Source organism: Falco punctatus (genome assembly GCF_963210335.1).
Source record: "Falco punctatus genome assembly, chromosome: 6".
Taxonomy (NCBI): domain Eukaryota; kingdom Metazoa; phylum Chordata; class Aves; order Falconiformes; family Falconidae; genus Falco; species Falco punctatus.
In genome coordinates, this window is record NC_137585.1 from 83328446 (window position 1) to 83400534 (window position 72089).

A 72089-nucleotide genomic window follows, 5' to 3' on the forward strand; every position below is an offset into this window, starting at 1 on the left:
TGATCCAGACATACCCACAGAGCAGCCAGGTGTCACAGTGGGCAGTGGGAGTTTTCAGAGTGACTTGAACTGCTGTGGTACAACAGAGGGCTCTGGCGCACGAAGGAGATACTTCCACCTGGAAGGTTTATGCACACATAGCAAGGAGAATACTCTCTCGGGTTAAACAACAGTACGTGCCCAAGCACCCTGGTTCTGTTATATGTTTAATCTACATCCTGGGGCAAGACATGGGGGTGCACAGATTTCCATGTCTCTTCCCCAGTGCCCTGGTTTCTACAGTAGGGAAACCTGCTGACAAAGGCCAGAATAAGATCATGTGAATTCAGGTCAGGTCTGTGACACGGATGCTCAGAGAGTAAGATTTGAGGTTGTCCATAGCACATGCTTGTTGATCAGATCTCATGCAGACCTCAGTCCTAGGAAAAGTGAGGTTTACAGCTTCACTAGCACCTAAAGTGCCTCCTTCCAGCAAAAGCGAACACAGCTGATGGTTGTGTAGATGGCCCACCTCTCTGGGTAGCTGAACCTTGTACCAGTTGCGGGGTCTGGATGGAATTAAGCCATAGTTCTCCAAAGAGCAGTTTGAATTCTCTAGGCTGGAGCTGACAAAATACTGTGGAAAATATCTAGAAAATCTTGACTAAAGAGAAAGAAGTGGTAAATTGTGACAAATGCACATGAGAAAGTCATGTCTAAATGGGGAAAGCAAATCCCAGATGCTCACAGGGCATGCCAAACACACACGGTGCTAACCATAACTGCCCGTGCACCCTGAGCTCCTGTAGCTTATCTGCAAGGGATACAGCCCTGCTTGTGTCTGGCTGCAGGTGAGGGCAATGTACACAAACGTCAAGAATCCTGGGAGTGAGTTAGGGGAATCAGCACCATATTGTGAAGGGTTAAAGGAAAAGAGTGTCCTTGGGGATGTAAATTGGAGGACAGGCTCTGTCCCATGGAGGTGGTGGGCGAGCATACTATATAGAGTAGGTCCTTCTGCTTAGGGGACCTGGAGGTTAAGATGGGCACTTTGGAGATACAAAGGTTAGAGGTGGGGGTGTCCCGAGCTGTGCTGGAATAGAGAAAGGGATAAAGGGCTTAGGAGAACAGGCTATAGTGTGTGCAGGGTGGGATCTGACATGAGTGACGGGCTCAGAGGACAGCTGCTGAGGAACAGGTTACAGGTGCCTTAATGCCTTGCTCTGCTGAGATGAAGCGTCGGGGAAGCAGGATTCATCTCAGTGGAATCAGACTGGCAGGAAAGCAGGGGATGTGTGGAGAGAAGGGAAGAGGGATAACACATCCTCAGCTCAGCCCCCTGCATCCCTTCACTCCACTGCGTGCCCTTAGCCTTGCAACCCCTTCTGCCAAAATCAGTGTTGATTTCTGTCAGTGATTAACAATGGGATCAGCCTCTCCATGCTTCATTCTTGGGGCAGCAGAGTTCAGGTTTTGCCTACACTGCTTAGAAGCTTTAGGTCACCTCTGCCTTTGCACATTACACACCTTTGGGGTTTTTTTTTATTTTTAATTGGTAGCATTCAATGATATAAACTGGGTGGTATTAGCATATCTTTACCAGGTTCTCTTCCCATCTTGGAAGACCTCCTGTCTTGTTAGCTGCCAGCTGTGGCTTTTCTGTTTTTTCACCCTCTCCTGCTGCCCCACAGCCAGCAGAAACACCTTCCAATTTGTGTTATATCAAAGTGAAATCAGGAGCCACACAACAGCCATACTCTTATGATTTGGAGAAGCATAGAAACATTTAGCACCAGCTTATTGGGTTGAATCTAGCTCCTTCAGTAGCAACTGGGAATTGTGTCTGCTGATGGGCTGGCAGCTGTGGGCTGTGACACTGGTGGCTCTCCAGTTGCTAATGGACAGATGTCCACGTCATAAAAGCACAAAATTAATGCTTGTGCTGGCAGCCTCAGCAGGGGACACATTCAGTGGGCAGTGAAGCTGTTTTAATGCTGAGCAGTGCCCACAGAGAAGTCTGAGAGTACTGGAGTGAATAATTTGCAGACCACCCCCCTGTTGGGCTTGTTCTGGGTATGGGAACCTTCTGTACCATTGACTGCAAGTCTCGTTTTGAAAGAAGTAGTTCCATGATAGAAGGCAGAGGGGATACTGCTGGACATCTGAGACAAACTAGTAGGTTAATGAGGTGTGAAGAACAGTTTGGTCATAGTTCTCTGCACCTCTTCTTTTTTTCCTCTGTTTTCCCATACCTCTGCAGACCCAATTTACGTATCTCCTCAGGCTCCTTTAACTTCATTCTATCCCACACCATCACTTCCACCAAGCACAGTAATGCTTCTTTCAAACGCTGAGAATTACTTCACTTATTTAATACTGCAGCCAGCAAAAGCTGGCTTATTCTGGAAGGAAATTCCTGTTTGACTAGGGAAGTTAATGCTAGACTACAAAATGAGTGATGAAGACATCGTCGGATGGGATTCTGGCTGTAAGAGTCCTGTGGAGTAGAACCTGTACCATAAAGATGCAATGTAACAGGAGAGAAAGCCACTGCTACAGGTGAAGTAGAAAAGCCTTGTAACCTGTAGCTTGGGCTGAAACAGCAATGGCTTTTGCTGCCACAAGTCTCTCAACAGTAATTTGACCTGTATAGTCTAATTACTGTTTATCTTGTTTTCCTTGTTCTGACACATAAAGCTGGCTCCATATTTTCCATGAAGAAGGATAGTATTTTCTTTTACAAAAATAGCAGGTGGAAAAATTCAACCTAGATAAACCCAAATTTTTCCATTAACATTTAAAATTCCAAAGCTTTATTTTAGTTTTTTTTAAAAAGACTTTTGCCAATCAACATTGTTTTAAAATTCTTACATAAGAGTAACATACACTAGCATATTACTGAGGAATGATAGTGTGAGAATAAGTATTTTGAAAAATTCTATTCCATCTTCTCTCTTCGTCATAGCAATCTGCTTTATTTTTCCTCAGAATTTTAGAACAGTTTTATAAACTATTATTTTTAAAGATTTTTTCTGAATTCTTATTCAAAATAAGTATTTAAAATCATTGTTATACAGCTGACTTTAAAAGATAACTGAATATTTTTATTATCTTGTCATTTTCGTGATTTATCATTACACACATTTAAGAAAGATATGCTACAGAATACTAAAAACTCAGTAAAAATATTACACAAAGAAAACATGCATGACATTTAAAATGACAAAAATGTTTCAATATTGAAATGACAGTCTTGAGACTAAAATCAATTCCAAAGACAAAATTGTTTTTATGCTGAGGGAGAAAAGAAACAGTTTTTAAATTGCTGTATTGCAAGTATAACAGAGAGTCCACAGCTCAAAACGGCTCTAACCTGTGGCACCACCTGCCATCCCATAGCTGTGGGAAGCCCCCAACCCAGAGTGCTGTTGAGCATAATCAGAGCTAGGAGTTTAACGACAGCAGAGGGTTGTTTAATTATCTTTATGTGGGTGTTAACATACCCTACACCAGCATCTGCTAAGGATGCTCCAGTGGTCCTGCTCGAATGTCTGCCAGAGCAGTCAGAGGGCCAAACGTGGTGCTCAGTTCAGTGATCTCCAAGCGTAGCAACCTCGGTGTCTGCTCGCCAGTGGAGGATCTCCTCCTGTGACCTTTTTTCCTGCCCGGTGTGGGTGCACCGCCTGGGGGTACTCTACGCTCTCACAACACTGAATGCAGTTTTGCTCCCCTCTACACCATTTCTGCATAGCCATGAAAAAAACTTTCACCTTCATTGGTCAAACAACCGCTGCACTCAAAGCGGAGTTAAGTCCAACTATAAAACGCTTACTTTAGGAAAAAAGAACTCTTTCCAAGCATTTGTTCAGTAGACTATAAAACATGGTGTAACACCTCTGACAGGTAATGTGTTGTTATACTGCTTACTGCGATCAGCTGTGACAGGAGACACCTTTAATCAACTACCCCATAATTATGCTAAGGTTTTCACCAGATGACAAATCCCAATTGGCTGGGCCAGAGCCCTGCCTTTCCAGACAAGGCTAATTATTTTGTCCATTCACCTGTTCCTTCACTCTAGCAAGCCCTGACCTGTGGAATCATGTAGGTGAGTATTTACTGCTCATTTTTACGTTGCTTGAACTTTGGCTATTTTGAAATTTAAATCTCAAGGAGGGAAGGTAAATTTTGGTAGGACTTTCCTGACAGATACTCAGGAATCAGGAGGTGTAACAATCACTATCATGAGCTGTGTGATACTATCACCTGTTTCTCTCTCAGTGTGTTTTAACTTTTTTTTTTTTCTCAATGTGATTCATTGAACGATTACACACATAAAAGATTACTTATAAATGCCAAGTATATAGCTGCCATTGTATTGAGTAAAATCTATGTCTCTATACCAAAAAACCTGCTAAAACAAATCTTAGTTTAAATAACCTAAAAAGTTGGAAACAAGTGTTGTTTGTCTAGGCAATTTTTCTTGGGGGGTGGGAGTAGGTTTTGTTTACAAGTAAGAGTAGGCTAATACAGATATTATTTTTTTAGATTTAGGAGTCTACTGGAATGAATTCATGCTTGGAGAAGTTTAATAAGAAGTTATTTGTCCCTAGTGAATGCTTCTAGTCAGAGGTGAGGGGAAAGACACCTGAATGTTTTCAGCCTTTCAACTCGGGTAAATGACGTGTTGCAGTGTAATAGTTATTGTTTTATATGAAGCCACAGACTGGCAAGGCAATTCACAAAACATGCCGGGCAGGAGGTCCAAGTCAGAGGTGCCGAAGGACAGCCAAGCACGTGCTGGGCAGCGTGGGCACAGGTGCGGGCTGGCGTAGGCCTCCACCGAAGCCGCCAGGGAGGGTGCGTGGGCGGTGGGCGGTGGGCAGCGGGAGCCAGGCCCAAACGCCACTGCTGTCCCAGCCCCAGCTCTCGTGGCAAGCGGTCCCAACTCGCTCCCTCGACGCACCAGTGTTAAAGGTCTCTTCTCCTTAAAACCAGTAGACCTCGTTGTGTTTCTCAACTTCACTGTTCGGTCAAAGTTTGTGGGGGTTATTTCGGTTGGAAGAAGACAGCAAGTGAGGAGGTCGGGTACCGCACCAGCTTTGCCCCCCTTGCAGTGGCAGGTCCAAACGAACAGAAATTGCTCCTTGCTGGGAGCTTGCAAGCCTCTGCTTTCACCTCCCTCCCTGTAAATCCTTTTCCTTAGGCTTTCTCCAAGGGTTATGCTAATGTGCTTGCTCAGGCAGGTCCAACTGCGCTCCTTTTCTTCTTTTCAGTTGAAACTGTTAATTCTCTGCATAACCGTTTCCCCAAACGGTACTCGATAATGCAAATGCCTCCTTTATAAATCACCAGTGTTCTGCATAGCTTTGTACTCACCTTTGTTTGGAGACTTTGGCATCTGCTTACCCATCTCTCTCGCTTATCTCAAGGAATGGGTGGCAATTACGCTGGCTCCTCAGTATTAGTAGGTTTATCAGAATAACAAAAGACTACGAGGATTGTGAAGAAACAGCAGGTGAAAAGGGACACAGCAGGAAAGAGAAATTATTCTTGAGGGAAGGTTCATTTCTTTATTGCAGTTTCGTATTTTCCTCAGATTCTATTTATTTATATACAATCATGTGGGAGAAAGGAATACGGAATGAATCACAGTCCCATGAGAGGCAGTTTAAAATCAGAGAGCATTCAGGTATAGCACAGAGAACTTCAAACTGCATACTGTGAAGACGGATGTTAATATAGAAACTGGCAGTGAGGTTAATAATACATATTTATTTCCAAGGATAACTCCCTCTGGGGAATCCCCGCCACCACCACCACCTCTGAACTATGAAGTGTTCTACAGAAAACCCAAGAACAATTTCATCCACGCAGGCTGGGTTTACTCCAGGGGTGTATCTGCTCTCCTACTTTTAAAAGGGAACACCACTATTATCTTTCTTGAAAGATCCCATTTAAAAAAAAAAAAAGAGGACGTAATTTTGTGACTGAAACAGTTTCACATTTAGAACTGGCTGCTGTGTCAATTTTAATACTGCATTACTTCCAAGGATTAAGCAGAAGCCTGTTCTGTCTCTTCCACAGACATTGTCCGGAGCAGTCTCTCCTCTTCCAAAGGCACAGCTACTTTTGTACAGTGTAGATAATTTTTTCATATTGATCCCTAGAGTAATGATTTACTGGGGGGAAAAATACATTTTTAACACGGATGTGAAATGCCATCTGCTTTGTCCAAAAATGTATTGCAGTTATTTCTGTGCTGCATGAAGACTTAGGAGGAAAGAATATTGCATATTTTCACGTTCAGTTCAGACTTCTGGTTTTCAAAATAATATTCCTATGGCAGACTATAATTCAGCATGTTTATTACGAGTGTAGCATAATCCTCCATGTTATGGGCTCCCTTTGATACTGTCTATACACCTGTAGGTATAACCTGTCCTGTTTGGAAGAACTCACTGAGAAGATCTAGTAAACTGCTTAAGGAAGCCTGTTCTTGTACTGCAACACCAAGTGCACAGTGATCTGCACTACAGCTCTTCGTAAAAAATTCTGTCCAAAAAAGTTTTAAAAGATACTGTAATACAAGATACTGCTGCAAAACCCAGGACACTGGGTGTCTTACGTGCAATTTCAAAGCATTATCTTAATTAAACTATTCAAAGATTATTTAATTTACTCAGTTGATGTCCCCCGCAGGGGTTGAACTAGATGACCTTTAAAGGTCCCTCCCAACCCAAACCATTCTATTATTCTATGAAAATTTTACCTACAACTCTGTCAAGTAGTCAGAAGGAAGAACAGGTTGAATATACAAGGTTAGGTTATTTGGGTGGGTGGGTTTTTTTTGAAGGCTTCCAATTAGAATTATGCAAGACAGTTCAGTGTAATACAGTGAAAAATATTTGACTAAAAAACAAACCAAAGAAAACCACTAGTTGCTTTTAAAATGTGGGCTGTGATTTGCCCTATATTCTACATTATGTTAGTAGTAGTGTAGTATAGAGATGTGATCCAAATATCTCAGGTTGATCTGTGCTTTAATTAGCTGTATACTAATCGATAGTAGTGTTAGATATATGATTATATTTTTTTAATATTATATCGACTAGCAATGCATATTTCTTGCTATAGAGGATGTGTTTGGACTTGTTTTGCCATAAAACATTACAGATTCAGCAGACAGTGAACATTTTGCAGAGTAACCATAGTGAGATGGAATACTCTGCAAAGTGACACACGATGGACTTTTTATCTTGTCCCTGATTCCTCTGCAATGGGCTTGTTACAGAATCTGAGTTCTGCCAAGCCTAATTATATAGTAAAGGACATTTTCCAAATAATCTTGGAAATGTGTTGAGACAGTTTATTTGGCTAACCTGATACAAACAAGATAGAATATCAATAAACAGGCTGTCAGGATATTATTTTTTTAATAAAATTGCAAATTTGAACATGCAAAAGAAAGAAAAAAGAATGAAGAGGATAGTTGTTCCTAACAGTTGGAATTAGTCATGGAACACTGAAGTAATAATTGTAAGACTATAAAAAAATAATTGGGATGTATTAGTAAAAACATATAGCGGACTCACTTTTAAATAATTAAACAGTAGTTTGACTAAATCTTTTGTATGCATATTTTTAAGGGGGGCTGTCCACAACCTGGATTCTTAGCTGTTGACTTTTACATCACTGGTGTGTTCTCGTTTCTTCCACAGGCAACAGTCAGGAATGCCAGCACAGAAAGTTGTTTGGAGGTTTTCTCAGCTTCAGGTCCTCATGCACTCATTGCCCTGTACTCGGAAACAGAACTCAAGAATGGGAGTAAGCAATGATGAAAGAGATAGTTTGGCAGTTCTTGATGATAAGGACGTGCACAGCACTGGGGTGTAGTTTGACAGGCATTTCTTAAATCAGACGCGCTGGCTAAACTAGCCAGTTTTGCTGGTTCGTATACTTAGTCATAAAAAAGCCCTTCCTTTCTTTTCTTTTGGCTGAGGTATTTTTTAACCTGAACAATTAATTATGCGGCTTCATAAACAGTTGCCCTAGCCCAACTGAGAGATTATACTGAAGTGAGGGTGGAGTTTTAGAAACCACTGCCAAAATAAGTGCTTACCAAATTCTGACTTTACAGACAAGTGCAGCTTAATGCATTCATAACAACGAGACTACATCCTACTATGCAAAGGCTGTCCTTCACACTCTAATGTTTGATCAGGTTAAACTTGTCATCAGCTGTGCAGCATAGATGGCTCACACTTCCAGAGGTGGACCTTCTTTCTCAGGCGATTCCTATTCCTCACAAGCATTAATGTTATTGTCACAACACCCACGCGTTTGGGTTGAACATCATTGCCTCCTCTTTTAGAAATGCCAAAATGACCCAAGTGGGGAATTCATTATACCTACGAGTTTATTCTTCCTTTTCTTCTATGGCTGTTTCATGACTGACGCCTGTTCGTAATGAGCAAATAATGTCTAGCCCAGGACATGCACCTCTAAAAAGAACAAAAGAGTTTAAATCCTCTCTAAGTTCAAGTTCCAGCAGCAATACTGTTCCCTTCATCCAGAATAAGGACCCCTCCAGAACAGAACAGAACAGAATGGGGCCATCTCCTCACAACAGCACCACCCGGGGCACACAAGGACAGGGAAGGAGGGATGTCAGACATTAAATATTTTTCCGTTGATCCATGAAAAATACAGCTCTTTGCTAGCAGTGTAGGCTTTTTTGATCTTATTCAGAGAAACTAAGTCTATGGACTCCATCAATATCACTGGTACCTTTGTGTTGTTTTTTTTTAAAAAAAGCTTTGGATTCTGTGTCAGGTTCCAAGCTTAAGTATGTTAACACTTAATTAAATATGTCCTTAGTCTGTTCCTCTGTTCCTTAGGAGCCTATTCTATTTCTCCTGAGGACTTAATCAGGAGAAACCTCTTCAGAGATTTCAGAGATAATCTCTTCAGAGAAGCTGAAGTTGAGTCTTTAGACGTCTTTCACAACTTTGCTTTTTCTCTTCCTTTATCTAAGGGTTATGAAAATATAATTTATCCCAATAACTTATAAAGTTACACTGCCTAGTACCATATTTTCTCTGTAACGTTGGAGTTATTTTTATACTAAGACAGCTAGCTTTTATATGAAAATGAAAGAATAGGGACTCAATCCTCAATATTCCAGTTACATCTGCATATTTGACCCCATATCTTACAACACAGCATTACAGGGATTTAAAGACTTAAATGTAAATATTTAAAGAGCTGGATTCTTCTGCCCCATCAAAAAAAGCAGTTCCACATGCAAACTGCTGTATCCATGTTTTCCTCAGCAGAGGGAAAAGACCAACCAATTCTCACATTGGTATTTTCTGTTATTATTTTATGTCATTAATTAATAGGCAGTAACCCACGCACTGTTTGCAGTGCAAGAAACAATTAATAAACACTTGAAAGCTTTCATCTATAATAAAAAATGATAATTATATCAGTGATCTCAGGCTTAGAAGTATTCTTACATGCTGTGTTCAACCAGATAGCACAGCTCAGTAACACTCATCTTCTCCCTTAGAAGTCATGAAGAGCACTCCTGCTTTCTCAGTGTTCAAACTAAAACAGGGAAAGTGTGAGGATTTTATGGACTGCTGCTTGAAATTTGAGAAGTGTGGTTAGGACTATTAACAGAAGAATGTCAGATATTAATTGTGCTTATTGGCTTAAGTTTATTTTTAATGTTAGCAGACCTGACTTGACTAAGCAATGTCTAATTATTTCAAGGCTTAACGTGGACTCTCATGTATAATTTTCATTAAAACCCCAAAGCTGCATTCTTCTAATATTTAGTGGCATTTCTTGAATATAAGCCAAACAGCATAATCAGTTATTTTTTATGGGATACACCATCCAGTTGTGGTGCATAACATTTGTGTGAAGTCCAAGGGTATGTATAGTACTCCTCTCACTTTTATTTTCTGTCTTTGGCCAAGTGGGGCATTTTTTTTTTTTCAGGGTCACATGACGTGGCCCAGATCTATGACTGTAGCTACCAAAATACAGGAGCATGCTTGTGTTTTCAATTGCATGTTTCTCCAGTCCAGTTTATGCTGTGAAAAATGATGAAATAATTAAACCAAGAAAATTCATATGATTTCCTCTAATACTTGTGTCAAATTTGGGAAATGCAAATGCCGAATTTGGGAATATTTAAAGCAGAAGCTATTTCCCTAGACTAAGGGTGTTTAGATCCATCAGCATGTACTTCTAGTCAGGCAGCCCCAGAGCAATTAGTGTTAATATATTGTAAAGATATTGACTTTTTGACAAAGACAAGGGCAGCTTTATGACTCAGCTCACTTAGACCAATATTCAAGGAGACTGGAAAGAGTAACATTTATCACAGCTGTCATCGTTAGGCTGGGTCAAAGGCAATCCTTTTCACTGGAAACTATCACATAAAATAATCTATTAACCTATACTCGGCAGAGTACATTACAGCAAGATTTGGAGGAGAACTATTTCTCAACGAGTTAAATCAAACTTTGCAAGATTAGCCAATAGTAAATGAGTTCTAGCTAAACCAGTAAATACATTATTTGAAACAAAGCTTTCCTCTCTTCCTCTACATCAAATCAGCCTATTACTGAAATCCAATTATAAGAAAAGCTTTGAGGAACAAAGTATAAAATTTATGTCCTGTAGTTTTCTGACGTCAACGGGGGCAAGAAACCTTTCATAACCAGAACCAGAGGCATGGTAAAAGCTGAGCTACTCCTACCACTCCTTTCTCAGGTGCTATTACTTTGTTATGACAATCCAATCACATAAAGGATCACTGTCCTGGCAAATGCTGGTGTACCTCAGTTTTTTATGTGTGATAATTTTATTTAATTTTAACAAGCTGGCTGTGCATAAGCGGAAAATATGTCCCCCCAGCATCTCTGTATGGAATTCTTTTTCGTTTGTTCTGGAAGTCTCATTCTGTACTATCTCAGGAAATGTCACTTTCAATAACATAGGAGCCAGCAAGGGGTGGTGCTCTGTTTGACTTTGTAGTTACAAACAGTAGGTGAAGGCTGGGGGCAGTCTTGGCTGCAGTGACTATGAGGTGGTGGAGTTCAGAATCCTGAAAAGAGAGAACAAGGCAAATGGCAAGATCACAACCACTGACTTCAGGAGAGAACACTTTGATGTCTTCAGGCACCACCTTGGAAGAATCCCATGGGAGAGAGCCCTGGAGAGAAGAAGGGTCCAAGAGCCGGTTGATTTTCAAGAATCACCTTTTCCAAGCTTGAAAACAGTCCATCTCCACATGCAGGAAATCAAGCAAAGGCAAGAGGAGCTCCTGACAAAACTCAGACATGAAAAGGAAGCACATATGAGGTGGAAGCAGGGACAAGTGAACCATGAGGAATACAGAGACACTGTCTGAGGTGTAAGGATGGTGTTAAGAAACCCAAAGCCCACTCGGAGCTGAATCTGGCAAAAGATGTGAAAGGCAAGATGAAGGGCTTCTACGGGTCTGTCAGCAGCAGCAGATGAGGGAAAATGGGGGCCCAGTGCTGAATAAGACAGGCAGAAGATTCAGTGGTAAAGGACAAGGAAGAGGCAGAGGTACTCAATGGCTTTTCCACCTCTGTCTTTACTGGAAAGACTGGCCTTTTGTGATCCCAGGCCCCCGTGGGAAAGACTGGAGGAAGGCAGGCTTACCCTTCAGTGGAGGAGGGTGGCTTTTTCCTCCTGTCACCTCTGGGCATCTCAGTTGGGGGAAGTGTATGAAGCCCTGTTTTCCACAGGTATCATCAAACAGATGCCATGCAAATGAGGTATTGCTCTTGGAGCAATTTAAATGAACAGAGCCATACTGTCTTTCCTGGTGACTGGATCTATGATCTAAGTCTTCTTGGCAGTTTCTTTAGTTACCAGCAGCTGTGGAATGAGGAAATATCTGTATGGATGTTTAAACTTCAGTCCATCCGCTGCTTTTGTACCAAGAACTTATTTGCCTCCTGTGATTGATAAGGTTTTCGTAAGATAAAGTGAAACAGACAGTTGAAGACTAGGTGAAGCAATCCAAAACTGAATTGTGAGAACTCCTGCTTATTCATCATCCCATGAGACCAAAAGAGCTTGATCATGAAAGAGGATCGAACTTTTTTTTTTAATTAATATGAAAGCAGTAAGTAGTCATCGTACATACGTCTTGATTCTAGGGTCTTGCCTATCTGTGATTTTGCTTTTCCTTTACAGCTCTTAGGCTTTCTGACTAGTAGTTTAGTCTTCAAACCACTGGTTTCCATTTCTTCCAAAATGTTGATAAAACTTGTCTGCTGAAGAAAGAATGAAAAGCTTTCCTGTAAAGAAGAGAAAAACCCCCAAAACTAAAGTACACAAAGATTGTGCAGAGCTGCATTTGAGCAGAGCTCAGCTATTTGTGAAAAGACACAGAGAACCCTTTGCTGGTATGTGTATAGCACTGTGGACACTCAGTGTGGCACAAAAGCCATTTGTATTATGTTGGGGGAAAGAGGATGACAGGGCCAAAATCCTAGCTGAACGTTTGTGCTGGTCTGTGGAAGAGGTGTTGATGACATTGTAGTTCCTTTAAGTTCCTTGACATACACTCAGAAATTGGGTTCTACAGACTTGGGCTCAGCATGACTGATAAGACAGAGGTTCTGTCAAGGTTGGCAGGAGGAAGCTGTTGCAGTCCTAGCTCTGCTGTACATTGTACCTCACCACCTATGTTATGTTTTACTTCCTTACTTGCCTTTCATATACCTGCAGATGAGTTCTGAAGAGATGTCTGATACTGTACGGGTGTACTTTCTGTTCTTTCTACTTGCACTTCCTATGCCAGGACTATAGCTTCTGTTTTGAAAAAAAAAAATCCTTCTTTCTCTGCTGCCAAGCCCTCTTCCAACAACCCTTGCTATTGGTACTTGTTTGCCAGTCTTTCAGCTGTGCATGCCTGTGTCTTTGAATAGCTGGTTTCATTCACATGTGCAACAATTTGATGGATGGAGCTGTTTTGCCATTTTATTGAAACAAATTAAAAATATCATCCCTCTGGCTGCATGATTATAAAAAAAATGTAAATGGATGATAACTGCAACCTGTTGTCTGTATGCACTGTTGGGGGAAGACAGATCTATGATTCTGTGCCCATACAGCTTATAAATTTTACACTAAGTAGTCACAGAAAAGACAGACAGAGGGAGAGAGAGATAATTCAAGGTGTAAGGACCACAGATCTGCGGTTTCCATTCCTAGCTGAATCCAGCAAATGCAAACCAAAATCGTGTTTGCTTTTTTTTTAATCTGTCCGAAGAGACTTTACACTGCCAGCCACCCTGTGGCCCACTTCATGGTGACTCCTATATTTCCATGCACACTCTTATACTTCTTAGATATTCTACAGCCTTATCGTGAGGCCTCTGTGGAATGTGGCAGATCCAGGTTTGAACCATTTCAGTATCAGGAGGAAAGTGGATTCAGGTGAGTTACTGCACAGAGGAATGTTTTAGCTACTGGGCTACTATGTAAAAGTTGACCGCACCATGACTACCCCCACTACCGTTAGGTTCTTGAATAAAAATAGTGCGACTGCTCGCTGTGGGTATATGGATGACTTCAGCTTTCCTAATGAATTACACCCCTGGGCAGACTCGGACTTGGGGTCACTTAGTCTGTAGATGGACTCAAGCAACATGCAGATGGCCACATACCATGATGATACGCAGCTTCTGAGCCTGTTTAAAAGAGCTTTACAATATTTCAGATACCTCACTGAGTTAAATGAGTGCACGTGGATTGTTTTCTTGCATGTGCACAACAATTTAAGTTCCAGTTTTGTGTAATCTTTTATCTTCTTTTAAGTGCTCTGTCAAATTAATGAGTTAACACCTAGAACTTTATTTTGAGATAGGTGAGAAATATTACATATACATGACTGTTGACTAAGAGAAGACATTGTGGGACTGCTCACGTTTACAGATATCAGTCACTGGCACAATCAGGACTACTACTCATTCTGATCTATGACTCACTGGATACCATTCCACGGTCAGTTTTATATCTATTATATATATATATTTATACAATTTTATATATGTAGAGTTTATTTCCTCTGTGATTGCACATTGTACTTTTCCTTCAAAGGGGAATTTTTTCAAAGTTACAATATATTCAAAATCACAAATGATATTTGTTTCATGGTCAGAAATGAAATTAAATATTTATCATCTTTATCTACATTTGTCTCTTTTTCTGCATTAGGTCTCAGAAGCTGTTGAAAAGTTTCCTGCTGCCTGAACTGACAATAGAGCCTCATATAAAGGACACCCCTGTTTTACACCTACGGAATATTGCTTAATAGGTATTAATCTGAAGAAATATATTGTATTGTAAAGCTTTTGACAAACCACCAACCTTCTGAACACCCAGAGAGCATTTCATTTTTGCCTGATCAGAAGCACCTGATGTTACTGCATACACTGCAATGGAAACTCTAAGACAAATACAAAGTTTTGGTATCTGTGTTACTTGTACATATCCTATAGCATCCGGTATGGTGTTTGCCACTTTTCTAGTTTCTTGCTGCTCATCTCTGAACATAAGAGCTCGCCCACTTCTTTCTAATTCACCTTTCCTTTCTATCTGGAATGCTCCTACAGAACTTTGTACTGAAAAGACTGGAGTGCAGCTGGACATGAAATTTTTTTCTCTTATTGGAAGCACACTGAAGACATCCATTGGGCAAAACATCACTCTTTTCTATCCAGACAGGCTTGGCTACTATCCTTACAAAAATGAAGTCACAGGAGAGGCATTCAATGGAGGACTCCCTCAACTCTCACTGCTGGAGAATCATTTAAAAAAAGCCAAAGAGGACATCCAGTTCTATATTCCTTCAGATGAACAGTTTGGATTGGCTGTCATTGACTGGGAAAACTGGAGACCTGTATGGATAAGGAACTGGGGATCAAAGGACATTTATAGACAGGAATCCATTGAACTGGTTCAGCAGAGAGACCTCAGTCTATCAGAAGCTGAAGCCAGGACTATAGCTAAAATGGAATTTGAAGCTGCAGCAAAATCAATTATGTTGGAATCTTTAAAGCTGGGCATAGAAATGAAGCCAAATCGTCTATGGGGATATTACCTTTATCCAGACTGTTATAATTATGATTACAAACAAAATCCACATAATTATACAGGAACCTGTTTAGATATTGAAATAGAAAGAAACAATGAGCTTAATTGGTTATGGGAGAAAAGCACAGCACTTTATCCATCTGTCTATCTGGAGACAGCCTTAAGATCTTCCAGAAATGCCCAGCTCTTTGTTCGCAACAGAGTTCAAGAAGCCATTAGAATTTCGTATGTCTCTAATTCTACTCATCCCCTTCCAGTTTTTGTATATACACGTCCAGTATTCACGGATGTCTGTGAGGAATATCTCTCCCAGGTGAGTGGAGCTAAACCTTAAATATTTAAAACTTAAGTGGAAAGAAATTACCAGGCGACGCTTGTTTAGCAGATATGCTAACCTCTACTAAAAAAAAAAAAAAGTGTGTAGATTTTGTATAAAAAATTAAATTAATCCATCAAAGAAATGTGATCAAATGGAACACTAAGAAGTCTACTTTCAAACCTTCCTCATGATACTTAACAAATAATGTTTTTAGCAGTCCTCACATGTAGCAAATATTACAAAGCTAGGACACATTGACTACATTGTCAGAGGAAAGAAATATGAGTAACCTCTTCAAAAGAGAGTCAGTAAAACTGGGCTGGCCTAATGTTTGCTTTTTAGGTTATCAGAAACCTTTTTTTAGGTTGTAAGAAAAAAAACCCACAATAATAAGGGAGTCTTTCTTTTCCTTAAAAAAAGGGTTTAAAAGCTAGTGAGAATATTCTGTCCTTAGTTGTACTCAAGTAGCTTTCTAAATGGTATTTCAGCATCTCATGGGTTAGTCAAGGTTAGGATCTGATTAAGGTCTAATCATCATCTTGCAGTTCTGGCTGCACTATTCCCTTCACATTTTTATATACACCCATGCTATCAGAGATACCACCAATCTGGGGAATCTCTTCCTGATCACTCAGATCATGGGGAAGTTAGAGGTTGTGATCCTTGTGACTGCATTGCATCTGCTGTCCTCTCACAGTCTGGACAGAGCATCACCAAGCATTGCCCTCAGATCCATGGATACCTTCAGGGAGCAAGGGGTGCTGCCAGGGTCCCTGCTGGCTTCCTAGTTAATAATTTAAATCTTGTAATCCTTACGTTCTTCCTTTTCATGTGTTGTGCCCCACAGTAAGTTGTTTTTTCCTTGTTCTTCTACCCATAGTCCTCTCACATCCTAGATGGGCTTTAAGATTTTATTAGGGCTGGGCTAATAGCTGACGCTAAAAGGAGAATTGAACAGAAACAAATTTCCCAAACCAATCTCTGTAAAAGGCCAGAGCCATTCTCTGGAGAAAATAAGATTCCTGTTAGTTAAAGCTCTTTCTCTTGCTACTTTTCTGTTTTAGCACTTTCTGGTAACTGAAATGAAGTGTTTTTTTTTTTTTAAAAAAAAAGCTGGCTTCCCAGCCTCTGCTTCAGGCAGCATTACTGAAACCAGTTACTACCAACTCTGAGCAGCCAGAAGGCAATGCAGCAAAATATAACTTAAAATGGTTGGAGGAGTGTATGTCATATGCCTAATCACTGGCTCAGCTTTACAGCCTTGTTTTTCTAACCAGATGATATATATAAATTGGATATAGTTGGCAACATTTTCTGGCATAACCTGCGCAACCCAACCCCAGAATAAAATAGTGTAATTGAGAGCGCAGTTTGCATCATGTGTAATTGCTTGCTGCCTTCAAAGTAGTTACTTTGGATATGTAATGTACTATATGCATTATAATTTTTGCCCTTATGTTATAGCTTACTTACCTTAGTATGATTCTTTGCACATTTCCCCTCAGGATGACTTAGTAAATACCATCGGAGAATCTGCTGCACTGGGTGCTTCTGGAATTGTGATCTGGGGTGATATGAATTTAACACAGAATAAGGTATGCCAGATTAATTATTACACGATGTTTTTAAAGAGCAAGAAAATGTAAAGGATTTAAAGCATTATGATTACTTACATCAAATCTTCTAACTTAAAAATGATGATTCCATATTGCCAGCAGTCTTCTCTAGTCAAAAAACATGCACATTTGAGGCTTATGAAGACTTTAATTGATTACACAGAATTAGAGTTCAATCTTTCAAAGTATTGTTGTTGGCTCTGAGTAACTGGACAAGCTACCATGACTACTGCAGGCAAGTTAGCACTTGTTGAGTTAATTCAAGGAAAGAATTCCTGTATCTTCATTACATTCCAGTCATGAGGTACAGAAAAAAATTACTTGTGCTTGCCCAGAACAATTTTTAAAAGACCCTTCTGCTTTTTAAAGTGGTGCACTTAGCAGTAATATTTAAAGCACTAGGAGGAGTCAATCTGTGAAATTTCAGCTCCAGCCTGTTCTCTGTGTGGTACTTAGACGTTTCTTACAAAGAAATTAATCAGAGGATGAAAAAAAAATCCATTTTGTTTTAGGAAGCCCACATACATAGTTTGAGAAACACTGTTACAATGATGTTCAAATAAATCTTTCAAACTAGCTCATTCATACCCAGGCAAGCTAGATATAATAAACTACGATGGGAAGACTCTTCTGAAGTCTTCTAAGAGCAAAGAACTGAAAGTCCTCTGCACTTCTGGGCCTCCTGTCACAGAAAGCATAGCCAAATAAACCTCCACAGCTGTAAGGGTCAAATTTCCCAAAGGATCCTACTTCGGCTGTTTTGTATGTGCCTGCCTTTGAGAAAGGGTATCAGTTGCACCTGAAGCTTTTTTGCCCATTACGCCAAACACCAGAACATAGATGAGCAACAACTTTCATTGCTTGAATTTTGAGATTCATGAGAGCAAACGGAACTTTCCACAGCCCGATCAGACTATATATTTGTGTACTGCTTGCACCTTTTTTTTTTAATTTATTTTTTACATCTATCACAGTCAGTAGCTTTTCAGCAATGAAATATTACTGTGAGCCTCACTTCTGCAAGAGCTACACCAAGCAAAATTTCTAGGCAGGTTTTTAATATATACCTAAGAGAAAAACAGAAGAGATACATAGACCTCAGATTCACGGAAATTATCTCCATAGGTGTAAATATTTCTGTATGTGGTATTAGGCAAATGCCCTAAGGAGACACAGCACAAGAAACAAAGAAAGAGTTCCCAAAGCCTTTGGTTATTAAACTGTGCCAAGCTAACACAGAATATATGCCAACTTCATCATCAATTAGAACGATTAGTCCTCTTAGCACACTTTAAATTTGCCCATCATTCCCAAATGCTTTCCATTTTAAAATGCCATGAAAGCTCCCTGCTCTTGCAGCCTAGCTATTCAGATCAGGGGAAAACTGAAGAGTTACAGAGACGATTGGATAGAAAAATTATTTGTTCAGGCTGAAGAAGTGAGAGTTTTTTTCCAAGATCCCTTCAATCCGATCAAGACATAAAAAAGAACTTTGACCTTTCACGTAACTTCTTTAAATGCATCTGATTCAAAATGCTGCATGAAATATACAGATAAAATGAAAGCTTAAAGTTGTCTGCTTTGTGATATAAGTCCTTTCTGTAGCATCTCCAGCAACTACCCAATAAACATTTGCTTTGAACTATATAGCAACTTCTCAAATAAACTTGCTTCCAACAACCAGTTATAACTATTATAAAAACCTCAGGAGAAATATTACTGGATATCCACTACGGTACTGGTGTTAGAGTGACAGCATTTTAATGGTTTCAATGCTAAAGTGTGCAGATATGATGTTCTTTTCACAGAACACCTGTAGAACTCTGGATAACTACCTTAGGAGGACTTTGACCCCATACCTCATCAATGTCACGATGGCGGCCAGAATCTGTAGCCAAGTGTTATGCCAAGACTCTGGTGCTTGTGCACGGAAAAAATGGAATTCCAATGACTATCTTCACTTGAACCCTGACAATGTTGTCATTCAAATGATGAAGGATGGAAAATACACTCTACAAGGGCAACCGTCATTTCAGGATCTGCAAACATTCATTGAAAAATTTGATTGCCACTGTTACGCAGGGCACAGTTGTGAACCTAGAGCTGATATAAATGACATCCATTACCTCCATGCTTGCATTTCGGAAGATATTTGCATTCAGATATCCTTAAATTCATTTTCTAATATAGAAGTCTCTGAAGAAAAGATCCTGTCTAACAGAACTGCATTTTCATTTACCTCTCAGAGTAAGGTGACATTATCTACACATCCTGAAATAGAAGAATTCCGATCTACCTTTGGAAATAATATACTCAATATAACAGCTGCAGAATATGACACTGTCACAGCTGCCACTAGATATGATTTAGAAGGAAATGATACTCGTACTTTCAGTAGTTCTTCATCCTATAAGATAAGGATGTTTAGTCAGTTTTTTTTAATTCCAATTTTGATAACCTTAATATAAATTACCCACAACAGTGAGAATAATCTCTTTCCTGGCTGTATTTGAAATTCTAAAGGTTTTATTTACAAAGAAAAATCATTCCTCAAAGGCATATGGTCTTATCTGTATCAGGTAACCTTTTCTATTCCATAGGTGACACTTCAGCATGAATGTATCTCTTCAGTTTAGTTTTACAAACTACTATTTGTGTCAAAGATATACAAGTCTGTATATAGTGATTATACCATATGAAAGGATAATCCAGAATAAGGAACATTTTTTTTACGGTTTACATTTTTAAAAGTTATATTTGAAAAAAAATAAAATATTGATAATGCCATTTTGTATACTTCAAGTTAAGCCAGTTAAATACAACTCAACCTGGACTTCACTGAGTCTCAGCAGTCAACAGTTTTGGTGGTCTATGCAGGAATTAATTTAATTTCATATGAAAATTAGCTCTTAAAAATATTTGGCTTAACTTTAGATCTGTGGGACTTTGAAGCATAAAATTTATCTAAGCAATGTACTGTTTCTGCAGTATCTGCAGGGACACTGTGGGTTTTCTTTTCATTAAATATATTCACAACTCTGCAAAAGGTTCTAACTTTAATTTAAATCTTGACTTCAAATATTACAACTTCATTATTTATAACTTGAGCTGTAGTGGTTTATGCTTCTTTTTTTTTCTTCACTACTTCTCCCAAGCCTTCCCCCTTACTTCACACATCCCCTCCCTGGCTTTCACTTGTTTTGTCTGGCCAATACTCACAACTCATCTGATCTGCCTTTGCTCTACTGGCACTGGCCACCAGTTCTAGTGTCTGTCCAGTGAGCCATAGCAACTGGATAAAGCTGGCCATGCCATTTGAACAAAAGCCTGTGAATGTGGGACTTTCTCTATTCCTGACTATTTCCTGAGCAGTGTTTTTGGTGGACACCAGTTTGTTCCTTAGGAAAATCCATCAGTGTAGGCTGTAAGATGATTGGCACTGGGGACTTGGGACTCCCTTTCTTCACTTCCAGTGCCTATGATCCCCAGTCTCAGGACCACCTGTTTGATCCAGTCTGCTAACAGAACTATCTGCTTAATGTTATTCCATTGCCAAAAGCAGTGTGAAAGTAGCAGATACCTCAGAAGAAGACTACTCCCAGTATCGTATCGTGAGTCTAGTTACAATTTACGTATAGTCAGTTTAAGCATTTAGAAGCACTTAACTGCAGCAATAACCTTTTCAAATTATAGTATCAGATGCTTAATAGACAGCTGGACTTCTGATGGGTGAAGAGTGGCTACTGGCATGGATACATTAGAAAGTCTCCCTAGAGCTAGGCATGAGCTGCATAAATATATCACCACCTCCCACAGATACAACTTGCCTCACTAATAGAAATACCTGGGATTTCAATAGACTATCCCTTTATTTGTGAAAAGTTATACCTTAATCTAGCAGAAAACACATATCCATTGCCTTTGAGTTTTCAGGTTGTCAGTATAACAGACATGCAGAAAAATAGATGAAGCCTTTAGACTTGGAGAAATATTTTTTATTTGTTGGAGAAAAGTCTTATGGCTTTTGGACAGCAAGTTATGAAGAGGAAAGGACAATTTTCTCATTACAGTTATGGTGTTGAGTCCACAAGTCAAAGCTATTTCTGCCATTAATGTTCCAAGTAGAATCATGAATAAAAAAATATAGATGTAGCAGACTACCTGGCACAAAAGAAGCTAGTTGGTTTAGACCACCTCTGCAAACCCACATTTTTTTCACTGCAGCTTTGATATTGGTTATTTGATCTTGGGTAATCATAATTCCTGTACTTGCAGTCCCTCCCTTTCACACTCCAGTCATAATAACTACCAAACTGGAAATATCACTGCTAATGCCTTAGCATATGTTGTATGACTTATATGAAAATCTATTTTTTCCGCAGAATGCTTTAACGCGGCTAAAATTTTGCATTGACACACAGAGTTCTAGTTCAAAGGCTGCACTGCTTTGTTAAGTGGCGAAGTTTCCTGCGGTTAGGGTTTTTTGTATCTGATCTGTAGCACTTTGTGATAAAAGAGCCTGCAGGTTCACAAAATCTGCAAGTCTTGCTTCAAATATTTTTGATTGTCAGCCAAGTAATAGCAAGCAGACCACTTGTGATGGGGCAAGTGTCAAATCACCAGAAAAGGTGGAGTGAGAAGTTAAAATCACAGAAGAGTTAAGACAGAGCATCCAGGACCTCCCAGTGGATGCAGAGGAAGGGAACTGCAGAAGTGAGAGTGAAGCAGTGAGGAATGTGGTCAGACCAGTCTCTTCCCATTCAGTTTTTATCTACCCAGCATTTGACTGGAACAACCTTTCCCGGAGGTCCACTGTAAAGATAAAGGAACACTGTAACTGCTGTTAGATTAGCTCTATTCATCTGATCCCATCTCTTTTTTCTTGCGAGCAGCCAGAAAAGTAAAAGGAAGGTGAGAGCAAAGCAGAGTATTACAATAAACTGTCCACTGAAACGGGTCTTCCTAAGCTGCACGCACAAATATCTATCTTGTGCTCTTATGCACAATGCTTTACCAAGCACCTTTTGAATGTTCATTCGGGATATTTATGTTGCCTACATGTATCTGCAATTCATGCTTTAAATCCTACAAACTTCTTGCCATAGTGAGATTCAGGCCAGCTCCATGCTGTGTAAAATCACAGTATTTTCCAAATACATTGTTTTGCTCTGTATTACATATTTCTTGCCAATATTCTATGCTAAAGAGCCACCATGGAGTCAGCGAGTCTCCATGGAGTAAGGAAGGGGAAAAGAAGGAAAAGGGGTGCTATGCCTTGCATCGCTGCTTACTATTTTACATTCAAAGCCAAACTTGTATTCTCTTGAAACAGCCCCACCCTCAAAAAAATATTTCACCTTCCATTTGCTGTATTTACTGTAATCATTAGTTGTCTCTGTAGCCTTATAGTTTCAATTTCTAATGTTCTTTTATTTTCCAAAAGATTAAATACTAGAGGAACGTTCATTTCACTTTGATTGCCATTCATTATTTTGTATTTTTCCCTTCCAGACAGAATTCAGGCTGGCCATACTTAAGGGACTGGCAAATGCTAAAATGGGTTTGATAAAATGGTCTAAATGAAAGCTGTTTAACTACCTCGAGTGACAAAATTTTAGTTGAAATTCTGCTTCTCTACCTGAAGAATCTGGATCTGGTATATTGTGTTGATTATTCTGGGATACCCAACGATATTTGCACTTACAGAATCTGACCAGAAATTAAATCATAGTCTAGTCCCTGCCTTACAGTTTCCTGCTCCTCTGTATTAAAAATAACATGGGGATAGATTTTGAGAGACAAGCCAATAAGACCACTTTGTAGACAGCCTAGGATGTGACTAGCATCCCAAGGAGTCCAGCAAAATTTGCTTTAATCCCTGTATCACATTGGGACACCCTGCTGTATATATATCAGCAAGGAATTGTGGAAGATTTCAGACCTGTGCAATATGCACTAGACAACTCCCAGGCACAGATTAGATTTGTACATGTACCTATCCATCACTTTTCAATACAAACAAGATGATAGCAAAGACAGTGACATAATTTTAAAACATATTTTGTTATGGAGCATTGGTGACCTTTTTAAGAAGACAACTACATTCCATCCTCCAAGCATACACACTTAAAACTTACTTGAAAGGTTTTGCACAGTGTGCTTGTGCAAGCCTCTTTGCACTGGCAGATACCCATTCTGCCAAAGCAAAACAGCCTGCAAAATCAGAGTCAGAGATTTCAAGACAGAGCCATGAGTTTCATTCCAAAGAATAACATCAATACAAAATAATGTTTACTGCATGGCTTTGAAAAAAAATAATTACTGCCTTATTAAACAACTTCAACTGTCTAAAGATGCTTTTTGTTTTTCTTGGCAGTTTTTTTCCAATCTTACTGAAAATCATTACATAGGTGGCTGGAAACAGATTCAAAAAGCTTATCAGCCTTCCCGATGTGTGGATATCACAGACCTTTCTGTCTGTTTTTCTGGAAAGACTACTGAAATTTAATCCAGCGTCATGGTATTTTCTTTATGATAACAGTCCTGTAAACATGCAGTATTCAAGATCAGTCCTAAGTTTCTGTGTATACCAGTCAAGGATCAGGGTCTTTAGAGAACAGTTCTTCCATGTAGGTGTTCTGAACCTTTTGTAGCTACTTTTCACTGTCAGTAGTACTCCGAACTGCAAAATCTTCCCGCATTTGTTGTCCCCTTGTTGCATATAAGAAAGTAAAGGGCAAGGAGGTAAAGGGCACCTACCAATATTAGGATTCTTTGGATTTCATTATGTTCACTAATGTGTTACTATCATCATGGTATATTGGTTATAGTTCTCCTTGGCCAGTAGTAATTAGATGCTATTTTTCAGTGTATGCTTGTATAACCGTTAGTTTACAACTGATAAGGTATTTATTGATTAGTAATCAGATACAAGCAATATGAAAATTAATGTGAATCACTACTTTGTATATTCAGCCAATGTTTTGTCTCTGTGCACACAATTCCAGAGCGCTCTGTTCAGCAACATATATATGTGGACACCAGACAATACGCGGTCACCCTTCTCTGCCGGTTTTCATCTCAGAAAATGTATTTATTCAACAGAACTTCAAGATCCTGCAGAAGAAATATACCGTATGTTGGCAGTCTCCTTCTGCAGCACACTGCTCCCTCAGGTTACTAGCAGGCTGAGACAAGCCGATAGCTTGCCAGTGTCAAGTGTTAATTTCCCGAGGCAGGGACCTAACAACTATCCATTTAGAGGGAGGCTACGGACACCATGCAGTCCCATAACAATAATATTGTTAATGTTACAACAAAGCAAAAAGTACCTTACTGCTGGGACAGCTAGTAATCAGGAGCACTGGATTAACAGATTTAGGCTGTAAATCCTATGCATTGTTTCAGTATGTGCTGCATATACCAAATTTAAGTTTCTGAAACGCAGAGTTCTTGAGTTAAAAACCATAATATGCCCTGCTCTGTCAGTGTAAAAATCCTTACAGAAATCCTTTTTCACCTCTTCTTCCCCCACTGGAGCATGACAAAAAATTTAAGACCTCCTAGAGTCTCTGGCGCTCCAGCCAGCAGAGGGCACAGACGATGCACACAGACACTGGTGGGTACAATGCAATGCTGCCACTGAAAAGTTCAATACAGTTGTTCTATTCTCTTTAGCCAAGCTGCTGCTTGACTCTGACCTACAAACAGGAAAAAATAAGTCTCTCACTAATGCAGTGCCTCATTAGCAGAAAACATGTGCAGCTTATTCTACAGGGTTGGGGTTTTTTTCCCCAAACATCTGGTATGCAAGGACAAACCTGAAAATACTGGAGTGAGACATCACCCCTTCTTATGCTCTCCTCTCTGAATATTTCATTCAGCTGAAGGCTTCTTCTCATTAAGATCTTCAGCTGTCACTAAAATCCATGCTTAAACTACAGATATTGTGATCTGGTCTGTTTGGTAGTACTCCAAACTAGAGATGTGGGTCCCAAACATCTTGTTTCTCCCCAAATGTGGAAATACCCGGATATGCCATGTTGGTTCAGGTCAAGTGTTGCCGATCATGTGTTTATAGCATCAGCACCAGCATCATCAGAAACGTTAAGATCCATTTTTATAGCACAAATCAGTCTCTGCAATGGAGTAAGCTGCTTTACTATCACTTCAGTGACAGAGCACTAGAAAGACTCAATATGCTAGGTGCTGCATGGCCCCGTAACACTGCTAAACTGGTCCTGAAGTGTGTAAATCACAATAGACAAGACAGAAAAGTGAAATACCTTATCAGTGGTTAAATGGTTCCCAGAAAGATTAAGTGGCTTGTCTACAGTCATACGGGATAATGAATTGTGGCCTTCTGTGGCCAAGCTCAGGCTTTTAGCTACAGAAACAAATGTCCTCTGAGCTGCTAATTGTAATAAGGTAGGAATACTTTTACATGCAATGTTCTATTACCAAACTGTCTGCAAAATAAAGAATTGCCTTTCATAATCATATAGTTTAACAAAAGATATAACAGATCTTTGAACTTGGACAAATTCTCCAAGACTTTTTGATATATTACATCTTGACTCTCCAGACACTGTAAAAGACTTCAGTCAGTGTACAGCCAATTATTGTTTTAGAAATTACCTGCCCACCCTTTGTTGACCTTTTATGAGGATCTGACTGAAATTAATTTTTTCAGAATGTTACTGTATCTGCAAATATTGTTTCTATAAGCTTCCATCACTATGAGCCTTAAGCACTATTGCAGAATTTAAAAATTCTTGCAAAAATAGACTGCTGAATTTTATGTGAGTTTTCCCCCATGCAGTAATCAGAACCACTTAATTCCCAGAAACCACTCTCACAAATGGACTGTCTTTAATTCCACACATTGCCAGCTGTGTGATATGTGGAGATGGGAGAAATTCTTACATTTTTCAGTTTTAAGGCAGCCAGAAACATTTCACTTATTCACACAAAATTTGATAACTGCCTTCGCTGAAACAAATTTCTAAAAATAATGAGATACATAGCAGAAAAATAAAAGAATAGTGGTTTTGCATGTGAATTATTCCCTGGTCCTTTTACCCATCCAACCAGAATAAGCCATTTCCTCACCATCAGGTTTTCTACCCATGTCTCCAGTGACCCTCCCTGTTATGTGTAGTGTTAATGGTAACTGGCTGGTAAATTTGTGACAGCTGGCTGAGGTGAGGATGTGCATATGTATCGAATGGCCACCCAGCCGCTACCGAGAGGCAAGTAAAACAGCAAAGTTCTGCTACACTCCCTCAATGCAGGATACGTAATCAGGTTCCTCTTTTTCACCGTGTCACCAATTTGCAAGAAACTTCGAGAGCTGTCCCATGCCCTGAAACTGCTGAAGACACCATCACTCCTCATACATTTCGACTATAACCCAAAACACTTATGCTAGGGAATAGTGTCAGGACCAAGGGATTACCTGTATCAAAGGCAGCACCTTATGCTACTGGGGGTGGGGTGGGGGGAAAGGCCTCTGTTTGTTTGTTTGGGACTCACCACTTAAATCTGTCTGCTTTTCTCCAGATTTTACACTAAGAGAAGCAATGAAAAATAATTCCCCAACATTACCAGTGTAGCAGGGCCAGCTCTAGTGTCCAACTTCCTTCTGGAAATGTTCAATTAAATCTACAAGAGTAAATAAATATCTGTAATAAAATCTTAGAATTATACTATGAGTCATTTTGACCCTATCTACAACCAGGGCATGAAAAAGCATAAAATTTTTCACCTTTACACCTAGCCAAGAACCAAATGCTCTTGACAGCAATGTCACAAGAGCTTCCAGTTTTTGTGGTCTGATGTAACCAGTGAGGTTTGCCACAAATGGCAATCTCTAAAATGCTGAAATACTTCTCTTAAAGAGAACATGGAAAACAGAATTTCAAGATATTTTAATGATTTCCCTATATTTCAATAGTAGAAGTGTCCATACTAAATTTTGAAGTGCCTTGTTTATAATGGTATGGAAGTCCTTCACCAGCCAATACCACCAGCACTGTAACCTTCTAGAGCATCAGTGACAAACTTCAGAGACTGGCAGATGGATCCAGGTTAAGTGCTAGCTCTGTATTTATGGGGAAAACAAGCATTTTTCTAATGCTGTGTGGCAAGACTGTACACTAAATGTCACTTATCCAGTGTAGGCAGAAGATTCCTGGTGAAGTGGCAGGTCTTGTCACTGCCTAATATATAAAACCACCATCACAAGCATCTCTTCCGGAGACAAGGAAGCATGCTAAGGGACACTCTCCCAAAAACTGCCAGAGGACCCAAATAAAACCACGGTAAGCCCTGGATCCAAAAGCCTGCCCCTACACAATGAACAACTGAAGAGTTTCACAGGAAGAGCAGAGGTCCTGATATGAAAAATTCAGAGACAAAACTCTCTAATAGTTGGTTTAGAGCTTTAGAGAGCAGGCATTCTTTATTCTCAGCGCCAGATGCATGGGGATAAGCTCTGCCCAACATGCATACGGACTTTGTTCACGGTTTACCTTTTTACTTGGCCGATCCATACATATTAATGGCACTTTTGAGGAACTGTTAGCATATTCATTAGAGTTCCCATGAACTACTTATCGCACCTACATTCCTACTATGCATATGTGGCCCAGTGGGTCGGGGGGGTCCTCTGGTGGTCGTTTGGGACATCTTTAGCCTTCCTTTATCCTCTTCTTCATCATCTTCCTCTTTTACTTCTCATCTTTTTCACGACCTTTTCTTCTGGCCCTGGTCCAGCACTCTTGGCTCATGTCTTTTTTTTTGGACCGGTTTTGGACTGGTTCTTACCTAGTTAGTAGCTAAACTACACAATGCAGCTATCTACCAGTAGCTAAACTACAGAATACAGCTTTGTGCAGCTCGGCAATGCCATGGATACATACTTGCTGCATTTACAGCTAAGCACGCTGGTAAAATTCCTCCAGTATCAGTGCTGGGGCGTGCGAACCACCATCACTAGAGGTGAAGGACCCACAAAATCGCTCCTGCCAAGGAGACTGAAGTCCACCAAGTCTTCAAGCCAGGGCGGCAAAACGGGCCCTCCAGGCCCTACTGGGCGCTGGCAGCCGGCCCATGGCGGCAAGAACAAGGCTGGGCCGCCCCGTCCTGCCGCGCTCCCGGCGGGCACCAGCTCTTCACCACACGCTGCCCGGGGTGCCCCACCTGGCCGCCGCGGTGCCCGGACCCGCCGGGCCGCTCCTCCCGGCGCCCGCCTCTCCCCTCAGTGCTCGCGGGACGCCCCCCGGCCGCCGCCGCCGCCCCGGGCCCGGCCCCGCCCGCCATTTCGTGCGGGAGCCGCCCCGCCCGCCCCCCGCTGCGGACGCGGCTCCGTCACCTCACCCGACGGACGCCTCCCCGCCCGCCCCGGCCAGCGCCCGGCCCTCGCTCCCGCCCGCCCGGCCCCCCCACGGGGCGCCCCGCCGCTCCCCCGCCCGCGGCCGGGCCAAGCCGACCCAAACCCCTCCCCTGTCTGCAGCAAGTGGCCGCCGGAGAAGGGCGGTGGCGGTGGCGGCGGCGCCATCACGTGAGGGCCCTGCCTGGCGCTCGGCTCCCCTCGCCGCCGCCGACCCCCGGCCCCGTCCCGCGCCCCGCCGCCGCCTCGCCTCGCCCCGCGCTCCCATGCCCAGCAGCGTGGCGGTGCCGCTGGGGCTGGGCGCCTGCCGCAGGTCGGGGGCGCTGGCCGGGATGCTGGCGCTGGTGGCGCGGCTGCTGGACTGGCTGCGCTCGCTGTTCTGGAAGGAGGAGATGGAGCTCACCCTGGTGGGGCTGCAGTACTCGGGCAAGACCACGCTGCTCACCGTGCTGGCGGTACGCAGCCGCGGCCCGGCCGCCCGCCGGCCAGGCGCAGGGGCAGGGCGGTGGAGGGGCGGGGGGCGCTCGGGGCGGCGGCCCGCCGGAGGGGGCCGGCGGCGGGCGGTGAGGCGGGGGCGGCGGCCCGGCAGCCTGGCGTGGCGGGACGGGGCCGCGGCCCCCAGCCGGGCGCTGCGCCTCGCTTCCCCCGGCAACAGGTGCGGGCTCTGCGCCCGCGGCCCAGCCGCCGCCTGGCGTGGGGTCCCGGCGGGGCGCTGCGGAGGGAGGGAGGGAGGGAGGGAGGGGGCGGCGGGCGTGAGGCAGGGCTTGCACCTTTTGCAACCTCGAGAATTTCACAGCAGGGCCAGACGGGTGTGAGGTGGTTCTGAGAGGGAGGAAGGTGATGTCCTCAGGGTCCGACTGCGAAGCGTACCCACCTGAAAGCAGGTTCCCGGGCACGGACGCTGGCCCGTGGTTCAGAGTTGGCGTTTCACGGCCAGCGTATCCCAGGATAACTCAAAATATATTGTGCGTCCTGCAAAGCCCCAAGTCCCCTGCCACTGAATTCTCCCCTCCCATCAGTTGCATCAGTATTAATGGCCTCCCATGATGCCTTGATAGCTCTCAGCGTTCAAGTCTGACGTTGAGTTGATGTTCCCTTCGTGCTGTCGTGATGGCCTTGCAGCCTCATACCTCAGACACGGACACTGACACCTACCGTGACGTTTTCCATTTTGTCGCCATGCTGAAATACGTTCCTCATCGTTGCTGTAGTCTCTGGCCATATGCATTTGGGTCCGTCCTGAAGATTCACTTTCCATCGGAAGATGGAAACAAATACGTATCTTAAATATGGTTACTACTAATCGTGAAGCTTGGTGCGTACCCTTTTCTGCAAGGTGATCGCTGTTGTGAGATGTATTGCAGCCTCACCTGCCACACGATAAAGGTTTCCAGGTGGTCTTCGGTCCTTATCCTGAAAAGTTACTAGATCACGAATCATAACCAGACTGGGAGGTGTATGGCCTAAAGTCAAAGAGTTTGAGGCAATGATGGTGTGAGTATATGGTATTTCTTACTTGCTTTCATAATCAATTATGGATTAAGGGAGAAAAATAGGAGGTTGTGAATTAGTGAGTGAAGAAGTGGGGAGAGAGCAGGAGGAAAAGGATGGGGTAGGGGAAGTACACAGTGAAAGTATGTTTTGGGGGACATCAGCGATCAATAAACATATATAAAAATATCTGGAAGTGGTGTTTTACTTCATTAGGCACTTGGACAGTATTGGTAACAAAGGCCTCAGCACTCCTCATGCCCGTTGGAACTGTTAATTTCCCAAGGGCAGGCATTGCTGTGGAAGGGGGTAAAGGCATGATGAATTATATTGCTTCTTGCATTTATTTCATAAATGGAGCAAAGAACACCACAGCAATTCAGAGACCTCAGTAACAGTAGTGTGAGGTGTTAGATTTTGTACATGTAACTGTCCACTCACTAATACTATGCCACCAGTGGAATGGCATCATATGTACTTGTGTCTCTCATGCTAATATCTTGAATACCAGAGCACTGCTGTCTCCGCAGGTCTGATTTTGCCAGCGCATGTATTGCTTGAAAATATCCTACAAGGCATCCATGTTTTCTGACTTGTCACAAATAGCTGGTTTGATAGCTTTTGGATCTTGTAGCCTGGAGATGGTACACCATGGTAATCACCAAAGAGGAGTGGTTGGAGAATTTAGAAGTAAACAGTTTAGGAAAAGACAGTGGATAATAGCTTACTCTTGAATACAGGTGATAGGAGGATGCCAAATAGATTGGCAACTCTGTGTCCATTTGTATGTGTGTGGCTTGGGTGTGAAATAGTCTCTGCTTAAAATGCAAACTGCAATGGATCATAAAAACAAGCACTAGTAAATTACTGTTTTTTCTACTTTGCAGTAGTATTTAGAGATTCTGTCATGCTGACACTGAATAAACACACTTTGAGGCAGTGTCTTCCCTGAAGAGTTTGAGCCGTATTTAGTCCTCTGTTACCAGTGGAAATCTTGAATAGCTTCACTGCCTTTTACTATAGACGTGCACAGATGTAACGGAGTAGAATCTGGCCCATGGTTGTTAATACAGTAGGGGGTAATGACAGTATTTATTGTCAGTTCAATATTCAGCAACACTTAAAGAAGGCATTACCAACTTCCTAGCATCAGTTATTTTCATCTGTGTCAGGATGTAATCTTTTTTACCGACATATGACAATGCACTAGTTTGTGCGTCTTGAATATTCACAAAAGTAGGCAATTTGTCATGTAAAACTTCCTTAGCAAGCAAAATGGAACAGATTTTTTACTGTATGGTGCTTACAGCGCTTGAAACAAAACAGAGTAATCAGAGCACTTTTGGACTAATGTGAGCACAAGATTCAACATACTACTTTCTTTTCTTTATTGTGTGGGAAAGTGGGGAACTGTAAACATAATACTTCCTTTGTAGCTGGTTCCATTCAACCAGAATGGAAATTTTTAGAGGAAAAGTCTAAAGCCCAGTAAAGGGGGCACTAATTCTTTGCATTCTGTCCTTAATACAAGAGCAGTTATGATTTTTTTTATTTATTTTTGTTTTCCACTTTATCATGTTACATATGGTGTATAATTTGCTGACAAAAGTGGAATCCTGACTTTCTATGAGTTTGTTTCGTCTTTTGGGTCGGCTGGCTGGTTTTCCAGGCCTTTCTGTGCTTGAATAATGATGCTACATTCTCAGGGTTTATGTGTTCCTATGTGTTTATATGTCTGTCCTCCTCAAATAAATGCACTATATATATTAACAAATTAGACCAGTACCCACTACAGGCAATGGTTACTGATTGTCTTTGTCTTACTGCATCCAATTAACAACTTCTGTCACTGCAGGGTACATGTATCTGTATGAGATTGCAGGTACATTTGTCTTCACTGTTTCTTCCTGCTGCTGTTGACAAGTCACAGAAGCAAGGAAAAAGGGGGAAAAAAAAGAAAAAAAGAGACTTTCAGAAACCAAAGATGGGGAAAATGTATAGTAGAGAATTTAACAAGAAGGTTCCCATAGGTAAGTTTGAACAAGTAATTGATGGGAAGTTTTTTCTTGCCTGAAGGATCTAATTCCAAACTCCAAAATCTTGTGAGAGGATCAAGTAACTGTCAAAGGTTATACAAAGGCTTTTAAAGTCCCAAATTAAAAATAATTTATCTTAGTTTGTGAACACAAACTACAGGCACAGTGTATTCTCACTCTGCCATAAACAGCAAAGAAGAAAGCTGCAGAAAGCGTACAGAGACCAGCAATAGCACTGGAGATAGCTGGTGGCAGTGTGCGCACTGTGAAGGCTCCAGTGCACCCTGAAGCTCTCATCATCCACTTCTCAGGTGAGAGGGACCTATGGAAGCATGCCTCCTTCCCTCCTTGTGCACATGCCCATATTTTCTTCCAGCAAAACCCCATGGCATATGGGATGGTGAGGTGGATAAAGGGAATATAGTTAGATATATATGGAAGGTTAATGGCAAGTCCAGAGGTCCTGCTCTCCTTTCTGGATGACTGGAAAACTAGGACTACTGTGCATGTTGTAGTGAGTGCTTGGGCCTCCATGTAGACCTAACTGTTAAGTAACCATCTGCATATATTAATGCACCATGCCTAGGAGACACAATACCTTATTAATGATACATTTTGAAAAGAAAGAATGAATAAAGCGTTGTCTGCTTAGATCTGAGTTTCACCTTTCTCCTCAAAAGCTTTCTTCTGTAGTGGGTAGGTGTGTGTAAGGTTCCCATTGGCACGATAACAAGCATCTATCTTCTAAAAATATTTATCTGAACTGCGGGAGGAGGCAGCACTTTGGTTTTGTGTTTATGGAGCGCTGAGTTAGTACCTTGTATTTTTCTGCCTTAATGCCGTTCTTTTAGCTTTCACAGTAGGACTTCTCTGCTGTCACCTGCTTGCAAGGAAAGGGTCTGCACGTAGTACACTCTACATGTGTACTTCACTGTTTATTATGAGTTAAACCATCAGTAATGGTAGTGAGAAACTACAGCGGAAAATCCTGGTGCAGTCCGTTTCATCATATTTTATCATATGATATATCATATGATATGATTTATCATATGACCCTTAAAGGTCCCTTCCAACCCAAACCATTGTATGATCTGTATTTTGACTGTGCTGCTTTCTGGTTTACTGAAGGATCAATGAAGAATTATCTGAAGTCTCATGGTTTCTAGGGTGATCTTTGTCGCTGAGGAGAATAAAAGATCATTTAAAGGGTCTGAAATGAACAGCCTTCCTTGGTGTGACAATGCATTAATTGAAGTGTTGGCTAGTGCTCTTGCGGAACATTAATGTGATACTTTATAGTGTTGTAAAATAAAAATTTTAGTTTGCAAACTAGAAACTTACCTGCTGTGTATCAAGTATTTTATAATAAATATATTTTTTTCTTGTATTCTAGTCAGGGCAGTTCACTGAAGATATGATTCCTACAGTAGGCTTCAATATGAGAAAAATAACAAAAGGAAACGTTACCATAAAGGTAGGTGTGCATGTTTGTGTTAATACAGAGTGAATAATCAATAGATAAAGTGATTTCAGATTGGAATGTGAAAGCATAGGAAATCTCTTTCAAGATGATAGGATCATTTATCTGTTTTAAATAGCATATAGTCATATATTTCTCTTGTTACATTAATCTGTTTGATTTAATTATATCCATGCCAGGCAGAAGCTTTGTTGCACTCTTTTGGGTTAGAAAGGTCATAAAAATCTGAGATATTAAGGGAGCTGAGCTGACTCCTGGGGGTCTCTCCTCTCTCTCTCTCTCCTTCTCACAACTGTAAGTGAATCTGAAGCAACTTCACTCCTAACTTGGGTATCTCATTGGAGAGTGTGGTGAGTGCAGTTTAGCTCACATATTGTTAGCTATATGAAAATAGAACATCTAATATTGAAGTCAGTTGTCAGTAGAAAAACATAGATGATGCCAGTTTGGTTGTGATTTATGCCACAGGCATCAAAATAGAGATAAATCACTTCAGTAACATTAAGGTGCTCTTTGTTGTTTGTTTATGAAGGGACCCTGGTTGATTAGTCTAGATTGAATTCATAACTTCTATCTAAAATTGGGTAAAGGGAATACAGATTTTTACCTTTACCTTGACTTTTCCCTCTTTTGCTTCATTTTCTCTCCTTTCTCCTTCAGTTCTAAAGATACTCTTTTTCCTCTGGTTTGGTGTGACTCCTAAACCTAGGGAGGATTTTCTGAAATTACCTGTAATGTGAATATAAGCAGTTGTTAATTGTCTACCCATTCTCTCTAAACAGTGAGCAGGTAAAGGATGGTAAAAGGGATAATTGACTTCTGTTGGCTGGGAGATGCTACAGCTGAACTAAAACCCCCTAAACCTGAAATGACCATAGTGGTATAAATACTGCCTGTCTGTTCTGGTCTTGCTATACTTCTTTAAAATGTCAAGTGGCTGTAGAGCCTTTAGCTGTACATTTCACTTCTGTGTCTACTTCTGTGTTATAAGCCTGCAGAGTTATCAATAGATTCCTCTACAACTGCTTGTATGTTACAGTACCTAATAAGCCAGTCTTTTGAAATCTATTGAAATGGACAGTCTAATGTCACCCAACTATTTCCTTTCCTCACCCCAACCCTCCTTCCCACATACCTCTTTGAAATTCATGTTGGGTTTGGCTAAAATAAAAATTCTTAACATTACCCATGATTTGGTCTGATTTTAATTTCCCAGGAAACTTTGGCAGATTGCTAAAAATAAGTGATGGTGAATTACCTTAAAACTAGGTTCACAGTAAAAACTAAAAGGATTGACAAGAAAATGAAGTAAAATGTCAAATGGAGTAAAAGTGGAGGGGAATCATTACTGACTTGGTAACCTCAACTGTGACTTTGTGCATGATTGTTATGATAAGTACATGATTGGAGTCTACTTTGGGATAGAATTTGACCTCACTCATCACGGAGCAGGTGAGCAAGAAAAAAAAAGTAGCATCATATAAACATTTTTAATTCATGCCTTTCCTGAAAGGTAAATGATTGATAGAAGCCTAAACTTTTTTTTTTTTTCAGTGTAGATGGTGTGTGTGTTTGTGAGTTAAAAAACCCCAAACTGTCACACGATGAGTACTGCAATGCACTGCAATTTTGAAGTAAAAACTCGGGACTGGTATTACTTTACACAGCTCTCTGGAAATACAGAGGAATTTATATGGCAATATGAATAAGCCTGGGATTATCTGGGGAAAATGTAGGTGACAAGAATCAAAAATCTGTCAGCACTAATTCTTGCAGCCAACCCTGTATGCTCAGTTTATTTTGGAGATCCAGTAATCAAAAGGATTAAAAGGTAACTGACCTGGTCTTTCAGGAGACAGAGGTAGTGCACAAGGTGCACATCCTGCTGTGTAACAGTTCTACAGCTTCTTCTTGTAAATGGAGGCTGTTATTTCATGATGCTTTCTGTTAGTTCTTATGGATGCTATGTTTGAAACTGGTGAAAAACCCCAGAATTTCATCAATGTTGAGGTTTCACTTCTAGTCTCGGCCCTTGTTCACCTCTATTCTCAGTATATACGAGGTCATTCAAGCTCTTCCTTCTCTCTGCTGTTTCATCTCTGCGTGGCCAGCTTTGCTTGTGGTAGTACATGACTCCATGTCATGTAAGGCTGGTCAAGGGAAATTTCAATTTATGGGAACAACCACTTTAATTGCAGTAGGGCAGTATTCATGCTGCATAACAAGAAGGCATACTGATTCACAGAGAACTGCTTACTCTCTTCCCTTGCTGTGGAGTTTCCTGGGACTCTCCTCATGCCAGTTAGCCTCTCCTTATCAAACATGTTCCCCTCTTCTACTGCTTGGTTTCTTTGTGCCTTACCTGTTTGCATACACAAAGGCCAAACCCTGAATGCCTCATTCCTGAAAATAACTTCTTCTGTCCCTTAAAGAGGGAGCAATAAATGTCCTCTGTTAGTCCAGGAGTGAGTTTGTCAACAAGTGAGAAAAAAACCCAACCCTCTGTTGGATGTGCCTCAACAGCCATCTGTTTATTGCTGAGCAAAGACCTTAGGTCCATTATAGAAAGAACGTCAGCCTAAACAGGAACGTGCCGACTTACTGTTATCTTCTCCCCAAAGAGTCCCTTTTTAATCAGAATCAGAACTTCTGAACATTGTTTCATTGGGGTTGAAATTCTGCTTTCCAAACAGAATCTTTCTTGTAAAGGTAAAAAAACCCCTACCCCTCTTAAAAAAAAAAAAAAGTCATGAAATAACCTTTTAATACACCTACCTTTCTGCCCGTAGTAGCACTTATAAACCGCAGTATGATGTTCCTCTTGCTAGGGGCAAACTAGACTTAACTTCTGGAAAACCAAAGAGGGAATCAGGGCACCCTAGTGAGGGTGGCAGAGATTAAAGGTCAGCTTTTACAATTAGCTTAAGTAAGTGATGGTGTGATGTAGAAGAATGAAGCTGGGTTAATTATCATTGATAATATACAGCTGTGGGTTGGCTGATGTAGATAAGGTGCAGCTGTGGCTGGTTCCGTTAAGTGGTTGCGAGTCAATGAAGGGAGAGCAGCTGAGGAAGAAGCAGAGAGAAGAGTGAGTGTGCCCAGAATAAGGAGATACTAGGAGAAGGCAGCAGAGGGGCGGGTATGAATAATATGTTGATATGTGATGGTAAAAGACCTTGTTGTAGCTGGCTGGTTTATGGAGTGCTGTGACAGTGTGGGATTTTTACATTCTACTTTAAGCTTGGCTCTGCAACCTCACACCCATTTTCTGTCAGCACCAGTGCACGCCAGAGCACAATGCACACGGTAGTCAGATCAGGCCACTGATCTAGATGGAAGCAACCTCTAAAAAAAACCCAACAGCCAACCAAACCAAACCCCTGTACTTTTTCTCCCCAGTCAAATGACCTAAGAAGTGTTCTTCCCCAAACAGCTATGTGATTGCTGGTGCCCCCACAGTGTGGGAAAGTATGGTACTGACAGGGGTAAAATGCTGCGTTTTGGGGACAGCCCAGATAGATTGACTTAGCTGCAAACCACCATATTTGGGGTGCAGAATTTGGACAGGAAGAAAGCAGTGTCTCCATTTGGTGAGAAAAACAGAAGTTTTCCTTCATCCTTTCACCCTGGTAGGTGCAAGCTTTTAAGCACAACTAACACTGCCTGTTGCTAGAGGGCTGCCAGAGTATGTCCCAGTACGCACACATAGACTGCATGTGGATTCAGAGGGATCAGTGATGATATTTAAAAAAGATAATCAATGTTTAGTGCTATATTGTTAGGATTTATGAGCTTTGGATGGTGTTAAGTTTTACAGTCCTTATGATTAATTCATGATTCATATTAGTTATGAAGGAGAATTTATGGAGAAGTCAATGGGAATTGATATGAGAACAGTCTGATTGATGTGCTAATTGTATAGATTTTTCTCCCCCAAGATTCTGTTCATTATGCACAAATTAACATGTACACGAGCTATGACAGCAAATCAAACTAATGTGTTTACAACAAGAATATCAGATACTGCCCTACAAGTGCAAGTATATCCTAAGGCCATCTAATGCTTTCTTGACCTCTTATACATCAATGGCAGGTGTGTAGGAGAGCCGGACCAGTGACAGAATTGTGATCAGCATTGTGATAGGAAGCAGCAAATGCAGACTCGGAAGCAAAAGCTGTTTATTTCAGTTTAAGTAGTCAAACTGTCTTTTAAGTTTTATTCAAAGAAGTTTTTTTTCTTACTGTTCTTTCAGGCACGCAGACGTTCTTTGTTCTCCTGCCTGAGCCTTCCTTTCTCTTTCAGAAGAGTACATTTGTACTGAAGCAGTACCTTCCACTTGAGCTTTAGCAATGTTTCCTAATTCATCCAGGAGATGATTCTATTTTAAATATTCCTAAAATCAGTTTCATACACTTTTCATCACAACTGCCTTGGTTTACCACTGATCAAGGAAGTGCATAAATGCCACAGTCAATAAAAAAGTTACCGCATTCAACCATACTTCATAAATAATCCACAGGAATAGGAGTTTCTCTTAAGTTCCCTTGTTTTCATTCTTTTGCATAGAAACAATAAGACCATGATTTAGAGTTTATGTAGAGAAAACATAAGGATAGTTGGAGTGCTGTAGTGATGCTGCTACTGAATTGTCAGACTTTTTTTGTGGAAGAAAATGAGAAAGCTGCTGATGGCTCATTCAACTAGACAAATAAAGGTCATGTACTAAGTAGACAGTCTTCAAAATAAAGTATTTTTGAGCCAGGATAGTTCAAGTATGTGAAGGAAGTGACTAGTGAGTTTGTACTGGAGTTGTGCGCACAAATGATACTCCAAGCTCAAGTTCATGTAGGGAGGAGGTGCATGGGTTTCTGTAGAACTGTGACTTGTTTTACACTTCGATCTCAAAAGTCGTGTTAAATATAGTTGTTTATAATAGAGTTGTTAAGAATAAGGGTATCCTTTAACCATTAACAATACTAACATTATTATGTTTATTAGTTTCAAAAATGATACTTGGTTTGGAAGCCTGTCTGCACAGGAAAATAATTTAGCTTAACTAGTTCTTAGGGTCTTGCCGCTACAACAGCATACAGTGAAAGCAGGAGGTGTAGGGGAATGTGGCTCTTGTGCGTCAATGCTTATTTCCTTAAAAGCCTGTCAATACTTTTAGGTCTTGTAAACACAAAGTACTTGTATGCTGCTATTCCTATATCTAGGTAAGCTGTTAAAATCTTACAGCCTAATTGCTAGATAAAGTTTCCAAAATTATTTTGCCGTTAGAAGAATGACATAATTTGTTGATAAGTTGATGACTGAAGAAGGGGCAGGGGGATGCCTTTTGTTAGAATACTTTGAGTTATTTGCAGCCCAGTCAACTAGGATTCAGAGTGAAATTTTCTTTAACCTTCTTATCCCAACAAAGCAGGTTAGCTTTCTCATAGAAATATTATGATATCCAACTGTCAGTTATTATTAAAATTCCTGAATAAAGTGTTACTTTACAAAACCTCTGAAGTCCTTCAAACATAGCAGGAATGATCTTCATGGTAAGCAGATAGGTCTTGCGTCTGACCTTTTCCAAAGGTCTCGGGGGACGCTGCAAAACGGAATCAATTAAATTTACTGTGCGAGTGAGGTTGAGAAACCACCCGGATCAAAAAGTCATCAAGTGACAAAATGGCATTCCAGAAGTGTAAGACTGATCACCTTAGGCAAAGTAAGTTGCAACACCAATAAGTAGATGATACTAATCTTTATCTAGTTTTTGCCGTATTTTGGGGTGGGCCACTAAGAAGGAAGTACTATGCTAGTGCAGTATCACTGCTGGGTTTTTTGCTACCAGTTCTGGAAGGCAACAAGAACTAAGGAGCCCGCGGTCTGCTTTATTTTCCTCCAGCTTTGGCAGTCATTTCCAGAAGCCAGTAGAGTTATTCTCATGTTTAGTTTCTAATCCTAGTGTGTAAAATTATGGTCACTGGCATGCTTGTGTGTATGAGTATTTATCCAAACCGCACTGAAAGAAAAATACTGATTTATGCAAGCCAAAACATTTTGTAGGAAGATGCCATTTTCATGAGCTCTTTAATTGAAGTTGAGCATGATTTCGGCTTTAACTATGAATTGTCAAATTTTGGCTTCTCAGTCTATTTTTTTTTATTATTTTAATTTATTTATGTAAATTATATATTTTTATATAATGTAATTAATATATATTAAATAATAAATATTAATTTATTTCCCCCAAAAAAGAGGAGGCAAGAGAAGATTTTAACATACAGTATTTGAAATTTAAGCAGAAAGCTTCATGGATTTTGAGGTTGTGGTTGAGGTATTAAATTACAATATGATTTTCAGCATCAAAATGCCTAATGTACTAAGGGATCTGTTGAAACTATTTTGATGAAGTTCATAACAAAACTGATGGCTATCACTTTTTTCTGACAAAAAAAATCTATGGCTGAAGAATTAATTTGGGGTTTTACTTACAAGCAAGTTTTGTTGTTCGCTGAGTAATTTGATTTTGATGGGATTTTTCTATGTTTGGATCAGTGCAGCATTAGTAGCCTTTTGCTTTAGTGAGACTTACTGTTCAATAAGGTAGACCGTAGCTAAAAAAAATTTTTTGACAAACCAGATTTTGAAAGCCTCAGAAGACACGCGTTGTGAACTGTTATCTTAAGTGATTGAAGTTAAGAAACTCCAACTACTCAACCTTTGATTCTTGCAGTGATGGTCTTAGAATAGTCTCAGGTATGAAAAAAAATAGAGCAACACAGGACCTGCATATGCAGAGGCAATGCAGCAGGTTCGTTTTCTTTGCCCTTGCAATTTGTTTCCTTAAAGTAGGACCGGCAGCCAGTGTGTGCCCGCCCTGGGTTTTGCAGCCGGGAGGGAGCGGTGAGCTGCTAGCTGCTCGGGGACTGGAGCTGCGGGGGTCGCGCTGCGGCCACCCCAGCTGTCACCGCTAGATGCCAGCGTCCTTCCACGGAAGCTGCAGCACGGGCCAGCACGGGCCAGTATGCTGGAGGGGGAAGCCAAGCTTCTTTGCTGTTTGTTCTGATGTGGCAGAGAGGGAGGAGGAGGATCCCAGCTCTGTGCGTTCTTTTTCCAGCTTGCTTGGTTGCAGCGCTCCTCCCTTCTCCGGATAGTAGAGTTTCCAAGTCTCCAAACATTCTTGTAGAAACAATCCTCCTGCTTTGTGATGCTTCATCCTCCTGTTCACCTGCAGGAAAAAAACACCGTATCTATCACACCATCATGTCACATGTCGTGCAGTAATACAAGCCTTCCTGTGTACTGCCTGTATAGCTCCAGCAGTGTTTCAGCAAAAAATTCAGAAAAAAAAATAAATACTGGCTATTCCATATGGCTTGGGTCACTCTGAAAAGACTGTGCTGTATCTGGGCTGATTTCAAGTCAAGTGTTTATTCCTATAAAGAGTTTTTGTAGGATACCCTAGTTATTTATGATAGTTGTGTGTAAGGAAAAGCTGTACTGCTGGATTCAAAAGGGCTGTGGCCCACAGCAGGAAGTCCAGTTACTAGTGATACACCCCAGGGATTGTTTAGTGTCCTCATTAGTGACCTGGATGATGGGACAGGATACACCCTTAGTAAGTTCGCTGACAATACAAAACTTGGAGGAGTGGCGGATAGAGAAGAGGGTTGTGCTGCCATCCTCAAGTGGTCTCAAGTTACACCAGGGGAGGTTTAGATTGGATATTAGAAAAATTTCTTCACCAAGGGGGTGGTCAAGCATTGAAAGAGGCTGCCCAGGGAGGTGGTGGAATCACCATCCCTGGAGGTGTCTAAAAGACACGTAGATGTGGTGTTCAGGTTTAGTAATGGACCTGGCAGCTCTGTGTTAATGGTTAGACTTGATGATCTCAAAGGTCTTTTCCAACCTAAAGGATTTTATTACTCTATGATCCAGAGGGACCTCAACAAGCTGGAGAAATGGGCTGACAGGACCCTTATGAAGTTAAGGAAAGGAAGATAGAAAGTCTTGCACCTGGGAGGGATCAACCCCAGGTACCACTGCAGGCTGACTGGCTGGAAAGCAGCTTTGCAGAAAGGGACCTGGGGGTCCTGGTGGACACCAAGTTCACCGTTGGTGAGCGGTGTACCTTTGCAGACGAGACCAACAGCATCCTGGACTGCATTTGGAAGAGCTTTGACAGTAGGTCAAGTGAAGTGACCCCTCCCTTTTACTCGGCACTGGTAGGGCCATACATGGAGTACTGTGTCCAGTTCTGGGCTCCCCAGTACAAGAGGGGTGTGGAGCTACTGGGGAGTCCAGTGAAGGGCCATGAAGATGATTAAGGGACTGGAGCATCTCTCATATGAGGAGATGCTGAGATACTTGAGATACTGTTTAGCCTAGAGAAGAGAAAACTCTGGGAGATGTCATCAATACAGCCTGAAGATGTAACCAGATTTTTCTTAGTGGTGCCCAGTGACAGGACAAGGGGCAAGGCACTTAGTGTGATCGAACATTTGAACAGGTTGACCAGGCAGGTTCTGGAGTCTTTATCCTTGGAGCAGTCTGCTCTATGTGACTCTGCTTTGACCAGGGTGAGCTGGACTACAATCTCCAAAGGCCCCTAGTAGCTTCAGTGGTTCTGTGATTCTGTGAAAAGGGCTTAAATGAGGGTAGAGAATGTCTCAGAGAAGTATGGAGCATACTCAGAACTACTCAATGATCAAGTAAGAAGGGAAAGTATGAAAGCACTCTCCTGTCTGATAGTTTGGGGAGAGAAGCACATGCACATGCATCTGTGCTGGGAGCTGCATGCTGCAGTGTGAGACAGGATCATACATTAGGTAGGAACGTCTACAGTGGTTGGGACAAACACATGGGGCCAGAAGCCAGTGTCCTGAGTCAGAACAGGCAGTGTCGAATGTCTCACCAGGGATTCAGAGTAACTGTTAGGACTCCTAAAAGTGAGGGCCAAGAGCTGATCTCAAGGAAATCATCTAAACCAAACTTTTGCTTTGAGGTGAATCACATATTTACCCACATATCTTAGGTAATGTTTTCTTAAAATTTGTTCTTCAGTGAAGAAGGTTCTACGATATCCCTTGTTTGGTACAATATTCTTTCACTTCAAGTGTTAGAAAGCTTTTTCCTAATACCTGACATGAGTTGCTGTTTTCACTAATTGAGCTTCTTTTTTCTTTTCTGTATCTGGCAGCCATTTCCTGGGAAATGTTACGGTTTTCTCACCCCTCCCCTCTTGATAGATCATATTTTCAAAATTGCTTCTCACCCTTTCTTTTCTCATCTGGATTTTTTCCAATTTGTCTGTGTCTGTTCTATAGACCGATACTCAAAACCAATATAGGAGCCTCTCTGACACTGAGAACAGGGCACTACATACTTCCAAAATTGTACGTAAGATGCTTCTGCTAGCATATGCTGATTTAAGATGTGCAACACTGTTGAAACATACTTACTTTGTGAACTGCTCAAACTTTTGTCTTGCATCTCTGCCTGATTATTATCCATTTTGTGCTAGTGCATTTGGTTCCTTCTGTCCCGATGTAGCATTCTGAACATTTCAGCTGCCTTATTTCAGACCATCCATCTAGGTGGTCTGGATACTTCAGGATTCTGCTCTTTTTATCCACTCCAAGCTTGAAGTGCAGCTTATCTGCAGCTTATATAAATGTATGTTCTCTTCCAACATCTTGTTGGGACACCTGGGGATCATAAATGCTGCCCCTGTTTAGCTCTGTCCTCAGCAGCTTTGCCTCACTGATAAATGCTGGGAGTCTGTCAGGATTGCTCAGACTTGAGAGGTAGAGGGCAAGGAGGACACACAAGCCAGGGAGCAGCTCTATGGGGTTAAATCTGTCATGGGAGAATGTCCTTCTCTTCGTCTAATCTACCAATATTAGATTACCTTTTTCCAGCATACACACTTGTACATCCTCCTAGCTTTTCTCTGCTATTGAGCAAATACTTATTTTTGCTTTCGTGGTTATATGCTCTTCAAGGACAAGCAGAATTAATAATCACTACAGTAGTTACTGATCAGCTGTTTTGAGCTGTCAGTGTCCTTGCCTCTGGTCTCCTTGTCCTCAGTCTTCCAAATGCAAGTTCTACCTACAGCTATATGCCAACTTTCACCATAATTTCTTGGATTTTGATGTCTAGAGACTGAAGAGAGAGTACAAAGTATTGCACGTGGTCACGCAGAATCAGGGCTTTCTACTTCGGGGAGGACACCGTATTGAGGCTAGGATGGATTGACTCCTATTCAGAGGTGTGTTACATCTTGATTGAGAAGATTACAGTCTTTATCTCTAAAGGTGGGTACCCTGGTACTCTGCTGCCTTAGAACACAATGTGGATGTAAGCAGCGAGAGCTTCAGAAAAAGGTTTCTGAAACTTTGGTTTTGTGTCCTATTTAAAATCCACCTGTTGATCACTTCAGCATTGTACCTTGTGTCTCTGATAAAATGGCAAATATATCCTGATCACTGAGAAATACCCCAGCCATTAAAATGCCTCAGTACTTGTTTTCAGGAGTTGAAAATACTCGGACATTTTGTGTTGCAAGCCTGAGTCCATTTCCAGTTCTTCAGTGAAAGTGCTGTGGTGAAATTATAAACTGAAGCATGCATATAGCATTTTTTCTGTCTGACGTGACTAAAATAAAATACATTGTTGCAAAAAATGTTTAAAAGTTGGACTTCATCACCAGTGAGGTGTGACAACAGGGTTCTTTAAAGACCAAGATTGGTTTCAAAGAACATAGTGTTCTGAGAAGTATTGCCTGCAGAAAATGTAGCCATGTGGCATATTTTTTTTTCAGCTTTAAAAGCAACTGTAAAGGCATTTCCTAAGTATACTATAATAGATAGGTAGTAGGTACTCTAAGGTAGTAAGGTATTTCTAACTTCCGTAATAGGTTACATGGCTGGTACTACAAGTAAGGCTCTATAGTTTTGTATCCACAGGGCAATTTATTAAAAATTTTAATGTTACTTGATTTAACTCTTTTTATTCTTCCCATTTATTAGCTGAACATTACTGGTTGAAGATTCCAGTCTAGAATAGGGACTATTTAGGATTTGTCTCCCCTGAGCTTCGCCAGGTGAAAAGGAGGAAGCCAGCTTGAGCCAGTTGTCTGAACTTAGTGGAGAGCATTGGCTTTGGAAGAATGGTTCACCTGGCAGGCAAGGTGGGTTAGGCAGATGCAATCATTTCCTGCTGTCGGTGCCCTCTGAGCTGTTCAGTAGCCGCAGAGAAATTTTGATCACTTGGATTAGATGCCTGGGTTTTGGGTGGCTGAAGTTGAGGGAAATTAATCCCCTGCTTTCCAGTCGCTCACTGTCATTACGTGTTGGGTTGGCTGTATGACAGCTTGCTGTGTATGGATGAGCTCATTGGTCACAGTATATGTGGACTTGTCTGTGTACAACATGGTGTTGGGCGTTGCTGGTGCTACCTTACTCTGCCCAAATGCTCTTCCGTGTTTAGAATTTCCTCACCTGTTTGTTCAGGTTAGATTTATGGCTCATACTTTCTGAATACTTCCAAGCAGAAAGATACATTTCTGTGTTCAAGTATTTATAGTGTTGGATTTATCTTGCAAATTAAGATGTCTGAACGTAAACAGCTATATGTCTGCTCCTTTAATAAGTCAGAGGAGCTCTAGTCAGTACTGTCAAGGCTGAAGCATAATTCTGTCATCCTAAAGAAGACTTTACATCTAGTCCGCAGAATGGCTCTCTAGGCTTCACTGACTGCTGTGAGATCGTAGGTACTGAATCCATGCATTGACATTGAGATTCAGATGTGTCCTTGTATGCATCTCTGTCCACAACAAATATTCTACCCAGCATGTCTGGAAAAAAGCAATGTAAACTGACATCTAGAAAACACATTTCCTGCAACTGGCTCATTAACCACCAAGCCTTCCCACAATATAAGCTAATTAAAAGAAACACAACTGGAGTATTAACGAGCATTCCTGTAACTGACAGCTTTAGAAAACCTTTGAACCTGTTCCCCAGCTGCATTTTTGCTCAACTGTTATGATACACCTCTGTGCAAAAAAAAAGGATTTGCTCCTTAAACATAGCTGGTAGCTGCAGTCTTGAGGAGTCGTCTTAGATCCGCATGAAGAAATTGAACAAGACCTATCTAGAGAGATTCCTGTTTTGGAAGAATTTGGTCTAACAGGTAAGTATAAGCACTATGATAGATGATGATTCCAAAGTATGGTGATTAATCTAGTTTACAAATTAAAACATTGCATTATTTTATGAGAGTGTAGACCTGCAAGCACAGTAAGAATTACTTCTTTATAGGAGCAGATAGGAACAAATAAAATGGTGATTTATAAAATGCAGTAGAAATAAGATGTATGCATTTGAGATTGAGACTAAACAACAGCTCCTTGAGATTCTAGTCTTCTGTGAGGCTGGTGTATCAGTGGTGCTGGGTATCAAAGAAACTTTTTCTCTGTTTGTTTGGGTCATTCTGTAGGCATTTTCTGATTCTTAAAATCAGCTGGTCTTCTAGGGATAAAATACTTCTTAAATGTTATGAAAAATTCACTCCTGAGGGACCAATGAAAGCCATGGGAGCACTCTGAAGTTGAGTCTCTTTTTAAAAACACCAAGACAAAATAAACTTCTTTTTATAGCTAGCTATATATTCTGCTGTCAAGGTGTAGTCTTCTGCCTCTCCTAATTCACACCCAGAGTATACTTTTTACCTGTGTATTAAATAATGGGATACAGAAATAGGTGATGTACAAAACTTGCAAAGCTCATGCAAGACAACTTCTTTAACACTAAGACCTGTCCCCTTTCCTCCCTGGGTGCCTCTTGTATTCTTACAGATCTGTCTGTTCAGTCATGTACAGTGGAAATGGTTTGGGGCAGAGATTTACGTTCAGAATAAAGTAGTTAACTCTGTCATTGACTGTCAAATATGATAAAGAATAGTAGAAAATTTCATAGGCAAAGAGGTGAGGAATTATAAAAATTTATTTCATGCATTTATTTTCTTTCTTTATTTCAGATGATTATAGCAATATATTGACATCAAAAGGGTTCCCAAGCTCTATTAAAAACACCTAGTCTATCTTGTGTCATCTGTGTTCTACTTTAATGAATACCCGTAAGTCTTATTAGGGAAACTGACTGGAAATGACTTATCTTTCTATTATTTCAAGGTGACTCTTTCTCCTAATGAGAGTAATACTTGTTCTGCAGTGCAATTTCATATAGTATAGATCTAGTATATCATCAAACAAGGACAAAACCAGTATTTCTTTATTTTGTATTACTTATTTTGTGATTAGTCCAGGCTACATCATGTAGATTTTTGTGGCTTCCAGGAATAATCTCTGTCAGTCTCCAAAAATCTAATCTTAGTACTGGCCTTCCCTGTCCTCTTTCCCCTTCTTTCTCTGATCTACCAAGAAAATAATTTAGTTTCTTTTTCCAGACACACAGATGTGCACCAGATGGTTACTGATAGTTTCAAGGTCCTGATGGGTTACTGGAATAATTAGTGTTGGTGTGAGATTTGTCATCTAACTATAATACTGAGCTGTGTACTCAAGCTTTTAAAGTAAAAGGTTTATTTTATTAAGAATTTGGAAATAGTGCTTCAGATGTCAGTGCAGATAATAATTGATCTCCAGTTCATGGTCAGAAGTTCACTCAACTCTCTTTCATATGTAAAATTCTTGATCTTATAAAAGGGATCAAAGGCAATCTACGTTTAGGCGTGGACTAATTTTATGCCAGAAGAAACAATAAGATATCAATCGGGGAATGATTTTAATGGTGAATTGGGAAATACTTCTTTATAAAATATGAACATAAGGTGTTGAAAATGGTAGCTAAATTGATACATAAATATGATTTATGCATTGTGGAATTAAGAATATAATCCTTGAAAAACGGCTTATCCCAAGCATCTGTTAAGTCTCACTCTTTTGTGCAAGTCTTTGTTGCCACCACAGGTTTGATGTGTTTGGATTTATAAAGTATAAAAATGAAAACAACCCTTAAGAAAATTTTTGTTCTGTATATGTTACTTCCAAATTTAATTTGTGCTGTAATGGATATGCCTTCTAGATCTAGTATATGGTACATATTGTTTTGATAGCTAAATCTGATTAAAATAAACTATTAGTTCTGTTTGTCCTTGACATAGGAACAAACCCATTCCTTTTATTTTTCAGTGTTCATCACTGTCTTAATAGGAGTGTCACTTGTAATGCAACTGTCTTTGGATGTAGCTGCAACGACTACATCATCAACAGCTCTTGCTTACATTATTTAGATACTTTCTCTAGTATTTTCATCTTGGAACCAGTTTTGAAACAAGTTGGTTGTCATCCACCAAAAATACTGAATTTTTGCAAGCAAAGCAGAATAAATAATTCCTGTACAGGGAATAATGTGTAAGTCTTTTAACAATACAGAACTGAGTGGGATTGCTGGCTACTAATAGCATGCATAAGTATGTGCAGGATTGGAGCTTTATAAAATCCCGAGCAGAATTTGAGCTTCCTTTCCTTAAGATCTACTGATTAATCACTTCAGGCCTACCCTACACTACTCTTTCCTTTCTGGTTCTGATCAGTTAATCCATGTGTCTTTTAAAGCACATTTGATGAACAAATGGGAGAGCTGTGGAGGTATTGGAGCTCCCTTGAGTATATCATCCTTTACACGGACTCAATCTGCTCTCTGACCAGTTCTTTATTTACTTAATATCTGTCTTTATCCTGCTGAAGGCCTGATGCATTCTTAACTCAGGACTCCCTAACCTCATAAAAAATGCAAAGTCATAACTGTTTTCATACAGTGATGCTATTCTTTCTGGGTTTTGGGCCGTGTATTTGCAAGAATGCACTTTGGTATCTGAGTAAGACTTTCGCAGTGAGTGGGAAAGGGTAGTGTTCTCCAAATGGACATTTGGAGCTGTTAATGTCACAGGACTGACATGCCCTGTGAATGTGCCTGTTCTCCTTCAGTGACTGGAAGGGGCTAAGACCAGTCTCTTGAGGAAGGTCATCTAAGAAACTGCCTACGTTTAGGCATTGTCAATACAGCATGCATGCTGCATGTGAGAGGAGTTCTGTTCTGTTCCATTCTGTTAGTACTGTGTAGTTCAAAAATGTTTTGGGTTTGAGGTGTTCTTACCTTTTCCAGGTATGGGACATTGGAGGTCAGCCAAGGTTTCGAAGCATGTGGGAGCGTTACTGCAGAGGAGTCAATGCAGTTGTGTAAGTTTTCTTGTATATGCCCATACAAAATGTATTTTGAAATATATACTGTCAGTATAGATATGCTTTTCTTCCTGTCCACCTCCGTCACATAAGAAGACCCAACACAATAAAAATAGTGTGTTCTACACATTTAGCAACCCAGATATCTAAGTAATTGCATGTTCCGGGTCATTTTTCCCACACAGGCCATATTTAATTCTCTGTCTTCCTGTATTAATAAATGCAAGGCTTACACAACTCAGGACTGTTCTAATGCTGTTGTCAATGCAAAAATATTTATCACATTTCAGATGTTTTAATGCAACTTTCTGCAAGCAATGGACAATACCATAAATAACTTTATTCCCATTGCAGTTACATGGTGGATGCGGCAGACTTAGAGAAAGTAGAAGCTTCAAAGAATGAGCTACACAGTTTGATAGATAAGCCACAATTGCATGGAATTCCAGTAAGTATTTTGATTATTATTCTTATCTGAATGTAGACAGTGTAGCCACAATCCTCATGAATTGGTTCCTCCAGACTCTTGAAAATAGTGGCTTAAATATGATGCAGCCTTGATACGTAGAGTACTCTTACAAAAATTATTGTGAAATTATTTCAGGGGACTCAGCATCTTATCAGTACTGCACCGTATGTTTTCTTGTCTAAAGGTCAGCATAGATTTTGAAAAAAATCATTTTCACATGTGTTATTACCAGACAGTAATTACTTCCAGTCTGTCCCCTTGTTGACTGGGTTTGAACCAATGACACAGATAATGTTTCTGGCAGTATCTTAACGCACATGAGCTTTGTCTTTCTGAATGTTGGCAGACATTAACATCAAAGAGTGTCCTCTGCTTCCAGAGATTGTGGAGGAGCTTGACTTCTTAGTTTTTCAAACTAAACTGTGTGGAAAAGATGCAAACATGCGTCCATTCTCCAATGGGATGTGTCAAAGAATAGTATATTTTGCTGAAATTCTAGTGAGGAATTATGGAGGTGGAGACTAATGTTATGTAATTAATGTAATCTGCCAATTTAGACCTAGTAGGGATTAGCATTGATCTTTGATGCTGACATCACCAGCTGAGAGTTCATAGCTGTGATCATAATAAAGAAAACAAAGGTACATACAAATCAGGAAGAGGTTACCCGCAACTTGGTATGCTCTTCTTGGCCCCTTTTTTGTAAGCAAATATTTGGACACTTGACCAGTGCAAGGAATCAAAGTGATCTGAGGATGAGTAGACAGCCAACATGAAATCATTGTGAGAGTAAAGCTCTCACACATCCATTCTTGAAGGAGAATTTTTCAAGGGACTTTCAATCTTTTTTTATAGTTTGCAATTATTGTGGTGGTTTTATATGTTAAGGACATATTGAACAAATCCTACAGAAATCTATATAGCCATGCTGTTCATGGCGTGTGGCATTGTCTGTCCTTTGTACTGTCTTCACATCCTGTTTTACTTTGCACTTCCTTCCTGAAATGATAGCTCTCATATCTTCAGAAGTATTTAATTAAGTTCCTTTCCTTTTATATGTTCTAATATCACATTCCAATTGTCCAGTTGATCAGCATGGTAGTTTCCAAGGTACAGTAATGTATTTTTTACTTACTTCGATTTCATAGGTAGTAACTAGTATTGAACTTCCTTCAATGTATTGTACTCAGGCTTTGGCATTATAGATTTTAAGGTAGCTTCATTAATCTGAGACTGCAAGTAATGAGTTTTAATGTGTTCCGGATTCGTGGGAAATAATGGGACAGTCTTGAATCAGAATTGTAATACATTTGGTAAACAATAATGTAGTCATAATTAGAAAAACCTTCCATTGCTTGCTTTATCTTAGAATGTGCTCAACGCATTTATCTGGCCTTAATTTATACTGGAAACCTTAAGTATCGCATAGGAACTCTTTTAAGTTCCAGCATGTATTATTATTCAGTAAATTTTCTGCGTTTCTCAGATTTAATTCCTAATAGCTGCCTTTCTGATTTCTACTGTGGATGCTCAAAGTGGAGCAGGAAGAATCAGTCATTTGGCTGGTGCTTGGGTGATACATGGATTGGATGCGTGGTTATTCAGTATGTCAATGTTAAGAAAAGCAGGGGAGCAAAACTGTAAAGAGTATCCTGTCTGTGTCTTGAGGACCCAGCTGCTACTGCTAGGGCCCTGCTTTTCATTAACATTACTCTGGTCCTGTGACTTGAATGTCCATTGATGGCTTGAGTGCGCCTGGTGTGTGCTCTCCTCCAGGTTTAGGTTCATGCAGTCTGACACCATCCTATAATGCTATCTGGAATGGAGAGATTCACTGCCAGAGGAGACTTCTGATACTGAATCACCCAGAAATACTTGGATCCAGTTTTCAGAGGGTGTGCATCCAGCATCCGACCCTGACTAGGAGCAGGATTTCCATGATGCTCCCACAGTGATTGGTCATTTTGAGTGTGTCCACTATTGTGTTGTAAATATTTATCTGCAAGATCCAAAATAATGCCCACAAATGGTTAAAGAAAAAAATAAAATTTTATTGCTCCTAGATATAACTTGAATATGAATGATTTGTTTCAGGTTTTAGTCCTTGGAAACAAAAGAGACCTCCCAGGTGCACTGGATGAAAAGCAGTTAATTGAGAAATTGTAAGTAGCTGTCCTATGCAAAAAAGCTGAGGCAGTGTGTAAGAGGAAATTGTTGGTAGTCTCTGGCAATAACCAGCTATAACAGATTCCATTTTACGTTCTCAGACACTCCACTTAGAGCTCTGCTACCAGTTGGAATACTAATCTAGGCTGATAACACTGCAGTAGATTTGAACCTCTCTTGATTATTATTTTGGTTGTATAAAGTTGTTTCAGATAATCCTGTTTTCCCATCACTGAAGATACAACTGCTATAAATAGTAACAAGCTCACTTTCACTTTTCAGAGTACATTGTAGTGGCAGTTAAATGCTTAAATGGTATTAGAACAGAACCATTTCAAACTACTGTCTCTAAGTAATTCAGATATTTTTGGCATGTATCCAAAGCATATACTTAGGAATTACTGAAACTAACTTAAATTTGTGCATCGTAAGGGTAATTGTAAAGGAAGTGCATAATTTTGTAAAAATGGCTAGTGTATTTTGCAGAGTAGGATTCTATGTCTCAAGTTGCATAATTTTAATCAATAGGAAGTGAAGTTTCAGTATACAAGGATGGTCCAAAGGCTGAGCAACTAAACTGGTACTTGGGAAACACAGAATGGCTGGGGTTGGAAGGGACAGCTGGAGGTCATCTTGTCCACCCACGTTGTCAAGCAGAGCTGCCTAGAGCTGATTGGCCTGGTCTGTGTCCAGATAGCTTTTGAATATCTCCAAGGATGGAGACTTTGCAACCTCTCTGGGCAATCTGTGCTAGTTCTTGGTCACCCTCAGAGGTAAAATTTTTTCTTTATGTTCAGAGGGGGCCTCCTGTTTTTCAGTTTATGCTTATTGCCTCTTGTCCTGTCACTGAGCTCCATCTTCTTTACAGCCTCCCTTCAGATACCTGTAGATGTTAATAAGATCCTCCCTGAACCTTTTCTTCTCTAGGCTAAACAGTCCCAAGCTCTCTCAGTCTTTCCTAACATGTGAGATGCTCCAGTCCCTCAGTGATTTTAGTGGCCTTTCACTAGGCTCTGTCCAGCAGCTTCACATCCTTCTTGTACTGGGAAGCCCAGAACTGAACATAGCACTCCAGGTATGGCCTTAGCAGTGCTGAGCAGAGAGGAAGGATCACCTCCCTCAGCTGCCTGGCAACACTCCTCCTAAATCAGCCTGGGACACCATTAACCTTTTTTGCCACGTTGCTAGATGTTCCACTTGGTGTCCACCAGGACCCCCAGGTCCTTTTCTGCAAAGCTGCTTTCCCAGACAGTCAGCCCCTGGCACGTGCTGGTGCCTGGGGTTGTCCCTCCTCCAGGGCAGGACTTGCACTCCCCTCTGTTGAACTGCTTAAGGTTCCTGTCAGCCCATTTCTACAACCTGTGGAGGTCCCTCTGGATGGCAGCATAACTCTGGATTAGCAGCCACTCCTCCCAGTTTTGTGTCATCTGCACGTGTGCTGAGAGTACGCTGCCCTCTCGTTCAGATCCTTGATGAAGATGCTCATCAGGGTTGGACCCAGTATTGATCCCTGGGGTACACTGCTAGTTACTGGTCTCCAAATAGCCCTTGTGCCACTGATTGCTACGTTCTGGGCCCACACATTCAATCAATTTTCAGTTCACCTCACTGTCTACTCATCCAGTCCACCATACTTTCTCAGCTTGTCTATGAGGATATGGGAGACAGTGTCAGAAGCCTCACTGAAGTCAAGGTACACAATATTCGCTGCTGTCTTCTCACCTACCAAACTGTAGATTTCATTGTAGAAGGTTATCAAGTTGGTCAAGTGTGATTTTCCCTCTGTGAATCCATGTTGAGTACTCTTAAATCACCTTCTTGTCCGTCATGTGCCTGGAAATGGTTTCCAAGATTAGTTGCTCCATCACCTTCCCAGGGATCAAGGTGAGGCTGACTGTCATGTAGTTTCCTGGGTCTTCTTTCCTGCTCTTTCTGAAGAGTGACATTTTCTTTCCTACACTCCTCAGGCACCTCTCCCAGTCACCAAGATCATTCAAGGTTATCGAGAGTGGCCTCACAATGACATCAGCCAGCTCCCTCATCACTCGTAGGTGCATCCCATCAGGGCCTGTGGACTTCTCTATGTCCAGGTTGCTTATGTATTGTCTGATCTCTTCCATCAAGGGTACAGTTTTCTTGCTCTGGACTTTCCCCCGGGTCTCTGGCGCCTGGGATTTCTGAAGGCTAATCTTGCTGGCAAAGGCAGCGTGCAGTACTTCTGCCTTTTCCATGTCCTGTGTAACCAGGTCCGCTGTCTCATTGAGCAATGGGCCCACTTTTTCTCTTGTCTTCCATTTGTCACTTACGTACTTGTGGAAGCCCTTGTTGCCTTTGTCATCCCTCGTGAGATCCAGTTTCGGTTGGGCTCTGCATGCTTGGGGGCAGTGTTTCTGTATTCCTCCCAAGGTTCCTGTCCCTGCTTCCATCTTCTGTATGCTTCGGTTTTGTAATAGGGTTTTGCCAGGAGCTCACTGTTCATCCAGTTATGCCTCTTGGCTTTTTTTCTAGTCTTGTTAGTATAGGCTGCCTTTGAGCTTGGAGATGATCCTTGAATATTAATCAGCTTTCTTGGGCCCTTCTTCACTACAGGGACTTATCCCATGGGACTCCCAATCAGATTCCTGAAAAGGCCAAGTCTACTCTCCTGAAGTCCAGGGAGGTGACTATTTAGTTCTCTTCTTTATTAGAGACTCTTTCCTTCTTGGTGCCTCCGCTCCCCATCTGCTTCAGGAACATAATCTGTTTCCTGCATGTCTGTGTCACTTGTGTGAAAATAAATAAATGAAAAAATAACAAAGCGCTCAGAAACTCTGAGGGGGATAGGGAAATTCCCAGAAAGAAACAGAAGTTAATTAAGAATCAGTTTCTTTCCTAAATGCAGAGTCATGGTTTCAGTAGGAATCAGATCTGATTAATCTAAGTATGATATAAACATCCTGAAGATAAATGGTGCGATCATTTGAGTACTGTTATTTGATTATAAGAGTTATTGGAGATAAAACCTCTGAATTCTAAGTGAAAAGATTAAAAGGTGAATGCTAAGACGTGGTAGTGTTACTTGGTTGCCTCTACAAAATGTTTCTTTCAGTTCATGGATTTATGTGTTTTTATTATTCACCATTACACTGACTTAATGAGAAATTTGATTTTTTGTGAAATGACTTACAGTTTAAGAAATCTGGGCTTTTTTGTCAGCAGTAGCATATTTTTAAAAATGTAATAGCTGAGGGTAGAATTGAACCCACTGAGTAAAAAGCAGAAAACATGTAATTTAATGAAAATTTCTGTTGTCAGCTTTTGTGGAGTTGTAACACTACTTATTTTATTGTTTCTGTTTCTGTAGAAACCTTTCAGCTATTCAAGACAGAGAAATCTGTTGCTATTCTATTTCCTGTAAAGAGAAGGATAACATTGGTAAGCTGCTTCTTCTTACAGCATCATCAGTGTATACTTTGTACTTTGGATCAGATCTTACAAAAACGTTAATGAGTTCCTAACATCTAATTCCAATATGTAACTGGAAATCTCAATTTACTTTAAAAGATTTTGTTGCAAATATTGCATGCAATTATGTTTGTTTTAGAATAGAATTATATATATTTTAAAAGTCACTTGTAGAATTGCTTTGTTTCATGAGAAGTTAAGAAGTTAATTTCACAGGGGCCTTGGAAAAGCATATTTAAAACCCAAAGTAATTGAATTCTTCACAAAAACTGTGTTACATTTTTGAAAATAGTAACTGGGTATGAAGGCTTTCCAATTACTAGGTGATACTTAAAAAAATTTTGGTAAGTGTTTTGTTCTGTACATGCTTTTACTTTGTGATCAGGCCTTACATGCATGTGGCTGTATGGCTGTGTTCCTCAAATTGAGGGACTAGTGCTTTTGTCCTACTGGAGATGGAGAGAGTGTATCCTGAAGTCAGTGAGGACCTGTAAAAGCCCCATAAGGTGTCTTCCATCTGCCTTTGCTTTTTGCCCTTTCCTTTCTCTCCTTTCTTCTCCCTTTCTTCTGCTTTCCTGTCTCTGTCATGTTCTTCCCTTTCCTTCCCTGCGCAGGGTGGGAGAAAGGGGTTGAAGCACAGGCTGAGCCAGCAGCAGCAGCAGCCTGGGGGCATGCTGCCTCTGTGCCATGCTTCTTCCCTGCACACTGCTAAGCAGTGCTGGACAGGAGGGATACAGCCTGGGTTAAAGCTGCTTTTGAGGAAGCCAGAGTGGTTAGAAAAGCTGGGCAGCTCTGTAGGGCTCAGCTGAAGGAGAGATGGTAGGGGTGGGAATGGGAGGAGAGCCACTTTCTCTCAGCAGCAGGGGAAATTTCCATCCTAGGCAGAGAGGACCAGGTAGGGAGCTGGTGAGGAGACTGCGCTGTCTTTGGACGGGCTTTGGAGAGCTGGGGGAGATTTCGGCTGTGTGCAGGGACGCATTAGGCAATGAGGACTTCTCTTGGAAATGGTGTACGTGATTTGGGTGCGCTGGTGTGAAGGAGACCAGACCCAGGTTTGCTGCAGCTTGGGGTGCAGCAATTATCTCTGAGGGAGGGAGACAGAATGTGTTGTTAGACTGGGGAAGATTGACTTTGGGATATAAGAACTGAGGAAGACAACACGGTCAGGATTATCTGTATAGGTGAAGGGCAGTGAAGGTATTTGAGGTCTTAGAAATTTAGCGCTTGACCCTCATCAAATTGCAAGGCTGCAGTGGAGGGTCTCAGAAGTGTTAGTTGTGACTAGAAACTGGTAAAATCAGCCTAATTTCTGAAAGGATCCTGGAGACAATAGGCTTTGGTCCTGGTTCATTTATGTAGATGGCCTAGAGGAGAAAAGCATGCACAAAAAGCATTCTGAAATTTGCAAATGAAAAACAGTAAGAATGATCACTAATGCTGACCCGTGTAGATCACTTCCTTGTAGAAGTCCTGGGAGAAGTGATGAAAAAAAGACTCAAATCCTAACTAAGAATCATTCACATGTCTTCCAGTGTAACATTGTGCCTAGAAGGCTAACCTGGTTCCTGAATATTTGCACAAAGGTGTAACAAATGGGAGCAGACTGCATATATCACATGTGTTTGGAACTGTATGGGCATTACTGGAGGACTGTGTGCCATATTTTGAGGAAGACCTTGAGAAACTCAAAAGAGGTTGGACAAGAACCCAGAGAGATCAAAGGACTGGAAAATATAATTTATAATGAAAAGCTATAATGAAAATATATTTAGTTTATTAAAGTGATGAAACTACTAGGCTGTTAAGGAGAAAACTGGGAGCTGTCTTCTTCCTCTGCATTTTTGATTGATGTCAGTGCAGTTGAATGAGATTATAGTCGTTTTTCAGCGCAAACTGCAGCCTAGCTAACTGGTCTCATCAGGAGGTGTAGGTCTAAGGCTGCCAGTTTCTCTGTCCTGAGAGCCTGTGGAAGATCAGTATATAGATACTAGCTTCGTTTTAGATGCCGTGGGATGCTTTTGTCTTGCGGTCTCAGTGCCTAAGCTGGTCTGCCAGGATATTCATGCAGTGCTATCTTGAACTTAGGACAGATACTGCAACAAATTTGAATTTGAGGACTAGAGCTCGTGCTGCCCCCTGACATCCTTGCTACCTCCGTGACAGATGTTACTGCCTTGAGGCAAAAACATCTAATCCACTCATGAATCAGTTTGTGAACTGCTGCAGTTTTCAACACAATGCATTAGATTGTATCAGGAGGGATAGCAATTTCAGCTATCAAATTTTAGTGCAGTCTTGCATGTCTTTCAGAGACCTTGGGCTCCTGCAACCTACCTAAATGGCTTCTTAATGCTTTGTCAGATGTTTGTCCTTCTCTTTCCTTCTGGTTCTGTATTTCTGCCTTTGTTCTCACACCACATTTCATTCTAGTCTGGATTTTACAGTTGATTTTATGGTCATTTTAAATCTTTGTTTTTCCAACAGTTTTTCATCAGTGGCTTAGAGAACTTGATGTCAGTCATCATATATCAAGAATAGAAAATGCACATAATTTAAAAACAAACAAAACCCAACCAAACAAAAAAACCTTATCTGGAATTTTAAGTACTGAATTTTTAATTCGGTGTAAATGAGAGCCTGTGGGTTCTGTTTGTTTTTTTTTAGTTTGTATTAACCTGCTCTAGTTCTGTTGCCCTTTTACACTCTGCTGACAGGCTGTTGAGTTTTTCATTTTGTTTTATCTATCTTGGCAGACATAACATTACAATGGCTTATTCAGCACTCCAAATCAAGACACTGTTGAAGAAAACTTTTGCTGAAGATAACTCTTTCCCAATCACTTTGATTCCTATCAGCTACACACAATTGAAAAGATAAAGAATGCAACTGTGTACTACCAGGACTCACTTTGGTCATATTTGTTAACAGAAGTAAAACTGAGTTATGGCTTGTCTCTCTATTTTGGTTCTTTTTTAAAAAAACTCCAGGTATTTGTCGGCCTAGGTGAAATTCCTGAACGCCTTAATACAAGACTGAAAGAAGTGAATATATTTCTGGGCTGAAATGTTTGAGTTCATGCATGTGAATTGTCAAATACTTAGTAATTTTTTTCTAATTTGAAACATAATAAACTGCACAATGGAAACAGATATGACTGGTTTTTTTTTAATGTATCATATAATTATTCATACAGAATGTTTTCGCTGCAAATGCCTGTAGTTAAATAACGATCGTCAATTAAAGCCATAATCAAAAGCATATGGATATAATGCAGTTAATCAGAACACTTTCAGATAGTTCGATAGGCGAGAAGTTATTTCCAGAGTCGTGTATTTGTAGTTATCTAGTTTTTCTGGTCACTAATATGAATGATTCATATGAATATTCTTTGGGAACTGAAACATAAAACAAACTCTAGACAATCCTGCCCTTCTTTGTTGGGAGAATTAAGCCTGGAATCGCAGTGGACTTTTTTCTGTCTTAAACAGAGAACGAAATACAGAGAGAGAGCAGATGAGATCATGTGCATCTTTCCCAACATTATTATCCCCCAAAAAGAATGGATTTCCTAAGCAATTTTATTGTAAATGAGATCATTTTCACAGTGCTTCTGGACTACTGTTTCCATTCCTGAACCCTGTAGAATTTTCAAGTATACAGCCTAATAGAGCTATAGGATTAGTTCTTTTGAAACAGGAACAATTCACTTTAAATTTTGATGCTTTGCTAATGTCTTACAGATTCCGAGTGATTCATTTAGAAACACTCTGATGGGAATTCTTCTGTGAGTTTGGAAGTTCTATTCAATGTGGAAAGTTCATGTCAAGAAATAGTAGATAGACTCAAAAGTTATACAAGATAGGTGCTTAGTGGCCAAATGTTTCAAGGACACTTGCAGAAGGAAGAGGGAGAAGTTCTGGGATGCTGGTCTAAAGATGAGGTAAATCAACTCAATTGCTATAGTATTGTAAAAGGTTATAAGTCGTTTATGTAGTTCTTGCACTTAATAAGTACATGTCTATAAAAACAGTGGCATGCTTTGTCATTGGATGGCTAAGGTGATGGAATTTTGAACGCTGTTGGTGCTGACGGACTTTTGCAGTAGTAGAGCTGTCGCAGAATGCACGGGAATTGCAGTCATTACGCATACCGTACAGAAGAAGAGCCACTTCTGTACCAGTGGACTCAATATACTTTCTGTAGTTGTGCTTTTTGACTGTAGTGCCTCATCCTTCCAACTTACTAGTATGACGTGCAAGATCACGCTTCTGTCGTAGGAGCTCCATATCAGATCTTACTGCATCACTCTTTAGTCTGGACCTCTCTTGCCCCTTAGCTGCAGGTGGTTTGTGGGAGTGGAGGCAACCTCTTTGCAGGTTGATTGAAACCAGCCAGTTTTCCAAGAATGCACTGGTGAGAAAAACTGTCCTTCCCTTGCTGTGCTTAGTGGGAGGTGGCCAAAGAAGATAACTTCCTATATGTGGTATACACGTCACCAAGTACCGGTGCAAGCTAAAGGCAACCTGTGGAGGGAGGAGGTTACGTTCCAGGTTGTCTGAATGCATCTCTGTGAATAAGAGATGAGAATGAGCAATTTTGTTATTAAAATTATCCTATTATACAGCATAGGCTGATTTTTTTCCCTCATTTTTCCTACAGTGTGACCTTGTATCTGAACCTAAGGCAAATCAGCACAGGCGGTGGCCTCACTTTTCCCATTTGCAACAACCTGTCTGTTTCAACGACTTGCCTTCAAGTAATTTTTCAAAACGGGCTTAGCTGGAGATGAGTGTTTACTGTCACACTTAATAACTTTGTGGGAAAAATGAATTGCAGCTGACTGACAACTCTTGACATCCTGTTTCTGAGACTGTATATGGCCATGAAGTGTTACAGAGATCTAGACCGCTGGAGACCGTATTGCAGCAAAGTTGTGCGGAGGGGTCACAAACTTTCTCTGCAAAGGAGCCTCTGCAGGGAGTGTTCCCTTGCTCAGACAGCAATATATGATGCAGTGCCGTGCGTGGATCCACATTAGTTGTGTTTCAGAAAAAGGGAGGGCACGGAAATACATGAAGTGACCACAGTGTGATTGCTTTCCGCTTCTCAGCACTCCAGAGAAGTGACTGCAAGACAGGGCAGCAGAGGCTGCCGTTGGGCTCTGGCTTTGCTTGGGAGGCGGTAAGTGCCATGCTGGGCTGGGAGGTCCTGATCCCTGGGTGTGCATGACAGTGGTAGTCTGGCCTACGTGCACAGCATCCTCCAGGCTATGGAAAAGTGTTGGAGGCTGTGGACAGTCGAGGAACTGGGACTAACGTTCGGTTTAGGCACAGCCAGTAACCCCAGACCCCACAACATCAAGAACCCTGAAATAGCAGAAGTACAACAGCGATAGTTATGTTTCCCTTTACTTTTTTCCTTCTGCAAGTGTAGGAACAGCTTAACTGTCACCCAGGGCTATGCAGAACCAACAGGTGCCAACCATCTGTTTTATTTCAAGCACACTTTATTTATTAATTTTTTCCCCTCTAGCGATGTAATTTTCCTCATATTTCTTTTCCATTTGCATTGTGTATTGCAGAAAGCAATCACAAACATAAAATTTTAGTTAAATGACATAAAAAAACCCAAAGTTGAGTTTTTTATCAAATGCACTATAAAACTTTCTACATTTATCGCAGAGAGCAGTGACACAGATATATAATTTGTTCCTGAATAAGCTATTCTGTAAAATGCTGGTACTCGGTCACCTGAGCAGCATACCAAATTGAATGCCTCTGTTCTGTGCTTTAGGACAGGGTGCACATACTGGCTGTCATAAGACTTCCAAGCAGCCTGACGGAACGTAATACAAGAGTTGTGTATAGTGACCCCAGAATTTTAAAGTTTATGAAACAGAACAGAATGTACCCTGGGCTGGCATCTCCAGCGAGGCCCTTCTGCCCCTTGCTACGTCTGTGGCACATACACTGTGATCCTGCAGGGGCCTGCATAACAAACTGGGCCCAGCTCAGGCCGTAACGTCATGGCTTACAAACACGTAAGGGCAGTGCGGTGTGGGTGAAGGGCTGGCTTCTGGCTCTTGGTTTTCTCCACCATGTTTCCAGGCCAGTCCATGCTTTGGAGTCAATGTGTGGCAGTCCGTACAGTATGTCTGTGCGGCACTTCTTCCTGTGGATTTGTCTTACTCAGATGCCTTCAAAGAGCAGGACATATTTATGCTTTTCCCTTCAAAGGTCCTGGGGTACGCCAGCAGGAGCCATGGTATCGCTCCATTGTATTTTTGTGCTTGGGACCTAAGACACTGACGCCTTCTCTTATGGGAGTGCGTGGAAACCTGGTCTAGAACCAGAGGTCGTCAGCATGGAGTGATGCGTGACAAGATATTGAAAGCAAGGATGTGTGAGGAGAGATGTCCTTATATCTTCCTTATTTATGGAGAAGGATGGTTCTAAGATCTGTGGGGCAATAAACGAGAACACCATCATGTGACATGATCAGATTTTATCCCTGGCAAGAGATGGCGTGACATTATGGTTCAAATCAAATGATTCATGTCATCTTACTGTCTGTCTTGAGGCATAGACCAACCATCACTGGTAAGCAAAAAGAAAACAGTATTCCAGGTTCTCAGAAGCCTATGGTCACCTAAAAGCCACCAGGGCATGGGACAATTTTCTTCCTCCACTGCAGAAGACACTGAAATGGGACATCTCTGAGGAGTCACCCGCTGCTTCCTCAGCATGGACACAAGGTCTCCATGCAAGATGGAAGCTCGCATGGACTCCGTGACAGACTGCAGTCTGTGAAGCCTGTTTACAGCTTCCAACAGAAACCTTTCCAGATTATTTGTGACCTACTGGCAAGAGTGTTACCCTGAAAAATACTGAGCTCTGCCTTTCTCAGTTGGCCCCCTGCCAAGACAGCCATCTTCTCTTGCAGCTCAGGCGAATGACCTCACACTTGTTCATGCTGGCTTTAACCCTTTTCAGGAGCTGTTTGCAGCACTAGCAGGATCTAGCACATTTCACATTGCTTGACTTGTGTGAGAGCCAGATTCAGACTCGGTCAGTTCCAAGGTAGGGCTGTGGAGGAAGACCTCCCCAGAGGTCTTATCGTTGTGTGTTTTTTGCACAAAACTAACAGTCTGTTCTGCTGTTCCCTTCCTCTCTGTACGTAACTGTTTCCTGGTTAAATGGGCATAGCCCACAGAGTCTTCTCAGTGCTGAAGTGACCTCGAAAGAAAACTGTCCCGCTTCTTGAGGCAACTCTGTCTTCATTGCGGCATTGCACAAAAAATCCCAAGAAGGAAAGGGAGTTTGGAACTGGGCTGATAATGAATGCTGAAGAGGAAATGCAGTCCAAGTGGTGTGGGTATGTGAGAAAGAATGAGCTTGTGGTGTACCATCAGAGACAGTCCTTTCACCAGCTCCAGTTCTGCCAAGACTATTGATGTGCCTCATGGCATGGCCTGCAGCATTTCTGCTCTCTCCCAGAATGTGACCATTATGCTGTAAAAGTCATTATGTGAGCATTTTGCAGATACATCTACCATGGGAAAATGTGAAGACTGGGCATGCAAAAGATCCTGGTTTAGTAGCTCTGTTCTGCCACAGCAATCTTAAAACAGATGAACTGGAGCAACATAGCTGACCCATGGCATGAACTGATGGTTATGGATGTTTTCAGCCTGAGTACAGAGTGCTTCTTTGCCTCCTTTGCCTTGGTCAGCATGGTCAGTTGAGTGAAAAGATACATTCCAAGGCCTATCCATGCAATTGAGCATTTGCAAGCTGAGTAGCCAAATGTTTCTTGTAAAGTGTACTTTCCTGGAGGAAGGCTCATGTATCAGCCTGGGGATGTGGATAAGCCAGGTGGGAGGTGGGTGCAAGGCAGTAGGCAGATGTTTGAGGCGAAGTGGTTCCTTACGTTGGCCCCTATCCCCTGAGGGATATAAAGGGGCATGAAGCCATCCCCTGATGACCCAAACTGTTCTGCCCTCTGTTTCTGAGTGGTCTGGAGTAGTCAGCACTTGGAATGGAAATGGAGCACTTCTGCGGGGGTTGTTCGTGGTCACAGTCTCTGTAGCCAGTGCCCCCGTGTGTCAGCAACGTTGGCCTGAAGGAGAGCGGTGGGAGCAGGGTGGGAAGAGCAGACTGAGAGCTGGGGCAAAGCCAAGCAGCAGTCGGTGTGTGTGCTGCATACAGTGCCCAGAGTCCTAGTTTTCTTGGCCTTTTCTCTACCTGCGTGGTTGTGCCTTCTATGCTGACTGGCTCTGGCAAATGCTGCCTCTCTTGCCTTCCCGGGCATGGCTGCTGAGCAGGTCTCTGCTGGTCAGCGGGGAAGAAAGCTGATGCCACCGCAGGCGTATGGCAGCTAAGAGGATCGAGGCCAGCCGGCCCTTCAAGGCTCAGTGCTTGCCGAGCCTTGCAGGCCTGCTGATTGAAAAGGCAAAAGGACAGGAGATGTCCAGCTCATGGCAGCCATCTGTGGGTCTCTGCTCTTCCCTTGGGAGGGAGGGAGGGAGCAGGATGGGGAAGGCTACTGCCTGGCTGTGTGGTGCCCCACCTAGGGTGAGCTGGGTGCCGAGCTCTTTGTGCCACGGTTTGGTAATTCTCCTTGCACGTACCTGTTGCTGGCATGGGAGTGCGCTCAGGCTGGTGAAGGAAGGGGCTGGGATCACTGCTTGTGTCCAAGAAGATTTCAAAGAAGCAAAGCTTTTAAAAGAGTGGACAGGCAATCCTGTGACAACCAGTGGTACAGGCTCTGCCCTGCTGCTGTTGTGGGTGAACTGGTGGTCCAAAGGGTCAGCCACCTCTGCACAGATTTTCCCAGTGGCTCTGCAAGGCAATGATAGGGTGGACTAGGTATGGGGCCTTGTGGCAATTCAAGTATTTATTTAGGCACCTAAGCCCTCATTTGAGAACTGCTGCTCTGGATGATTCTGCTTTTCATGCAGTGTCCAGTGCAGCCTGTGATGGAGTCAAAGTTTCAGACTCATGATCTGAAGAAAGAGGGAAGCGATTTCTCTGTCATCTCTGAATACCTAATTCTTGCTGCCAGAGACAACTCATCCCTGGGGCTCACAGACAGGCATTTAGAAAATGCTTTTGTTTTTTGACTGAGTGGACCAGATTGCACCTAGTGCACATAATTTTGCAAAATGGTCCCCACGGAGAGTAGCTCATCTGCCTTCCAGTTTCAAAAACTGAAACACTTATGTTATGTCTATGTAGGCAGTATAATTTTTCAGGAATATGGTATTTATAGATAAGTGCACTTAAAGTAAGTGGGTTTGTTAAGCAGCATTGCCTTACTCTTTGCTCATTGTTATGTATAGATTGCATGGAAAGTGTTTTCACTGAAGTGGAAAACAGGTCAATACATTTGCCTAGTCCATCCTTCAATGTAAAAGCAGGCACATGCACTGCTGGTATTTAAAGTTATTTGCCAATTAAAGGACAAGGAATGCAAGTATGCAGCATGTCACTTGATTTGGAGGCTTCATGGTACAGCCATATCAGACCAAGAACCTTGTTACAGAGATTCAAGAATAAAAGAGCTTCCGTGTTTTGAATCAGACTGTCCCTGCTAATGCTGATAGCATTACAAGTAATCTCTAATCAAGGTTGTCCTCCACACATGCTATAGAAAGGTTATTCTCCAATCTGTAATAGAGGCTGAGGAGGGCCCCAAGGCAGTCAAGACCATTTATGCTGCATCTTTACCTTCCTTCAGCTGTCTTTTCCCTGGAGTTCATGGCAGTAGGACTTGAATGGAGTGTTGTAAAACACTCAAATAACTGTATTTTGGTTTTGGCAGGTGTGATGAAGCCTAGCGGAGAGATACTGTGTGTCAGCTTTTCTTCCCCTTTCTACTCACATATGGACACTGATATCCTAGGGATGAATATATTTCACATAAACAGCTGGTTCTCTACTCAGAAATACAGCTTTCTGGCTAACAAATAAGTGAGCTGATGCCTCTACAGTTCAGTGTGGTGGGCTGACCTTGGCTGGATACCAGGTGTCCACCAAGCTGCTCTATCACTCACTCCCTCAGCAGAATGGCAGGGGAGAAAGTAAGATGGAAAAAAAAAATCATGTGTCAGTATAAAGCCAGTTTAATGAAGCAACAGCAAAGGTCATGCACATGGATGTTGGGGTCTGCAGCGGGTCTGCAGACAAGTTAGTTGACTTCAAAGACTTAGCCGTGTACCTTTAAGACAGCCACAAATTGTCAGGTATGTAAATAGGATGTGAAGAATTGGAACTTAGAACCGCAGCATACAGGCACCTCCAGCAACAGCAAACAGCAAGCAAGAAGAAGGACACAAAACCCTATCAGGGTCTAACACCTGCACTGTCTAAGATATATAAATAGTTTGTATAAACAATAAAGGCCATTTTGTCTGAACCCAGCCATGCAGACATAGTGTTTTTTTCAGTGCACCTCGACTTGCGTCACGACACATGGAAGCAAAGGAAAAGATGTTACTCTGTACTTCCCATCAGCAGGCAATGTTCGGCCACTTCCCGGGAAGCAGGGCTTCGGTACGTGTGGCGGTTGCTCTGGAAGACAGATGTCATAAATAACAAATGCCCCCCCTTCCTCCTCCTTTCTCTTAGCTTTCATACCTGAGCAGACATCATATGGTATGGAATATCCCACTGGTCACCTTGGGTCAGCTGTCCTGGCTGTGTCCCCTCCCAAGATCTTGCCCACCCCCAGCCTACTGGTGAGGGGGGGAGGTTGCCGAGACAGCCTGGGTGCTGTGCGAGCCCTGCTCAGCTGTAGCCAAACCCCGGGTGCGTTATCACCACCTTTCTAGGTACCCATACAAAGCACAGCACTATCAGGGCTGCCTAGGGGCTCAAGCCAGACCCAATACATTCAGAAGACAGCACAGAAATACAGTAGTGCATGATGTGGCAGAATGTCTAGCAGTTATACACAAAAGGATTTCTTGAAATCTGTTGTGCAATATGTAAGTGTATTCTTAAAAAAAATAATCTAAAACGAGATCTTTAGGAAACAGTCATTAATTTTCAGTACCTAGACAGGAGTAAACTGGGTTATGAAGACCTATGCTTTACCTTTGCTTTTAATCATTTAAGCCAAACCCACACACTAGATCTTGATCCGTGTACAACCCAAATGCACATGCAGCAACTTTGATTGCATGTACAAGTGTATATCCATGTATTTTACACGTAGTTGCACGTGCAGATGGCTAGTTGGCTACCTGCCTATTTGAATAAGGTCAAAATTAATCAGTTTTTTAGAAGGATAGGTCATCAGTCAGTCACAAGGAAGAAAGAACATGTCCTCTCTTCTGTAGAGATTAATGTGGATTATCTCAAAATATTTTTGCTGTAGTTATGCTCTATAGAGTATGTAAGTGCTCCACCAAAAACCTATCGAGATGGTCCAGGTAAATTTCAATATTTATTAGACACTTTGCCACAAAAATCAGTTTCCAGATAAGATTAATTAAGAGCCTATGATACCAATACACATCTGACAGCCTTCAGTGTGTGCCATCTCGGATTAACTCCCATTGCCTCGACACTCCAAAGCTCAGCTCCCAAACCATCACTGTGCCCATTTCCTTAGTACTTGGTATGCAGCAGATGGAAGATACCTTGAGCATCCTGGGACTGAGTGTTAATCTGAAGACTGCCACGGTAAGACACCTTTCGTGTTTCTACAACCTCAGCTTTCATACTGAGTAAAGGAAAACAGTTTTCTCATGCGCCTGTTTATCAGCCAGTTTATCCCCTTGTGCTATACAGAAAACTCCATCGGTTTGCTGGAGGACCTCCTGAGGAGTGGGGAAATGGCTTGGTCAAAAAGTAAGTTTGGCTTGCCATTCACAACTGCATTATCTTTGAGAAAGGTGAATTACTGGCACTCTAAAGCAAGTCTGGCGTGAAATGAAATGGAAGAAAATACACTTTTATTATGAACTGCTCAGGAGGGCTGTCTTCTGTTTCTAGGACCTGAGAACTTTGTTACTTTTGTTTGTGAGGAAGGCAGATATTCCAGGCAGCAAGCCTTTTAACCTTTTTATTACCTCAGATTCTACCTTTTTGACACTACAAAGTCTTCTCTGCACTCGGAGATTTTCTCAGTGTTCATGTCCCAACCTGTACTGAACTTCTGAAACCTTATGAATTGTGAGTTTCAATTTAGAGTCTAGAAGCTGCCTCCTTTGTAAATGCACTAAATGAAAAAGTAATGGATAGAACATAAAATCTCTGTGTTTGGGGATACTTTTTAGTTAATATCGTGATGCTTTAATATGTGCCTAACACCCAGATGTACTTTGTGTTTTGCCTACAACCATCAGCAAATGCACATGTCCTATTCTAGATAGCATTCATGTAGCTGCTAATATGTTCAGTCTATTTTTTTGGTAATAGAGGAAGTAAAAGCATTTTATCTCCAAAAAGTTAGGCTTAGCATATCCATTCAGGCTTGGAGGTAGATAAGGCATAAGTATTTTTGTGCGTTGGAAGAATGAAATCACCTAACATGTTCTTAACCTTCTTTAGCTTCTCAAATTCTCTTCATTCTCATTTCTCCTATAACTAGAAAGTCCTAAAGCTGTTTTTCATGCATTTGACAAAACACTATTACATGCTTCATTTGCATCAATTACACAAAAATCAGAGCTGAATGGTCTGTAAGTGGAGATAGAATGGTACTTTTAATGCTTCAAGAAAACAATTTTTAATAAAGACTACTCAGAAAGATCTATAGTGCTAGAACCAACCATTCTTTCTGAAAACATTTTGTTTTGGAAGTATAGGAATGGAGAAAGAAGATGGAATACATTTATGATTTACATTTTAAAGATACTGCTGAAGAGATTAGCAATTAATCTTATATGCATTTGCAATTTTGTTGTATTTGTTTGAAGTCAGATTATAGTAAGGTCACTGAAGCCCTTTTTGCCTTTATGTTTTTATGATCATCATGAAATATTTTACAAGTGAGTTTTATAGGGCCGTGTGAAAAAGGGAAATTAAATGAATTGGGGAACAAGGAAGGCTTTATTGAGGGGAGAGATTATCATTCAAAAGGACTTTGTTTTTTCTAAGAATTTTCTTACTGATATCTGTTAGTGGGTTTTCATTGAGAATAAAGAGAATAAAGTCAGATCTGTCACACTGCCTTACATGTAGCAAAACAAAATTCAAAGTTGTTGGTCAGTCTATGTTGAACTAAGCATAAAAGAGGGAAACACTAACAAAATACTGCTGCGCTAGTTGAACTGTTGGAAAACTGACTCCTAATTAAATCTAGCATAACTGTCAAAATAAGTGTGCAGTACGTTTGAGAAATGAGACTCAGAAGTCAGATGTAAGAAGTCTGAGCATCAGGCTTTCTCAATTTACTGAAGCTGTAAACTAATAAATCAATGTTTTTAAAACAAGAGATGAAAGATGAGGGAACAGCAAGAGATATTTTCACACTGTACAGAACAAAATTTATCAATAATTGTGGTGGATAGTTTTAATTACATTTAACTGTTGTACTTTAAGTTTTTAACAGAGGATTTTTAATGGGCACAGTAAAATCTTTGCAATTATTTTTTAATGCAATAAAATTCAATGCCTGATGCTGAGCTGTTATAAATCAGTGAAACGCCACTGAAATCAGTGGACTCATAGGTACACTCTTTGAGGCTCAAGTCCCTTATTTTGCATCAAGTGCAGGCGATCTGCTCTACTAGACAGTGTAAACAGCAAAACATGTTGCGTAAAACATGAAGTGCGGGAATGGCACCTTTCGGGGAGGAGAATTGGAGGTCATCATTGCTGGCTGAGGTTTGCTTGTCCAGGGGCTAATGAAAACTGACAGATTACTCCTCAGGAAAAAAATATCTCCTCACAAAAATAACAACCATGCAAATTAATATGATACACAAAGGGGGTGAAGATTTATGTGACTGTTTCCCGCATCCCTTTCATCTGGCTTCCTTTTTTTGTGCTGTTCCCTAATGATGCTCATTTCTCTGCTTCACTTGCCGCTGCCTGCCCTTCTTCCCACACCACTCCTGTATTCAGGGCTTCGCTAGTGCCGGGCACACAGGGCTGCACATTCCCGGCCTCTCATTCTCTGACTTTCTTTGCTGATAGTTTTTGGATGTTGGTCGAACTGTTGCAGCTGAGGAAGCTCTTTTGCCCATCTCTTTATGCCACCTCTCTGCCACAGTCATCTCCTTGCAGCACAGGTGGTAGGATGGGTGGCAGCCCTGCACTGCAGCCGCTGCAGATCACAGCCTTGGTAGTGTGTTCCACAGAAAAGGGTGGCAAGTTAATATACCAGGCTGTGAGGTGACTGAGCCACGGGTGAGCTGTTTCACTGCTTTGGCTGGCCTCTAACCTCTGGCTGCCAGGCTTAAACCCTACAGAAATGGTGAAGCAGAGCCGGGCTGCTGAGGCTTCAGCCCAGGTCCACAGAGATCACCGGGAATATTCCTACTGTTTTTAATGAAATAGGACTTTGGCCTTAGATTATCCACAAGACTCACTTCTGCTATGACAATTACAAAGAATGAGAAGATCAACTTGAGCAAAACATGATTCAAGCCCTCATTTCTGTCCCACCATATTACAGACAAAACTCTGCTGAGAGGTTATGCCATTACCTTTCTCCACTTCCATCTTCCTTCCTATGGTCCTTGATCTCTGCTCTGCTGCATCTGAAACAAGTTTCAGGCTTCTTAGAATAGAGTCCGTGGCTTTCCATTTAGAGTGCAAAATGTTAGCCTTTTTGAATGTTGTGAGATGATAAATATGTCACGGAAAATGTGTTTTCTGCACTTAACTGGAGAGTAATTAATCCTAGAGCTTTCTCCTTCCTTCTGGGAATGGTACTATCAGCTACTTCCTGAGGATGAGAGGCGGTTGGCAACAGGCAGCCTCTTGATGAAGCGATATGGATGGTGGATTTCTCTGAAGATATTGATATTGAGCAGGGTCTGTTTGAGAAAAGAATGAAGCAGAAGGAAGGGAAAGGGAGGAGGATTGGGGAAAACCAGGCCATTGTCCCCTTGTCCTTCAGAGACAAGGTTCGGGGACAGCTCATCCCAAATGTTGTTCCAAAGTTATTGGTTACTGTCGTATCAGATCTCAATCTAAAGCAGCAGAACATATGTAAAAAATGCATGTGCAGGTACACACACATGCCCACATACATATATAGTATGATAACTGATGCACTTTTTATTTAGAATTATGATATAATGTAGAGGAATGAAGGTGGGTTAATTATCATTGATAACATACAGCTGTGGGCTGGCTTCAGGGGTGGGGGTTGGCTGATGTAGACAAGGTGCAGCTGTGGCTGGTTCTGTTAAGGGGTTGGGCAGCCGGTGAAGAGAAAGCAGCTGAGGAAGAGAGAGGAGGAAGAAGAAGCAGAGAGTGAGTGTGCCCTGGGTGAGGAGGGACAAGGAGAAGGTGGCAGAGGGACTGGCATGAAGAGTATCATGGTATGTGATGGTAAAAGACCTTGTTGCAGCTGGCTAGCTTGGACAGTGCTGTGACAATGTAATGTATTAATGTGCTTCAGCCTGAAGTTCAAGCTTTTCACAGCACAGTGCGGAGGGCTGCTGTGTTGAAAAACATCAGCACTAGATAATTTGCTAAATTCCTTTCTCAAGTATGGGGTAACTATTACAGATAAGTGCTCATTTATTTACATTTCTGCACACTTGTGGTTTTGTATTTTGCAAATGGTGTTTTCCGCTTTGCGGTTGGCAAATAAGCACTTTTATTTGCTTTCAATTTAGCCTGCCATGAGATAAAGCTATTGTTAAGGTCGCTTTCAAATGTCAAGCTATCCTTTCCCTGCATATGTTACCACCTCTTGAAGTGGAGATTGGGAAACTTAACAACTCCTTTAGTCCTCAGAACATTGCTCCAGGCTGGGAAATGTTTTAGAGTGAGGAACATTTTTTTTTTCATATTGGCTACACAGGTTGATTTGAAATTTACTGGTGTGGGAGTCCAAAAGGTAGATGTGTCTTCCTGTGACCAGCTGAGTGCAGGGAAGCTAACTGACCTGTAGCAGGGTGTGAGGCATGCATATAAAGTGGAAGAGTTTTCAAGCTGTTACGGCAATCACACTATTAGATGTTTGAGGAAATCTGCTATAGAATAAACTTGAAGAGTTTCTACATGTTCACAAAAGATTTGGGAATGTGAAAAACATTTTAAGTAAATGTCACCACAGTCTACAGTAAAGCCCTCCAAGCTCTTCCATGGACTCATGTCCACTGTCTTTGCAAAGACTTCAGTTAAATACTGAGTGGGTGAGAAAAAAATAACCTACCAGTCCACAGAAAAAAGCTCTGGTTCATTAATCTCACCAAATTCCCATTTTTTTTTTTTTTTTTGTCATAGAAACAGAAACATCAACAATCTACATGTTTGGAATAACATTTGCCTGGGTCCTTGGCAGGTCTGCCTCGAGGAAAAAGACTTCAGAATCTGCAGATTACAAAACCAAAACATGCATAAATAGCAGATGCTTTTTACAATTGAACTGTCATTTGGGTTTGGAAGTTTCAGCAGCTCAGCATAAGCTGTTATTTATACCTTTGGTGTTGTTATCTGACAGTCCCTTGAGTATTATCCACTTGATTCAGTCTCATTTTCAGCAAGTGATGATCCTTTTAACATACATATAACATGGAGTTGATATAGCCAAGAAGTCTCTTCTGTCTGTTGGAGAAACTCTTTTTATTGGCACCTAGAAATATTTCTGTCCTGCTGTGTTTAATAAACTGCTGGCCTAGATATTGCCGGAATAGATAGCTTTGGGGTAGCAAGGAGATATGTGTGTACTGAAAATATTTTTTTACCACTCAGTTGCTCCAGCTGTTATACATAGAGACAGTGGATCTGAGAAAACTCAGCAGATACTATTTTGCAGTCACAGAGAAATGAAATTTGCTTTTCAAGTCAAGGGACTGCTAGTTTCATTGCTTGTTTTTCTTTTCCACTCTCTCTTAGAAGCTGAATATTTAAAAAATTTAATATGTGTGTGTAAAAATACAGTAGTTACACAAAGCAAACTTCATCCTGCTGTTGATAATGCAATCAACATTGAGGATGGATACTGCAGCTATATATTTGCAAGCTAGGAGGGCTGAGTGGCAGAAAGATAGATTGGTTATCCAGAATCATTTGCTTGTTCTGCTTGCTACCAGCTGATGTAGCTTCATCATTCTCCCCTGAGTCTGATAGTGAGCTTTGCCATT

The 72089-nt window shown here is 41.3% G+C and overlaps 2 protein-coding genes across 2 annotated transcripts; both read left to right on the forward strand.

Moving 5' to 3' along the window:
- The first annotated feature begins 12324 nt into the window (after positions 1-12324).
- SPAM1 (sperm adhesion molecule 1) lies at positions 12325-23509 on the forward strand. The gene is made up of 3 exons (XM_080393981.1): positions 12325-15448; positions 16960-17049; positions 18879-23509. The coding sequence occupies exons 1-3, from the start codon at positions 14480-14482 to the stop codon at positions 19536-19538; spliced, it is 1719 nt and encodes a 572-aa protein (XP_080250107.1). The 5' UTR covers positions 12325-14479; the 3' UTR covers positions 19539-23509.
- A 3216-nt stretch (positions 23510-26725) lies between these two features.
- On the forward strand, positions 26726-57963 carry LOC308066534 (uncharacterized protein). Its single transcript, XM_080393970.1, has 7 exons — positions 26726-28917; positions 33383-33463; positions 48659-48732; positions 49090-49183; positions 51299-51366; positions 54714-54784; positions 57568-57963. The coding sequence occupies exons 1-7, from the start codon at positions 28183-28185 to the stop codon at positions 57615-57617; spliced, it is 1173 nt and encodes a 390-aa protein (XP_080250096.1). The 5' UTR covers positions 26726-28182; the 3' UTR covers positions 57618-57963.
- Positions 57964-72089: the final 14126 nt, after the last annotated feature.

Coding starts and splice junctions, on each gene's coding strand:
- SPAM1 (XM_080393981.1), top strand. CDS start 14,480: ATGGAAACTCTAAGACAAATACAAAGTTTTGGTATCTGTGTTACTTGT. Junction 15,449..16,959: donor GTGAGGAATATCTCTCCCAG/GTGAGTGGAGCT, acceptor ATTTCCCCTCAG/GATGACTTAGTAAATACCAT. Junction 17,050..18,878: donor TGAATTTAACACAGAATAAG/GTATGCCAGATT, acceptor TTCTTTTCACAG/AACACCTGTAGAACTCTGGA.
- LOC308066534 (XM_080393970.1), top strand. CDS start 28,183: ATGGCGGCAAGAACAAGGCTGGGCCGCCCCGTCCTGCCGCGCTCCCGG. Junction 28,918..33,382: donor CGCTGCTCACCGTGCTGGCG/GTACGCAGCCGC, acceptor CTTGTATTCTAG/TCAGGGCAGTTCACTGAAGA. Junction 33,464..48,658: donor AAGGAAACGTTACCATAAAG/GTAGGTGTGCAT, acceptor TACCTTTTCCAG/GTATGGGACATTGGAGGTCA.